The following is a 72,089-nucleotide window of genomic DNA, read 5'->3' on the forward strand; positions in this document are numbered from 1 at the left end:
AAAAATACAATATATTGAACAAGCAGGCGAGTTCTCTCTGGGTGATGTTTGCACTACCGGTCATGTTGTTGTTAATGTGTGCAGGGTGAGCTGGGACCTCTTGGTTTGTCTGGTCGAGAGGGTCCCTGGGGACCCCTCGGAGAAAATGGTGACAGAGGTCCAAAGGGGGAGAAGGGCCACTTGGGACTGATGGTGAGAATATGTGTACTCAACAGTTCGGTGGAAGTTGGATGTTACATTTTAGTAACACTACCCACATTTCCTTCAAGCTTGTTCAATTTCAAAACACCAACAGTGAGATTTATTAGAGCAATTTTTAAGAGCACTGAAATGCAAAAGGGTGACACAAAGGATAGATTATCTAAGATCTATCACTGTAAATTAAACAAAGAACTTCATTCAGATTTATTAAAATCATTGGAAACTGATGTCTTCCTCTTGAACAGGGTGAACCAGGACTGATGGGTGAACTAGGCCCTGTGGGCCTGCCTGGGTTACTGGTGAGTTGAATACCAGAATGTAGAGTATTGATGCTTTTGATATGCTGCTTAGAGTGCTTTTTGAATTAACCTGTATTGAATAGTTTATAGCTGTGACTGATATTTAATGACACACAGTTGGCTTTTTCCCTCACAACTCTGCAGATTGCAAACTGATGTTAATGTGCAGCTTTATTGTGCTGTGATTCTTTTCTCATTTCAGGGAATGATAGGTCCTCCAGGACGTCCAGGTCCCGATGGACCTCAGGGAGAGAAGGTAACAAAACGGTTTCTCATAAGAGTCACAGTGCTGTTAAGATTTATATAGTACATAATTCCAAATAAGAATTTTAAGCGTGCCCTCTAAGAATGTTTTTTCACGACGTTTCAGCAAACTTTTGAAGTGCTTTTCATTATGCACAATGAAGTCAAGCCTAAAAGGAGGCTCAGACTCAGAAAGACACTTCAATTGGTTTATTTTTACTGTGATGCGGGGTTAATGGACGAGTCGTAATAAAGAAGATGGTCTGCACTGGCAGGCAGGAGTTAGGCAATAGCTGTAGGCAGACTCGTTTCATCAGTCAGGGATAATCTGAGGCTCAAACCCAATAGTCTAGCAGCTTGATGAACGCCGTTATCACTTTGGTAGGAAAAGCCAGCTTAGATGCATAGCTGCTCAGTAGAGTTACTGAAGGGCAGGTGTGAATGATCAGTAGTCTGCTGGAGGGAATGAGGCCTCGTACCTGGACACACAAACATGGAAAGAGACTAAGGACAACAAGGGGAAAGAGACCTGGCACTAGAGGAACATATATACATGCTGCATCAATGAGTCAGTCACAATTTACACAATATGTTCTTTCTGAATTTACAGCTCATGTTATTTTCAGCCCAAACAGGGCAGGGTAGGTTTACTCACAACATGCTATCTATACACTGCCTCAGTACATTTCACCCCAAAATTCAGTTTATTTGAGTAATGTTGAGTTTTGGAATGGTTAAGCGTACCGTGCCAAGGGGTGGGCTTGTGCGCTGTTCATGTGGACACTCCCACAGCACACATCTAGTGCCTGAGTACAGACGTTGAAGATTTTTTCAACATCAGCTGCCTCTGAGCAGCACAACTGAAAATTGCTGTTAAATAATAAATACATCTATAGGGCCACCCCTGTTTTTCCACAAGTAACCTTAAAGTCAGTAGAATCCTCAGCTTTAATGTGCTTTGGCTCTTCCTTTTTTTTTTTTAGGCTGACAGTCATAGTTTAATGAATGAATGATAATTTCTGCTTCGTACATGGTTGGCTGAGAGGACCTTTTCCTTACAAGGAAAAAACTGACCTGTTTTTTTTAATCAACATATTCTTTATTTACAGTACAGAGGCCTTTACTATGAGGATTTTAGCTGATGAGCATCAGTAATAAATATAGATTCTTAAATGCAACTTTAGTCCTTATTTTTTTTCCTACATCTCTTTTATAAGTCTCCTTCATCAGGCTGCGGACACCATTTAACCTTTTATAGGGCACTATAATATTTAGTTCCTTCTATGACCACCCTACGAAGGATTTATGTTTAAATCAATCCAGTTTAATCCAAATAAATGATTTGCTGCAAAATTCATCTCGTCTTTTTTTTTTTTTTTTTTACAACAGTGGTGGCTTTTACTGCTATACCGTTTATGTTTTTGCCTACTGGTGGTGGTCAGAGGGCCCGGTGGCGCCAGTGTCCGGCACATACTGACTGAATGTAGTGCAAAGCGCTTTGGGGTCCTTAGGGACTAAGTAAAGCACTATACAAATGCAGGCCATTTACCATTCTTTATAGATTTTTAATAATCACCATTTGATGAGTAGGTGACACTCATAGGGATCATTTTCTATGGAAGAACAGTCACATGATCTCTGAAAGTCCTGTTTAGATTGGCCGTATGCTGCCAACACCACCCCTTTCATGTGAACTGGGGAAACCCTGAGTTAAATTAGCACATTGATAACCAGCTAAATGTGATCCTGTATCCTGATCAGTGAAGTGAATCCAGATAACAGAAAGCTACCCTGGGTATGCTGAACGTATTTCTGGTATAGGGCCCAGAACCTGCAGAGCTCTGTTTAAAGAAATACTTAAGCAGTGATTTGAAAAGGTCTTCATCCATGTCTCTCTAGGGCGAGCATGGGCCCGTAGGAATTACTGGACCGCCGGGTTCAGCAGGCCCTCAGGTAAACTTTTTATTCCTTTTAATATTTTTTTTAACTTAGTGTGTAGAACATATATATATGTAAAATTAAATTTACTTTCTCTTTCTCATGTTTCTAGGGGATAATGGGGTCACGTGGTGTCAGAGGAGATCCTGGGAGGCTCGGACCACCTGTAAGTGCCTGCTAGTATCAGAAAGTTGTTTCAAAGTTTCAAACTAATATTTCAGCATTGTGCTACTTTCTGTTCTATCCCAGCAAACATCAGTCAGTTAAGTGTTTGAGTCAGAACTTTATTTTCAAGTAATTTAAAGAAAGGTCGAGCAGAATACTACAACAGTCAAAATTTTTATTACGATCTTTAAAATAAATAATCGCCAAAGTAATTTAATAAACGCCTTTGACCACTGAAGTACCTGCAGGTGTACAAGATGTACTGTGTACAAGAGGTGTACTCAGCACAGTTCTTTACTTTACCTGGCATCTAATTGTATACAGGATTATACAGAAGCATTCTACTTCAAAATCACATTCTCTTATGTTATCTTATGTTAAATGTAATCAGATTTGAAGGGCAAGGAAAAATCAAAGATGTTACTAATATGTCACAAGACTTGTACCACATTTGTGACTCCTGCAGGGTCCAGTAGGACATGCAGGACCAAAGGGACACGAGGGAAGTAAAGGAGAGCCTGGGGAACTGGGACTCAAGGGAGAGCCAGGACCTCCAGGCCCACCAGGGGAGCCGGTTAGTTTGATTTAGGTCTTATATGTATACTCCACTGTATAACATTTATTAAAATATAATTGTGCGTTGCCATCTTAATAATAACATTAAATCTAAAAACTGCATCTGTCTATAATATATGACCTCTTAAAAACATCCTCATATTAATATTGATCACTTGTGCAGGGCGATGATGGTCTTCCAGGAATTCAGGGTCCTGAGGCTCTGCCGGGGTTAGAGGTGAAAACCAAACCACTATTTTGAATTGTAAAGACTGCACTTTTCCTGCTTAACAGCCCTGACTTTGTAACTTCTCTTTCTATCTTCTCTTTTCTTTAGGGGCCTCCTGGAGAGGTGGGACCCCAGGGCCTCCCAGGTCCTATAGGTGTTCCTGTGAGTGCAGTTTAAAGCATAAAGTCACTATAGATGATGAAAACATGCCAGCTTGTTTAAAATTACTGTTCCTGGTTACAGAGTGTACACATGATGTGTTTGTGTGCCTGAAAGAAAGCCGCTAATGAGAAAAAAAAAATTGTCCTTGCAGGGAGTTCAAGGAAGACCGGGACCTGAAGGCAAACAGGGCATGAAGGGGGAGAAGGTACAATTATCATCTATCTTATCTATCTAATCTATCTCAGCTAGCAACAAGTGCACAAAACACTAAAGAGGCCCTACTAATGTGTTGCACAAAATGCAATATTCAGCTGCACCCACACGGGAAGCATTTTGCAGCAATATGGTGACCACAGAACACAGAAGATGAATGACATTTGATAACTTAAGCAACTATGGGCAAAAAAATGATGATTCCAGCAAGAGTCACATGACAGGGTAGTAACCTGGAATGCCTATAATCACCTTTCAGCTTTAAAGTAATGCGCAACAAGTTTCATGAGACATTTGCCTATTCTTATGATTCCTCATAAAAATGGACAAAATGCCTATATCTTCTTTACTGTCATCTTTGGGTGCCATATATTTGAGTGTATATACATTCTTGGCTTTTGTGTCTGTGAAGGTTCTCAGTCATCCAGGTCATCGTAGTCTAAGGAGCTTGGAAAGAAAAAAGCGTCTGGACTTCTTTAAGTTGCTTGAAGACGTTTCACCTCTCATCCGAGAAGCTTCTTCAGTTCTAAGGTCAAATGGTGGAGAGTCCCAGATTTAAACCCAGTGGGAGTTTCCCCCCAAAAAGGGACAAAGGACCCCTGATGATCCTCTACCTAATCACATGAGCCAAGGTGTGAAAACAGGTGTGGGTCACAATCAGCCAGGGTTTCGGGTGAGCTCATTGTGAAACCTGGCCCCACCTTATCATGTGATTTACTGAGGTCAGATGGCCCAGGGTGTGAGTGGGCGTTAAGGCGTCTGGGAAGGGATCTCAAAACTGGATTATAGATGGTAGACAGTTGGTGTCGTAAGCCACCGCCTCTGCTCAAAGATGGTCGCTCACAGTGGACATAGATGGCTTCTTTCACTCCTCTTTCAAACCATCTGTCCTCTCTGTCCAAAATGTGAATTCTTGGCTTTTACTTTTCAAATAACTTTCCCACTTTGTGTTTTGCTCCACAGGGAGAAGAAGGCAAGACTGGTTCACCAGGGAAGAGGGGTCATGTTGGAAGGAGGGTAAGGTCAACGAAAGGTTTATGTAATGTAAGGATGTAGCGCCATAGTTTAGTCATTTACACGCTAACAAGCAAAATATTCCCCGTGTGACTGTGGGAGGAGGAACAAATTCTCTGGGAGTTATGTTGAGAAGAGTATCCACTGTATACAAAGTGACTGGAACTAGCTTTAAGGATGTAACAGTGAGTCCACAGTTGTGATGAAGCTAAGATGATCTCTATATTATCAATATTATTACTTTTCTTTTTTTATCATGGCGTATTCATCCTCAGGGAAAAAGGGGAAAGGCTGGAGTCAGAGGGCCCAGAGGAGAGAGAGGACCAAAGGTGGGAACACAACTATATGCTTTGTGTAACCCCTACAGTTGGTTTAAATATGAGATATGACCTAACAGTAGACTGTGCTTTATTGTTTAGGGTGAAAAGGGAGACACAGGACCGGTGGGGCTCCCTGGATGGTCAGGACTCATTGTAAGTGAATTTGTGCACCTACCCATCCATACATCATTGTTGAAATTGCTTCTTCATTGGTCTACCACATTCAGTGAGTTGGAGACAAATGGATGATTTTAACAAATAGAATGCGTTTATTTTTATGTGATGTGTTTTTGTGTTCTTTACCAAGGGAATCCCCGGCTTACGTGGAGAGTCAGGTGATCAAGGTCAAAGGGGTGAAAAGGTAAACAAGTAAAAAGATAACTAAGACCGACTACAGTACTGTTCAAAAGTCTTGGGTCATCCCTTAGTTCTTTATGTTTTGCTTCCAACTACTTATTCAGGCTTTCTAAAGGTCTTTCAAAGTGTCTTTCATCCTGTCTGTTAACATATGTTTCATATCTTCTTAGGGTGACAAAGGAGACATGGGACTGCCTGGACTACCTGGAGTTGATGGCATGAAGGTAGGAGCAGTTAACAGATTTAAACAGTCGTAAACAAAACAAACAGGATCATTTAAGTTGTAGTCTTTTGTGGGATGTAAATGACTGTTTAATATGTTTGGATATATCAAGATAATTTGGAAAATAACAAAAGGAAGACAAATGCCAAATGGGATTCACATAGTGGTTCATTCTGATCAAAGAACGCTCATCCAGGTGGTTCTGGTTTTTATTTACTGGGGCCATTAAAAACACTAGAAACATTACATCACTGCTGCTTTGGGATTTTCCTTTTTTTAGGGTATCCGTGGTCCTGTTGGATTGCCTGGTCCAGAGGGTCCAAAAGGGGAACAGGTACACAAAAAAAGACTGCAGCATTGTTAGCTCTCGGGTTTAAAGCCTTGAATTTTCCCATGTGTAACTGTGTTTAAATGATGTTAAAGATTGACAGATGTTTATGTTTCTCACTATACTGATGTTGTCTTAGGGAAACATTGGTCTGCCAGGGCCCAGGGGCATGTCAGGGATGCCAGGATTGCCTGTAAGTATTATCTCTCTCTAAATCTTTAATATACTTTTGAGTATGGCAAGCTTATGCAACATCTTTTATTCATGATACATTTTTCAGCCCTCTTTAACTGTTGTATTTTTCTTTTTCTGTTTGTCATTTTCCCCCCTCTGATATGCAAAGTTTAGTCAGGAAGATATATCTTGGACTTTTTCAATATTTTATGTTTTCAATTCAAGAATTTCACATGTTTTGCTCAGACACTTTTTGCCAGGGTATGTCTGAAAAATGAAGACAAATGTTATTGTTTTATAATAACCGCTGCAATTTCTGCATAAAGGCAGACTGCTGTCTGTTAGCCTACCCTGTTCTTCAGCTACCAGCCTGTGAAATCAATCATCATTCAGAAGCACTTTATAACTGTTCAACCCACTGTGTCTTAAGAAAAAAAAATGTCCATTGACTAAGATTATAAAATCAGCAAGGGTACAGGTGACAGGCTCTTAATGCAGCTGATAAAAGCAGTCGGAAGTCGATAAATGCACTTCATACTGAAAAATCACACTAATGCCCTTTTCTTCCCCTGTCCTCTGTTCTTGCAGGGTTTGTTTGGATTAAAGGTATGAAACCATCACCTCCAGCTCTCTTGTTCTTCTATATCAAACACTCTTCAGCTCTTACTCACCACTCTGTGAAGAAAATGGCCTGTTCCCCCTTTTTTAAGTGACTCACATAATCATAAAGATGTCACACTTGGAAGTTGGCAGTCTAATGTGATCATGCAGCAGTCTTTATTTCCTTATCGGTGTATGTGATAATTAACAGTTTGATATTGCCATGTGGAAGAGTACGGAATTGTATTGTTATATTGTTGCTATTATATATAATTCTCCCTGCAGGGATTGAAAGGCTACCAAGGTCTGCCTGGTCCACCTGGCAGGAAGGGGCTGCCGGTAAGTCTACAACAGATGGGTAAAAAACACTAGGTTATCATGTTTGCTCTAACAATGCAAACAGTTTTCTGTCTGTTGCAATACCTGGGTGCAGGGCGTTCCCATCTTTCCTACTTCATCTGATCTGGGTGGAGTAGAAACTGTGTTTGCCCCAAATTTGCTCTCATGGGTTAGCAAAGCTTGTTTGGAAAGCTTGAAACAAAACCCAAACAAGGGTGTACAGTTTAATTCTAATTACCCTGAATTACATTATACTAAGATATTATAACAGAATTATTCCCAGTTATGTCAAATGATTGATATAATACTTTTTATCTATTTTGGCTAGTTTATAATAGTTTCGGTTTAGTCATTTGAAGATTAATCTTGTGTTTTAGGGTCCACCTGGCATTCCCGGACTTCCCGGAAAGTCACTGAACATGACCTTGTCTCAGCTCAAGGCAAGTAGTTTCTAAACTGTATTGCCAATTATATGTTGGAATTGTTGTTTTCTGTTACGAAATATTCGATTAAAATTGCACATTAAAAAACATTTCTTTCCAACAACTGGAAACAGTATGTGTTTAAAAAAGAAAGACAGAAATTAAAGATATAGAGATATAAAGAAATAAGAATTTTTTAAAAACCCCTTCATATCAAAATCATTATTTTTCATTAAATTTACATGGGCTCTAAACATTAAACTTGGCCGAATCATATTCTCCTCATTGTCTTCCCATATCCAGGACCTCATGTACATGTCAGATAAGCCCAACTACCTTCTGATCCAGACGTTGCTGGATACTCTTCAGGAGGAGCTTCGGCTGCTTTTGGATCCTCCTGATGGCAGCAAAGAGCATCCAGCTACTACCTGTCTGGAGCTCTGGCTCTGTCACCCTGAATACAGCAGTGGTCAGTTACTGAAACTTTAAAGTAAACACTAAAGCAACACTGAATGATTGTGAACGATCCCCAAGCTAGATGGAGTAAAAAAAGGGTTAAATGAGTGTCTCCTGCTCCATTACAGCTTTGTGCTATAATAGAATAGATTTACAGAATAGAATACATTTCAGAGGAGAAATGAAAAAAGATTAGTTTATTTTTCTCTTATTTGGTTTTGAGTAAAAGCTAAAGTGAGGCTTTGTAGATGATTGACCTGTATATTCTCTGTGTAGTGTGGTTCAGCGTGTGGTTTAGGCCATCTAAACCAGAACTTCACCTTACAACAAAGCGTCCATCTGTTTCAGTACTTCTAAAATAATTTGAGTCATATAATCAACAAGCAGAATCTATTAGGTTCACCTCCACCTCTTTCCCAAGGTCAGCTCTGATAGGCTCCCTGTGCTCATAGTTGGATAAGCTGCTTAAGATTATGGATTAAACCTATTTATACTATTTATACATACATATTGTTATTAGAGCAAAACCAGTTGAAGTGCTTTGGTTTTTAACATTACCCCTGTACTTCACCTACCTCCGAAGCATGGAGGGTAAGTAGCCTTGTGAAATGTTTGCATTTATTTAGGCTCATTTAACACAGATGGTAGATTTAAATTCTTGTCTTGCTGTTTATGCTTTACTGCCACTTTGCTAAGAGTCCCTAAGTGCTGATATCAAGTTTCAAAATCAGTTTGTTTCAAATAACATCACCCAGTAAAATGCATGAATTCTTTTCCCAGCAGCATTGTGTATATAGAAAAATGCTTTGTTTTAAAATAAATGTTATTTTCCATTTATGACTTTTTTCCCTTTGAAGAGATTATTAACTTTATTTTATCTATTTTATCAGCATATAATATATTGACAAATACATACATACTGTACAGTGGGGCAAAAAAGTATTTAGTCAGCCACCGATTGTGCAAGTTCCCCCACCTAAAATGATGACAGAGGTCAGTAATTTGCACCAGAGGTACACTTCAACTGTGAGAGACAGAATGTGAAAAAAAAATCCATGAATCCACATGGTAGGATTTGTAAAGAATTTATTCGTAAATCAGGGTGGAAAATAAGTATTTGGTCAATAACAAAAATACAACTCAATACTTTGTAACATAACCTTTGTTGGCAATAACAGAGGTCAAACGTTTACTATAGGTCTTTACCAGGTTTGCACACACAGTAGCTGCTATTTTGGCCCATTCCTCCATGCAGATCTTCTCGAGAGCAGTGATGTTTTGGGGCTGTCGCCGAGCAACACGGACTTTCAACTCCCGCCACAGATTTTCTATGGGGTTGAGGTCTGGAGACTGGCTAGGCCACTCCAGGACTTTCAAATGCTTCTTACGGAGCCACTCCTTTGTTGCCCGGGCGGTGTGTTTTGGATCATTGTCATGTTGGAAGACCCAGCCTCGTTTCATCTTCAAAGTTCTCACTGATGGAAGGAGGTTTTGGCTCAAAATCTCACGATACATGGCCCCATTCATTCTGTCCTTAACACGGATCAGTCGTCCTGTCCCCTTGGCAGAAAAACAGCCCCATAGCATGATGTTTCCACCCCCATGCTTCACAGTAGGTATGGTGTTCTTGGGATGCAACTCAGTATTCTTCTTCCTCCAAACACGACGAGTTGAGTTTATACCAAAAAGTTCTACTTTGGTTTCATCTGACCACATGACATTCTCCCAATCCTCTGCTGTATCATCCATGTGCTCTCTGGCAAACTTCAGACGGGCCTGGACATGCACTGGCTTCAGCAGCGGAACACGTCTGGCACTGCGGGATTTGATTCCCTGCCGTTGTAGTGTGTTGCTGATGGTGACCTTTGTTACTTTGGTCCCAGCTCTCTGCAGGTCATTCACCAGGTCCCCCCGTGTGGTTCTGGGATCTTTGCTCACCGTTCTCATGATCATTTTGACCCCACGGGATGACATCTTGCGTGGAGCCCCAGATCGAGGGAGATTATCAGTGGTCTTGTATGTCTTCCATTTTCTGATGATTGCTCCCACAGTTGATTTTTTCACACCAAGCTGCTTGCCTATTGTAGATTCACTCTTCCCAGTCTGGTGCAGGTCTACAATACTTTTCCTGGTGTCCTTCGAAAGCTCTTTGGTCTTGGCCATGGTGGAGTTTGGAGTCTGACTGTTTGAGGCTGTGGACAGGTGTCTTTTATACAGATGATGAGTTCAAACAGGTGCCATTCATACAGGTAACGAGTGGGGGACAGAAAAGCTTCTTACAGAAGACGTTACAGGTCTGTGAGAGCCAGAGATTTTCCATGTTTGAGGTGACCAAATACTTATTTTCCACCCTGATTTACGAATAAATTCTTTACAAATCCTACCATGTGGATTCATGGATTTTTTTTTCACATTCTGTCTCTCACAGTTGAAGTGTACCTCTGGTGCAAATTACTGACCTCTGTCATCATTTTAAGTGGGGGAACTTGCACAATCGGTGGCTGACTAAATACTTTTTTGCCCCACTGTATATGTTGGTACATATATTAAGGTATATTTGTATATAAATGATAATGAATATGGGTAATTCTATTTGACTATCAAAGATCCAAATTTGCAGATCGTCAGCAATCCTGTTGCTTGTTGCCACGGGGATATTAATAGTTCACAGAAGACATATTTTTACACTCCAGCCTCTTTAATGCTTTCCTTTTACAGGCCAGCATGTTGAAGTTCTTGTGCTCCCTGTATTTCACTGCTTTTACTGTCAGCATGGAGCATACTGTAATACTTTGGTCCCTGGGTTTCTCATTCATTTCCTGCTAACCTTTCTGTACAGGAATGTATTACATTGACCCCAACCAGGGCAGTCCTGCCGATGCCCTGCTGGCTTACTGCAGCTTCTCTTCCACATCAAAACAGACCTGCCTTCATCCTCAAGACTCTCAGGTATAAAGACATCAGCAGAGAAAGTCTGCAGGAAATTGTACCTCTGAATCAAGGACATGGCCACTATCATTTAATGTATTTGTATTGTAGGTGAATCGTCATTCACCTCATGCTTCTGCAGTAGTGACTTTAACTTGAATCTGTATCTTTGTCTCTAAACAGGAAATTTCTTTTGCACTTTTACACTTTTTCTCCTTTTTTCAACTTAAGTGTGAACAGTTATGAAGCTATGAGTGGGAATAACGTAGTAATAAGCACTTAAAAATGTTTGATTTGCTAATTTCAATGCTGAGATCTTCTGTACCCTAGAAATGATCAGATTTGACAATTCCAAAATTTCTTGTCTCTTATATAAAACTAAATTCAATGAGCTACATCAAATATATTAGATAAAATGTATTTAACTGAATTTGCATGTCACCCCTCATTTATTAAATGTTTCAAATTTAATCTGTTTGCATCAGTCAGAGGTATGCATGAAGAAAACTAAGTTGTCTGGTTGCAGGAAGGAATGAAGCAATGCATGGCTAAATTACTTTATATTCATCTGAAGGGTATCAGGTCATGTAAAGGACAGAAACTATTATTATTCTCATTGTATTGTGTTTTCCTGGTTTCATGGTTGGTTCAGTCTGTTTAAAACCACAAAACACACTCACCTTTCACCCTATCTACTCTAATATAGTCCAGCCTACATAAATAATTGACTCACTCAACCAAAGAGAAATGTGAATTGGTTTCGGTTAGCATGAGTCGAATACTGCTTTAGTCATGTCTGAGCAGCATGGTAATTCAGGATTTCATTAGCAACAGTCTGAAAACGAAATTGTGCCTTCTTTTCATCTGCCTACAGCTGCCAACGAAAGCGTGGATGGAGGACTTTTCCGAGGAAGGATCTTTTCAGTGGCTCAGCAAGCTGAATCGGGGATTTCAGGTGAGTGAATACCTCTGGGTGGCACTGCCAAAATTAAACATTAATTCTAGGGCCTGGGTTCTGCTAGGCAAGAAGTTCTTGGTGTTACATTTATAAAGTTGGCTAGATGAACAAAATAGGCAAAAGTTTCTAAAGTGGGGAAAATGTACTCTCACATTATTAGGTAAACATGTTCAACTGCTTGTTAACACAAATATCTAATTAGCCAATCATGTGGCAGCAGCTTAATGCATGTAGACATGGTCAAGACGACCTGCTAAAGTTTAAACCAAGCATCAGAACAGGGAAAAGAGACACTGCTAATGACATGGTGTCATGTATATGTAGTGGAGATGAGGACCCAAATGCACACTCACAGACTGACAGAGTTAAACAAAAAATGAGCCATTTATTTGGACTGTTGACCAAAATACAAAAGATGAAACACAAAAATACAAAAGGGAACTAAAAAAGGCTACTTACAGAAACCTAAACTGGGAATAAACGCTAGGGAAAATGCCACTGAAGCTGGGAAACACAAGGCAAAAAACATCAACTGATGCTCTGCTGTATATATAGACGGCAACTACATATTTCTAAAAGGGTGACCGGGGGACTGGAAATAGAAAATAGAGGAAAACGAGACACAGCTAAACAGAATCAAAGCAGACGAGATAAAAGAAACAAAACTCTAGACAACAAACAAGGAACCACAACCTCCCAACAACAAACAGGAAGTGAGATAACTAAATGGGGAAAACACAGACATGACTGGACTAAATACAAGGGAAAAGACACAAGAGGATGAAACACTGGGAGAAGAGCTAAAGTCTAAAGCATGGATATCAAAAATAAGGCCCTGGGGCCAGAGTCAGCCTTCTGAAGACATTTGTTGCCATCAAAGATCATTTGATGCCTTTCTTTTTGTTAAATAAAAATGTATTTTATGCTTGAGTAAATAAAACACCCTCTAAAACACTGATATTCAGTTGTTACTGGACACATATACATTGAGTTCATCGAACTTGATTTGCTGAAACAGTCGCCTCCTGGAGCTGGGACTGCAGGTTCCACTTGAGCTTGTAAATATGGTTAGAAACCAAAATAATGATCTAAAATAGGCTAAACAGCTGGAAACACCTCACATTACACAAAGAAAACAGGAGATGATAACAATAATAATAATGCATTTATATTACCACACATATAATTAATGTATTTTTTTTTTCAGTTTTCCTTCTATTTAGTGTCTTTGGCCTGATTTATAATAAAGCATTTCTGATAACTCTAATATGTTTTTATAGTTTTATTATCAAGGTGCTAATGTGGTCCAGATGCGCTTTCTGAGATTGCACAGTGGCACAGCTGTACAGAAGGTTACCTACTCCTGCCACCCAGGACACAGACTGGGCCCGGCCTACCGAGATGTCAAATTCCTCACTGACTCAAGGACACAAAGTTACCTTGGAGCAGTTCAAGATTGTGTGGTATGTAACAGAACTACTGAAAAATATCTTCCTATTTGACTTTTTTTCACCTCCTTTTTGCCAGATTTGCAAAAGGTTGGACAGATTAACTCAACATGGGCAGGGTGTAGAAGGACATAAAGCTCTGTTAATCCAAGATAGTTTGGAAGGAATTCCCAAAGGCCCAAAATAAAAAAAATTTATTAAAAAGTGAGAAAAATATCTGGCATCTGTATAAATGTAGTAGTTATCTGTAAGAGGAGTGAAGATATTTGAAGATACCACCTTTATACAAAACAAAAAATAAAATACTGTGTACTGTACTGAAGATCCTGAATGTTTTATATGTAAGTAAATGGCATGTGGTTTGTGGAGCTCAATGTGCAAAAAATACATACAGTTTTCAAAAATCAGGACTTGCTTATTAAACAAAGAAAAAAGAAGAAAAGTAGTTTCATGTAAAATGGCATAAATGTGTCAGTCTGCTATCAGTTTGTGACTGAATGGGGTCAAGTTGGCAATTAAATGCAATCTGTTTGTGAGAACACAGTGATTAACTGTGATGAATTGGCAAAAAATCTGTATCGATCTGCGTATTAGCTAATTAGATTTAAAGTACAGCCAAAGCATCACAGATTTGAGACAGAAATTCCAAAAAACCTTCACAAATAGGAGTTTGGTTACTGCAGTCGTACTGAAGCTGTATTTTTTGGTCCTGTTTATGCGTACATGTCATTCTGTCACTCTGTGTGTAAACACAATACCTTTAAAAGTTTTAAATAAATTCTGATACAACTTTATTCAAGTGTACAGTGGGGTCATCCGTTCAAAATTGGCTTACAATACAATTTAATTTATATAGCACATTTAAAAAACCACAGGTATGCCAAAGTGCTTCACAGAACGAGTTAGAGCAATAATAAATACAAATACAAATAAAATATACTAACAGGCGGGTGACATAACTAACCAATAATACACCAGGCATAGTAGGCACAACCCGAAAGGCTGAAGGTTAAAACATTATTAATAAAGCGAAAAAGATAACTTACAGTACACCAAAAATGCGGGCTCTAGGAGGCGGGGAAAGCAAGGCTAAACAAATAAGTTTTTAATCGAGATTTAAAAGATTGAATTGAATCAGACACCCGAATAGCTAGAGCAGTGGTTCTTAACCTGGGTTCGATCGAACCCTAGGGGTTCGGTGAGTCGGTCTCAGGGGTTCAGCAGAGCCTCCGCTGCGACATGCATGGCTCATTTTGTGCACCATTAAGAAACATATGTATGTCTTGAATTCGAAAAAAATCGTATTTTATTTTTCACTAAAGAGGGGTTCAGTGAATGCACGTATGAAACTGGTGGGGTTCGGTACCTCCAAAAAGGTTAAGAACCACTGAGCTAGAGGGAGGTTATTCCAGAGGTAGGGTGCGACAGTGGCGAATGCGCGGTCACCTCTGGTCTTGAGCCGAGATCTAGGTCGCACCAGGAGCATTTGGCCTGCTGATCTAAGCGCTCTCCCAGGGATATAACAGCTGAGGAGATCCGTAAGATAGCTGGGCGTGGTGTTACTTATGATTTTAAAAGTGAGCAATAAGATTTTAAAATCAATACGAAATTTAATAGGGAGCCAGTGCAGGTCGGAAAGAACTGGAGTAATAGACTCAAACCTGCCAGTTCCAGTTAAAAGACGCGCTTACAACCTTCAAGGTCAACTTAATGATTTATTGGTTGAAACTTGGCAAAAGGTTTAATAACTTAGAAACTATGATTCTTACAGTTGTGGTGTGTCAACATATAGAAAGTACCATGTAAAGATTTCAATTATTATGTCACATTTGACCTCAAGGTCAATAGGTTGACCTAAAAGGCCAAAGTGATAATAACGCTATATCAAGTATTTTAAAACTGTTTCTTACAGTCATTGTTTATATTGTCAACATGTAGGCGTATAGAGAATGATATATGAGGATTCTAAATATCGCAATATTTTATCATGACTTTGTTCTGTACATTACAATTACAGGTTATAATCATTTAAAAACACAACAGTTTGAATACATGTACAATGACCCTGAATAAGATTTACTTTGGGTTTTTTTTTTTTTTTAAAACAAAGTAAACTTCCTGATCAAAACCTTTTTTTCACTTAATATTTATGACTAAACATTTAAGTGAATTTTACTAAACAATTAAAAGAATGCTACAAATATAATATATTCACATAAATAAAAATAGTAAAAAAAATATTTATATTCAAAATGATATCAGGTAATGGGTTTCAACTGGGAAGATAAGAAAAGGCTGCACTTTTTAATGCAATAAAAGTGCATTTCAATACTATTCCCTTAAAAGTAAATATTGGTCCGAGACTGAGCTGTGTGGGTGGGGGGTTGCACTCTCGCAGTTATGCTTGTTTCTTTGATCTTAACAGAGAGAGTTTATGTATGTATGTATACCATTTATGTATATTCAATTCAAGAGAAAGAGAAACTTATCTAAAGCTGATCTCTACTTAGGGTTTACTACTGTAAATGTTCAAATGTAATCTATTTTTGGTTCATCAGCCTGGAGAGGAGATGGAGTCTGGTCCTCGGGAGTCTGTGCTGGAGTTTGAGGACCTCCATCTCCTTCCTCTGAGAGACGTGGCACTAATGGGAGGAGGAAACGCGACATACCAGTTTGGCCTCACTGTTGGACCTGTGTGTTTCAGCTAGAGGTGGGAGAAAACTGTACCATCCCGGAAGACTCTCAGGTCCAGGACACAAACTCTCTTTAAATCATGGACAAGTGGAACCTTCCAGTCTGTGAAGTTTTTGCTTCTTTATCCTCTAGTGTTGGAGGATTTTATCCCTCAAGTTCAGTGACTTTGTATGACTGAATCTTTGAGGCCAATAGTGCCCCCAGGCTTTTTTTCACGGAGAAGGCAATTTCGTTTACAGAGACATTAAATAATTTAAGTGTATGTTTTTTTTTTAGTTTTTTTTTTACAAGCATCCTTTATACAGTGTTTTGTTTTTTGTTATGCAGTTGTGCAGGGATAGTGTTACAGCTTGCTCACTGTATATATAAAACGTCAGACTGTCCTCACTGATGTCTATAACAATGTGTTCTTTACAGGGACACGGCTTCTGGTGTCCCATAGGCCTGTAAAGCTCTCACTGTAAATCCACTGTTCTAGTACTGTAAGTGAACCTAGGTGTCATTTTTCTCAAGGTGCTAATTTTATTCAAAAGACCACCATTTATTTAATACAAAAACCAATAGAAAGGGACAGTTATGTTACTTGATTTTACCTGTCTGTTGTCAACAAGACCAACTGTCTTCATCTCTTGAAATACAAATTATTGTTTATTGTTTTCAATGTTTAATGTTGCTATGTTTTTTTTTGTTTCCTTTCTTTAAATTTGTCTCAGGTATGACTACACATGTTGGCACTGAATCCGATGTTGCCACTCTGTTGTCCAGTTTTGTAGTTTGGCCTTTAAACCAAACCTAGAAAATCTTGATTTCAAACATTGGATAAATACACATAATCCAACAGTGATTTACTAATGGTAAATGAAAACATAATATGTGATTGTCCACCCCTCATCTTGTAGCTAGAGATACTCACCAGAGAACTAAATGTGATGCAGCACGAGAAAAGACCAAGTATCATGGCTGTGCACAGAAACAGCCAAGAAACAACCAGACTTTCTAATATTTCCCATGTTTATGATCACTGCCTGCAAATATCTCTCAAAACAATATCTGTGAAATGCATTTTATTCAAGAGTTTAATATGCATAACTTTGCATATAAGCAACACACAGTTTTGGTCCACATGCTCATCCAGCAAAGCTCTCGGCTACAAGGGGGAAATCCTCACTCAGCACAGCCGTATGGGGTGAGTTGGCCAGCCAGCCAGTGAAATGTCATCTCTGTTGTGGGCAAAAGACCTGCAACTGACAAATAAAGGCTATCTCATCTCATCTCATCTCAAATGTGGCCCTTTAGCGATGCTGGTGGCTTTTCTGACTTGTGGCGGCAACGCTGTGTGGCTTGTGATCCATTGGCAGTCGCTACAAGTGACTGTTAATCTATTTGCATCATTACTGAAGTAGAATAATTTACAGAACGGATACAATTTCAAATAGAAAATAAAGATAGATAAATGTTTTTGGACGCTAATATAGAAGTTTTTAAATTTTAGGAAACCAAAACCTTAAAAATCTTGGACAAATGTGTATTTCTCCACAGCTGAAAATAGCTGGGAAAAAAGTAATTATTAACTCCAGATTCATTTGTGGTTGTGCATAGTATCATGGTGGCATAAAAATTGTAGCGCCCGTATGTCTCAGGTAATTCCTCAAAGTTTTTTTTCTAACAGAATTCCACTTCAGTTTAGAGAAAAGCATGATTGGTGTAATGACAGTTCTTCTTTTGGCTGCTTAGGTGTCACCCCAGTGGATCATCTTCCTCCATCTCTAGCTCTCCTGTCACAGCAACCCTCTGCATGTCCTCCTCCACTATATCCATGAACCTCCACTGAGGTCAACTTCTTTTCCTCCTGCCTTCAGGAGCATCTTCAACATCCTTTGTCCAGTGTCCCTCCTTTTCACATGTCCAAATCATCTCAGCCTCACCTCTCTAACTTTGTCTCCAAACCGCTCAACCTGAGCTATCTTTCTGATGTACTCATTTCTAATCACGTCCATCCCGGCAAAAATCTTAACATCCTCAAATCCTGAAATCTGCCTTCTGTCATCTGTCTTTCTGTCAGTGCCACCATCTCCAAACCATGCATCATAGGTTTCACTACCACGACCATTAAATTTTGAGAAGATGTTTCCGCATCCAATAACTAAGTAGATAATTAAGTAAATAAACAAATTAGTAGTACATTTTGAATTGGGTTACACCTTGGAAACCATACAGGAAAAAAAAAACTAAATTGTCAGACAAAAGTGGGTAATAATCCAATACAGTTTACCATCACATAGACTGCATGCAATGAAAGCCTGCAAAGATATGACTGGTCAATGCAACTACAAGTGGAAACCAGAGCTTTCAGTACCAATCCCTTGGTACATTCTATATATTCATATAGAGATTACCAGCCGTATTAAAGTTAATACTGGTTTCCAGCTCCATATTTGTAATTCATGTGCTTTACGACAGCAGCTTTGCATGATTCACAGTTGGAAAAAAATCCTTATTTACCTGACACTGATCCTTTGTGCAGCCTCAAACAGACTGTTTTGATTCCTTTCCCTTTAAGCCAGCTTTGTTGTGATTGGCTGTCCCTTGCAAACAGAATGTTCTGACAGCAAGTGGGTGGGTCTTCAGTGCTCACATCCAGAGCTTTGACTCAAAAATGACCATATTAATATTTATTCTGTCTTTGACATCACAGATCCAGTATAAGTAAAAGAAAAACAAAACGTAATCTAAGCATTTACAGCTCTCTCTAACACGTAGACCTTTTTTTTTTTTAAGAAATTACCATTTAATTTAAAAAAATTTAATCCACACTAGGTCTAGAAATATCCTGATTATCTAACTTACTGTTTGAAAGAAATCTCCGTCCCGGGTCATCCGTGGATCGGGTTTTCCTCCGAGGCGTGGGCACCTATAAGCAGAGTTTTGTCTTTACCCTATAAGATTCAAAATTATTCAAAGTAACACTCAGGTATGCCGTTCAGCAGGTTAGTTACGACGTCGGGAGTAGCTTGGGAGAACAAGGAAACACAGACTGCTTCAGGTTGCCTTCCCAAACCAACTCAAAGGTTTATTCATCATACAACAGTTTATATAGAGGAAAAAGGTTCGTGTGTCAGCAGATTCTCAGTTCAAACCGGTACAGACCAAATAAGGAAGCGTCTTCCTGCCCTCTGAGCAAAGAAGTATCCTTTGTATAGTTTATCAGTTCAGCTACAATTTATGATTATCCCAGCAAAATACACTCCTAGACATAGAATACAGAGTTCTTTCATTAGTGAATTCTGAAACAAACCACCTGGCCTTTAACAAGCCTTTTTCTAAGAGATAAAGAAGGGAGGATGGGAGTAAGGAAGTGATCTCTGTGGTATTTTCGACCTTGAGGTACCAGCCTGTGATTCTTACACATTAATTCTTGGGTCACAGAGAAAGAGAAAAACAACTAGTAAATGGGCCTTATTGAGTAACAGTTTTCCTGTATAATATCACTATAAAACAATATCCTGTAAATGCTACCATGGTATCAAAATATCACAACACTGTTTTCCTCCATTTTCTTTAATGTCTTGGACAAAAAACTGCTGGAATCTGACAATCTGTCACATTTTAAATAAATGTTTCATATCCTTCTCCCCCACACATGTAGTCCTACATCAGAGTTTTTACCCTTTTAACATGGGAAATGTGACATTCAACAATGTGAGAAGTGTTATGCAAACCAAAAAGTGAGACTAAACACATATAACCAGTAGTAGAGTAGTACCCTGACCCTGCTAAGATTCTTTGACTCACTGTTAAACAAAATTACCCACTTAGCTTTGAGAAATTTCTGTTTACCTGAATTTATTCCTTATTCAGTCTGCAAAGTGCTTGGGTCCAGTGGCAGGAGGAAAATCTCATAGCTACTCTACAGAATTTGTGCTTGTGTCCCAGAGTCGGTCAGCTGTGAGTGATGAGCAGTGTGCTGCAAAGTGTGCACGGAGAGTAAGATGTCAGGGAGTTGGTGGTGAGAGCCCAAACAACATCAGTCCAACTGGAGAACTAAAAAAAACATCATTCTCAAACCAAAGTCTGCCGGGAACCAGAGAGCCAGAAGTCAACCAGATGAATTACAATTAAACATCTCAGTCACATTTGTTTCATTCTGGCTTTGTGTTAAATATGTAATATTTTCTTTTTTGTATTTAGATTTTATAATAGCATTTTATATGATTGCCTTAGCTGGCTGAGACTGATCATTCTTACTTTGCTTGTTTTGTAAAATTATCACTCTTAAAAATATGAAACAAAATGCTGGGCATCTAACTTGTGTGATCCCTCCATCAACTTGTTCAAAGTGTGTCAGCTGAATTAAAAAAATACATATACATAACCAAATATTGTCTCAGTTCAATTTTATTATTGTAAGTTTTGGAATTATTTGGTCAGTGAAAACCATCCAACATATTTTGAGTGTTTTTGATGAAACTAAGGTAGGAAGCTATAATTCTTTGATATATGAGAGTGTTAGAGGACTTACTAAACAAACGTATCTGACTTGACAGCATTAAAAAAGTGAAATTAAATGTTTAATAATTTTTGTGCTCAACCAAACAGTTGATTTGTCACTTTGTGGTGCTAATCCTAACATAACCTAAATGGTATTAAAATTGATTATTTGCCATAAAATCAGCCCACTGGACCCATTTTATTTATCCATTGCTGTTGATAAATTACATGTTAGCACAGCAAGAATATGCTGAAATAATTTCCTCAGTAAGTAATTTTTGTAACTTTCCGAGTTAATATTAGTAAATATGGTAAAAATCAAGAGTAACATGTGGAAATCAAAAATATCACAACTAATTACCGTTTGACCAAATTATAGTAGCTGGTAAATTAATATTATTAAGCTGTCAAAATTATAATTTCATGTTTAACTAGTACTATATGGACGCTAAGCAGTTAAAAGTCACATGCTCCTGTGGCAGATTTGTGAGCGGAGTCTCATGATATCATCCACCTTCAACCACAGTGTGTTTGAGGTCATGGTTTCATATGAAGCCAACGGGGCTGGCACTCTCCACCAGTATATTGCTAACAAACTAGATGAGTGGGGCTTTAAATTGTTCTGCCAAGCAAGTTCATCTGGCATCATCCACGACTTGCTGCTGTATCAAGGGGGATCTACATTCTTCAATGCTCCCCTCAGTGAAAAGGAACAGAAGCTACCTCTAAGGGGCCAAAGTTGTAGAAATCACTATGCAAACCCATAAAAGAAACTGAGGTCTTCACAAGTTTCAGCTTGGTCCAGAACTTGCACATGTCCTTGGGTGTCAGGTGCATTGGTACTGTATGACCAAACTGCACCGGTGGAGCTCCCCTGATGGCAGACAAAGACCTGATGAAGAAGGGCCATGGAGCCTGTGATTACAGGTCTGATGAAGGTCTGATTGCAGTAAAATGCCTCTTTCATTGGTCAAACGGTGGAGCAAAGAGTCCAATGCAAAGCTCACCATTTGATGCCCATCACTCATCCCTGTATATAATTAGCATATGGGAGGAACTGAGCTTTCTGATATGCTATAACACCTGTATAAGACAAGTTATAAGTCACAAGTTAAGGAGATGGCATATGCCACTGTTCGGATACATCCTTGACTTGAATTCCTGGTCTACAAGAGGGACTGTGCCCTAGTGGACCAGAAACCGATGGCTCTCAAAAGGTTTGTGCCTGGCTGTGTCTGAACCAAGTTAACAAGCCAGCATCTACAGTTGGACAACCATGATTCAGCTCTCCATGACCACAGAATAAATGCTACACCCTAAGACCCCAACGACCAAAACCAGTAGATGTTCTTGATTTGCACAGTTTTTGTTTTGTTTTTTTAAAAACAAAAATTATTTTGCACAGTAGCATTCAATCAGAAGTAGCCTGAATGTGAGTATTTTGTGCTGCTGCACATTTTTCACAGTTGCAGATTTTAAAAAAAAAATGTATTTTGTTGTTTGATATAATACTTTCCTTTGATGGAAGGAATACTTTAAAAACTATAGGGTCTATTGAAAAAAAATTTGATTGTGGTTATTACTCACCCAAGTCAATAAGAAATGTAAACAAAAAAAAATTGTTCCATTGCTCTTTTCTTAGTGTGGACCTTAAAGGGTTAAAATTTCAAGTTATGGCCTTGTAACTCAAACTCCAAAGTGAGACAATAACTTGAAATTTCAAGTTAATAAATTGAAAAATTCAGAGAAAGATCATACTGGATAAGGCATTGCACTTTAAGTCACAGAAAATTAAATATACAAAACAAGTTCACAAAAAATAAAGAAAAATATATTATAAATATCTCAAAATCAAGGTCTCTATCATGAAAACTGCTCATAAAACTGACAGTAACAGATGAGCAGTGGCATGTGAAATAATTTCTTTTTATTATTTTAGAATGTATATAGTGGATGCGTTCATATAATGTGGTACTGAAGTTCCCCTGCTTTATTTATTTCTTAATAAATGATTAAATTTGGAGTCATTTTTTAGAAGATCTAATTATGACGCTGACATTTTTCGAATGTAAATCAAACGTAACTAAAACGGAAGTTTGTTTCCGCCACTGAATTACTAAATAAACAAACTTCAGGGTTGTACTGTTTAAACTAAATACATTTCTAAAACGATGTTACTAAAAATACTACAGAATGTGTTCAATGGGAAAAAAAAGCTAAAATAAAGTTAAATGATGACCTGAAGCATAAAGCCAAATTCGTTAAGACACCGGGTTGTTACGGGTTAATTCAAACACTCTCAGATCACGTGCCCACATCACATGACCTACCTCGTCAGAGCTTGTCAGGTCTTTTCCGTATCTCCCTCTGCTTTCCTATCTCTTAACTTCAACCGTATTTCCTCCAGTTTATTTTGCTTGACATTTCATGTGGCAGCGGGTCTTATTGTGTGTTGCTCGAACACAGGACTGCGCTGCATGTTTGTTAACCTGCGTCTTGAATAAAATTTCGCTCCATTCAGAAACGACCCGAAGAGCCACAGCTAGCCTCTGGTAGCACGCTAGCAGCTGTTCAGTTTTGGGGATAATAGCGTCGCTGTGAGGCAGCCAACCAGGCACAAAGGTGAGAGGGAAGCAGCTGAGTGTTTGACTTCTGACTTGGACTCTGTGGTGTTATTTGCACAGCGTGACAGCGATGTGAGAAAAACTGAATTAACGTCGAGTCTTTTACGCTTTAGCTAGCATGGTGTTAAAAGGAAAAAGATGACTCGTACTGCCGTACACACGCTTACTTGCATCTTGATGATTGTCCTTAAAAGAATTACAGAGCATGTTAAAGTTTGGGTTTTTAAAATCCAGAGTTTTTATACTGCTTCCCAAAACATCACCAAGGAGCATGCACACACTACATCTCTTATGTGGGGGTGTATTTGTGCTGACACTGTCAGCACAAATAGAACTTATTTTATTGTTTATGAGTCCATCAGAAGAAGCAGCATAGTAAAAGGCTTGCATGTCAGGTGTACAAAAGCTGTCATGAAGCTGACTAATCTAATGTAAGCCAGCATGCTTACAGTTCTTACAATTGCAATGTGAAAGAATGTGTAAGGGAAAAAATGCTGAAATTGATGGATTTTACATTTACATTCCACTTTATTTCAGGGAATAGTCCTAACTTCGTGTGTTCTTCATTTCTTAGGGCAGGTTCTATGACATACGACCATCAACCCCGATCAGAGGATGTACCCGCCTTCCAGAAAGGACTTCATCTCTCTGACACTCAGTGACCCACACAGTCAGAACTACAACAATGGCAAACACCGAAGGCAGTCCTGCTGGAGAGTGAGTAGTCCTGTAATTTGATATACAGAGCTCGGCTGACGAATGAACGTGAAGTTTCTTAAAGATTTTAGAAACATGAAACAGGAATGCACGTATAATTATCTAAAACGGTGCCACCTAAAGAGGATTTTTAGGGCATAGGACTAGGAGTGACTTGGAGGCTGGAGTCGGCACTAAAAACTGGAATCAGAGGGTTAGAAAAGATAGTAAAGGCAAATAGCTAAAAATGTCAAAGTGGTTGAACTAGGCTTAAAAACACACACACACACACACACACACACACACACACACACACACACACACACACGCACACACATATCCAAAGGGAAAAGGAGAACCAGGTGCTGATAGTACACTGCAGAAAGTCTCAGACTGTCTTAGCGACATACATTGCTGGATGTCTCTGAACTTTCTCAAACTAAATCATGACAAAACCGACATTAATTAATCTTCGGTAAGCAGGACTCTATTAGTCTCATAAGAAACAATTTGGGCCCATTATCAGCTAATGTACATCCCCATGTAAAAAATCTTGGTTTCATTTTTGATTCCACTCTCAAGCTGGACAAGCAAATGAATTCAGTTGTTTGTGGCAGTTTTTTCCAACTCAGGAGCATTTCTAAACTCAAAAATATCCTGTCATCTAAAGACCTGGAAACTGTTATCCATGCTTTCATATCGTCACGTCTTGACTATTGTAACTCTCTCTATTTAGGCATTTGTCACTCAAGCCTGCAACTTGTTCAAAATGCAGCCACAAGGCTCCTGACGGGTACTAGAAAGAGAGAGAATATTACCCCAGTACTCGCATCTCTACGTTGACTACCAGTTAAACATAGAATCGATTTTAAGGTTTTACTATTTGTTTTTAAAGCTCTCCATGTTTTGGCTCCAGGTTACATTTCAAATTCAAATTTTATTTGTCACACACACACAACCATACACAGTATGACATGGGGGTGAAATGCTTGTAGCTGTGCAATGCCCGACCATTAAATGAAGTTAACTTAGAAATTTACAGTAAAAAATGTGCAAATAGCAGAAAGAGATTATAAAGATTATAAATAATAGGAAATGTGTGGTGGTGCGTGTGGTGATGTGTGTCCAGTCTTATAGTGATGTGTGTGGGAGAGTCCAGTGCTACACCTGGTTCAGGCCCCGAATAGCCTGGGGGAAGAAGCTCCTCCTCCTTCTCTCTGTTTTGGCCTTAAGGGAGCGGAAGCGCTTCCCAGACCTCAACAGTGAGAAGAGTCCATTGTTGGGATGGGAGAGGTCCATCATAATCTTCCTAGCTTTGGACTTGCACCGCTTGGTGTAGATGGACAGCAGGTCAGGGAGCTCTGCGTTCGGCTGAGCGCACCACTCTTTGCAGATCTTGTCTGTCCTGCTTGGTGCTGTTCCCAAACCAGATGCAGATGTTTGCCGTCAGGACGCTCTCGATGGTGAGGAGTAGAAGTTCTTGAGCACCTTCAGTGGCAGATGGAAGTCTCTAAGTCTTCTGAGGAAGAAGAGACGCTGACGGGCTTTCTTAACCAGGGTGTTGATGTGACAGGACCATAACAGGTCCTGAGTGATGTGGACACCCAGGTATCGGAAACTGTCCACTCTCTCCACTGGCGTGCCACTGATGATGAGGGGTTTGTAATTCCTCGCCTGCTTTGTAGTGAAGTCCACGATCAGCTCCTTAGTCTTGCTGATGTTTAGGAGGAGGTTATTCTCCTGGCACCAGGTCTCCAGGTTCCTAATCTCCTCCAGGTAGGCCGTCTCGATGTTGTCGGAGATCAGGCCCACAACAGCAGTGTCGTCAGCAAACTTGACAATGGAGGTGGTGTCGGATGTGGCTACACAGTCATAAGTGTACAGTGAGTACAGCAGGGGGCTTAAAACACAGCCCTGAGGCACTCCAGTGCTGAGTGAGATGGAGGGGGAGACTTGTTTTCCCACCCTCACTGATTGGGGTCTGTCTGTGAGGAAGTTGAGGATCCACTGACACAGTGATGAGCTGAGTCCTAGATCCGTCAACTTGGTGAAAAGCTTAGAGGGAATTATTGTGTTGAATGCTGAACTGTAGTCCACGAACAGCATCCTAACATAATTCCCTCTGCCAGTGTCCAGGTGACTCAGGGATGTGTGGAGCAGGTGAGATATGGCATCGTCTGTGGAACGATTAGTCCGGTAAGCAAACTGAAGTGAGTCGATGGTGGCAGGAAGTGAACAATTTCAGATCTTCTTAGCCTGCACTTACCCACTCGATCTCTGCGCTCCTCCAGTCAGATGGTTTTATCAGTTCCACGCTCCCAGCTCAAATCTAGAGGTGACAGGGCTTTCTCCATTGCTGCCCCGAGACTCTGGAATAGTCTTCCCCTCTTCATAAAATCCTCTTCATCCTTGAAGTCTTTAAATCGAATCTCAAGACCTACTTATTTTCCAAGGCTTTCGGATCTCTTTGATATCTTTTTTTTTTATTCTGTCTATTTGGTCTCTTATCTTATTGGATGATGTTGTATGTGTATATACGTTATGTTCACATATGTGTGCTTGTGTGAATGTGTACAGTTTTGTAGATGTATGTGCATATTTGCATGTACATTATATGCTATATACTCTTACATGTCTTACAATTCTTTTTAAAATGTTTTCTTTCTATTTAAATTCTTTTATTATATTATCCCTCTGTTCAGCACTTTGGCCGACACTTGATGTCTTTTAAATGTGCTATATAAATAAAGATGACTTGACTTTCAAACTAAAATGATGAAGCTGAGACATGTACAGTGATTTGTCAATCAGGAACAGATTGGAAATTGTTAAATATACATCGAGTTAAAGAAGCTACACAGGTTAGTTGGTTGTGCTGGCAACAACACGTCAGGCCACACGCTTAAAAGAAATATCAGTATATGGAAATAATTTATTTGTGCTTTGATAACCAAAGTGTTCAGTAATCCTTTTAAGTGTTTGTGAATCATGTTTTGTGACTAGAGTTACAATACCAGCTTTTAATAGTTCAAAGCACTTTAGAGTTTTAGGACTAGTGTGTTAGACAGCAGTACACACCGTCATCATCATCAAAACTCCAAACAAGTAAACCTTTTATGTGAACTAGTGCAGTGCCCTTTCAGGTAGAGTTGAGTTCAGGCCATGTTGTTTTTTGTAGCCTCAATTTTCTCCTAAATGCATCAAACGCAGGCAGTCATTTTGTAAAGAGGGCAGATGTAATGATACTTGATGGCTGTGTGCTGTTTTGTGTATGTGTGATATTGTGCAGAATCACTTATCTAAACAACATAAGTAATGATCTCCCAGAAAACTACAGACTCAAGATAAAGAAAATAATAATGGTAACCTAAAAAATAATTTAAATAAAGAATATAAATAGAAACATAAACCAAAAGTATTGATGTGTTTTCTTGGCCTGTGGGGTGTACTACAAAGGAAGTTTAACAGATCTGGGCTTTCCTTGCTTTAACTGATTTAACAAAACCTAAAACCCCATTGGATAATTTGCTCCGTTAATTTGGGTTTTCAGCTTCAGGGTCTGTGTGTGCACACATAAAAGTCAATCTGTCATACATCATGTGACACTTCTGACGCACAAAAAGATCCCTGCGAATGCCGCCTCCTCCAATCACAGACGTTAACGAATGATGATGATAAAATGCATCACAATCTACAGAGAACATAACAGTAAACAATAAACTTAGATTAATAGTATTTTCTGGAGCTTCTTGTGATTTGACAGCAATTAAAAAAACATTTTAATTCAAGTTAATGGTTTTATTTCTGAATATGCTCTTGGCACTGCTGCTTACTTACAAGTTGATGGCTGTAAGTTCTCAGACTTTAACGGTTTAAAGGTTACTGTCTCATAGCTTAATAAAGGAGACGTGGTTTAGCTTGTTGGCAGATCAAAGTGAAACTGACTTTACTGACTGAACAGATATTCATAGCGTGCGTTCTATGTTCTAGTGAATGGCATTTGGTGACTACAGGCAAATAACCACTAGCTACATGAAGTGGGCAGGGCATGAGATTAGTTTCTGGTGAATCACTGAACTACCAGTGTGCATGCAGGATTAAGCTGGTTGATGTATGGTAGTAGTAAAAACTTTAGGGGGTTACCGAGGCAACCGGCACCTGGAACATTTGGACATTTGGAGTGAACTTCAAAACAATGTGCAGTGAGTGAATCGCTTCCAGTGTGGGAATCTGATGCACAGTTTACACCGCTGCAACTTTGCAGGTTCATTCATCATATTAGCAAGGTAGATGGCTTAACAGATTGGCAAACACAAAATGTATTTGCCCTGCAGATAATCTGTAAACCTACTGCACTTAAAACATGTAAATAAATGATTTGGCTAAAAGGCGGCCAGATAATTCTTAAACCAAAATTCTGAACATAACTTGCTCCGACCAGGTTATATGTTCATCATAAGTTGCCCCAATAATTTAGCCTGGTAAAAAGAAAGAGAACCACTTGTGTGATGCATAAAACTCAGACTTTAAGATCCAGATAGATTGCCAAGTCGTTAATCTTGCTTTGTAGGAACCACAAATGCTGAGCCTATTGCACGCAGATAATCACAAAGCTAGGAAATGAGACACGGGTGGAATAAGGAGAAAAGATGAAGACAAGAAGTCGCAGGCAATACACAAAGCCCAGTTATTAAAATAAAAGGGGCGTTAGAAACAAGGAAGGACAGGGAACTAACATTTAGGCAAACCAGAGGGAGATGACAACAAGGAAACAATTGGAATACTGGGAAAATATGAACGTGGAAACACAAGAATGAATGTTAGTAAAATACAAACGGCGATTAAAAGACAACAAATACACAGTCCCACTAGTGGAGCAAGCAGCAGCCAGTGGAGGGAAAACATTGGTAGCTGACATCAGCTTTGAACCAAAGTATGAGAAATGCTCATCCAAATTAACTTGAATGCTACACCGCACTTACTCTGGTAAACAGCTTTTAAATTTGAAGTTGAACGGATGTAGATATGTGTTTTGTTATGTGTTCCTGTTACTGGGTGGGAACGTGTTTGATAAACTGAGTGAGCGAAACACCATTAACAAACTTGTATCAAATATTGACATAAAGCAGTTGTGTTCATTCACTTGGAGCATTTTCTGTGATGCTGTGATATATATAATACAACCAGAGGTGGTAATGAGTTGCTCTGTTCTTCAGCTGTAAGCATTAGACTATTTGGTTACAAGTCTGACTGGATTGATTATCTCTGTTTTTATGACCTGTTTTTGTAACAAATCGATTCCCAGGGCTTCAGTTTTCCTTTCTTACGCCTCCTTTGTTGTGGAGCAGCCTGAACTTTAAACCTCTTCAGATAAAAGCATCCCCTAAGCACATAATGTGTCCGATCACTCCAGCGAGATCAAATAGATATTGGTCCCATCACTTTGTCTCTTTTGTCTCCCAGAACATTTTCTTTAATCTTGTTTTCTTTACATTCAATTTCTTTAATCTTGTTTTCTTTACTTTTGCTCTCATCCTTGTGCGTTTAATCTGTGAGGGTCCTCATCTTCTTTGTCAAGCTTAGTACTCGCAAGGATATTATGCTGTGCATATTCAGTGTCTCAATACTCTTCTTTGCTCTTCCTCAGGGGGTTGACAGTCACAGTGCTGCTTTGCTAAAAGGTTTCTTTCATCCTTGTACAACTTGTCCTACAACCTTCTCACAATGAGACTGCCTTGGTTCTTAGTGAATTAATGGATGACATCCATTTCTCAGCTTTAAATAGAAAAGCTGTGAATCAGATGTTGTTCGTTAAGCACTACTTTGTTTCCTCTGCAGGTTGATACAAGCTCAGGAATATCACATCCTGTTTGTGATGTATTTTATCTCACACTCATAGGACAAACAAACCATGCAGGCAGAACAGGAGACCAGAACAGTAGCTAGGACATGGTGTCCTGGGTGGAAAGTGGTGCTTTTTCTTTTTAAAGAGGTAAAGTCATTTGCTGCTAAGAAATTGTAGTCCTCATGCTCCTCAGATGGCTCCATTTCCCAAGTAGCAAATTTGTTCTTCCAGCTTCAGTGTCTTCATGTTCTTTTAAGTTGTAAGGTGGAAGCAACAGTACACGCCAGTCGAGAGAGGCTGAATTGTGCAGATAAACAATGATAACGGTTTTCAGTATGTAGCTGCTTTGTAGTTAGGTCCATAAGTTTTTAGACAATGACACATCGCAGTTTATTTTAATTCAAACAGCTGAAGTGCAGGATTTCAACTTGAATTCAAGATATTTCACTGTTTAAATCTCTGCAGAAAAATGGCTGTAATTAAATTTCTTGCCGTCAGCAAAATATTTACATTCAAATGACGTGGTTTCATGGTTTGCTAACAAGAATGCCAAAATTTTCTCTGACTGTTTGAGTTGTTGTTTTGACTTGAAGGTTGTGTTCATGTGAATTTTCTGATTACTCTAACAGCACATAAGTGTAGCTGTTGCCTACAGTTGGAGCTTCTCCTCTTGACATAATCGGGGCATAATTACCATCAAATCACTTTTAAACACAATGGTTGTGGCATAATCGGTGCTGCATTTGCATATAAAACACTCGCTCAAAGACAGAGTTAAAAGCAACAGAAGGTTTCTAACCCATTTCCCTCGCACTCTGCACTGTTGCTCTCCTGAGGCACAGAGACAAGTCCTAATTTAAATTGTCAAATTTACACCAAAACACCAAAGATGGTGGTAGAAGTATCACTTCCAGAGGAAATCAAGAAACTGTATTTTAAAACAAAATTTGGGGGCAATGCCAACAAATGTGTCACACTTCAAAATAAATAAAGAAATGAATAATAATCAAATTGTCACCATTGATTCGATATAAAATAAGCTATAAGATAAGCTATGCTTCATTTGTCTTAAAAGTTGGAAATTACTGTTACAGTAGCCAAACTGTATAAATATATAAATAAATATAATATTTTTATATTGCTGCTGCACTTTGGCCTGGTCGCTCTTTGAAAAGAGATTTTAAACTCAATTAGACTTTTACCTGGATAAATAAAGGAAAATTAATGAAATAAAATAGAATGACTCAATAAAATGCATTACTGAAAAATTGTCCCTGATGGTGGAAGCCATTGACACTGTTTCCTCCTGTTTTTTTGTTTGTTTTGTGTGTTTTCCCACTAGTTTTCCATTTAGCTAGGTTTTGTGTCACATGAGGCGAAACCTGGAACCTGAAGAAGATCTGATGTGTTTAAAGTGTTCCTTCAATTTTTTGCTGTATATAATTTCAATATGAAAACCCCCCCAAATATATCTCAGTCATTTAAAAACTATGCAAAAGAAAGGAACACACACACACACACACACACACACACACACTCTATTAAAATTGCAACAAAAACAAAACTGGATATAATACAAAAATAATACAAAAACAGCTTCACAGAATTAAAAGTAAAATAGCTCTGGAAGAAAATTTTTAATTTAAATAAGACTTCAAAATAACTATCCAGAAGCATTTCAAGATGACTGCTGACAAATTGAACCCTTGAGATCCATATACACTCATAGGAATCTGCAAATGCAAATGATTTTTCCCAACAAATCTGCTTCATTTTAAACAGTGTTCGACTTGGCCTCAACATTCAGTTCTCCAATCAATGTCCGCTTTTATTTTGCCATAATGCACAGAATCAATTTTGCATTCAGTTTTTAACAGCCTTAGTTGCTGTTATTGAATGCTATAAAAAGGATTGTGATAATCTGGTAAAAGAAATTCTACAGATGTCCAGATCATAAGCAAAAATGCTTCTGTAATAAACGCTGTGTGATTACTTTCCTTCACTTTTTAACTGCACGGTTGGCTCTTGTAAATGGAATTAATTTTGTCCTCTGAACTGGAAAGGCAAATGACTGCTCTTATCGACTAATCTGTAATGTTTTAGTTCAGCAGTATGTCATCTGACATTTCTTCTATAAAACCTGTTCTTAAAGAAGCAGGGACTGTCGACTTGTACCTGTGGATCGTCAAATTTAATGACAGTTTATGGTTCCTGAGAAAACCGTTCTCTGCAAATCATGTTCCTCTGAGGAGCTCAATGCTTGCTTCTCACACTGCACAAGGGACTTCAATAAGTGCTCTGCCCTTGTTTCAATCATAGTGGGTGTTTTTCCTACATTTCTAAAAGCACACGTAACAGGTGGGAAGCAGTGAATTTCATACTTTTCCTCCTCTCTCTCTGCAGATGAGGTCATTGAATGACTGGCTTTTGTTCATTGTGTTATATGAACTTTGAGAAGGGTAGGGTAGTTTAACATCAATCTCCTGCTATTAGAGCACTGAATTAAATTTTCTCAGAAAAAAGCTTAAGAGGGTACAAAAAGCCATAAATTGCATTTACAGAGGTCTTAAATTTATTCCCCGGTTTGCTGGAGGGGTATCTCATTGCAGACTGTCAGGAACGGATTTTGCGCTGATTTTATAGTTGTACATGAATTTGGAATTGGTCAATCCATCCATTTAAGCTATGTTATGTAAAGGTGTTAATTCATGCTTAATAATGCTTTCTTTTTTAATGTATGTTAAACTGGTTCATCCTCTAATTGAAAAGAGCCGTTTTAGCTCCCTTCCTTTTAGCCAGTTTTCTTCTGATTGGTTGCCCCTCGTAAATAGAAGTTTTAAATGGCACGTGGGTCTGTGCTGTAGACCTTATGTGAAACTCTGGCTGTATTTAAGATGACAGTTTGTCATGGTAAGAGAAAATAAGGGAAAATGATAGGTCTCCTTTGAGAACTGGTTGTGTGTGACAAATATGTAAGAGACTAAGAAATCTGGTAGGGAACAAGTCATGGCACTATAGGTGTGTAAATGAGCATAATGGTTGTCTGTCTCCATATGATGAACGATTGATCTGCTCAGGATGAATCCTGCCTCTCTTCCAGTGTTGCCACAATAGGATTCCATTTCTATGAATGTTTTTATCCCATAGGTTTGGAGCATTTGACTCCAGCACTATAGAAGTGCAACTTATTCTGTGTTTGAAAAGTGAAGTGCCTTGAATCTGCATTCTTCCTGATGACCAGTAGGGGGCGTCTCTTTTCAAAAAGATCTCTAGTTGGATGGAAATTAAAAGGAAAATGACAGTAACAGTTGAAGGCTCTTGTCTGTGAGCTTAGTAAACACTTTCTGGGTGAGTTTATGGCCTTAGTCGCTAGTTGTAGGTTAATGCAACATGGTGTTTTTGTAAATTTTGGTTTCCATTACAGTTCAAAGGGGGAGGATGCACAGGGATTTACCATGTTATCGACAAGTAGCAGTGAGCCTTGGTTTCTCAGTTTTCCCCTACCCTTGCTTATCACATCGAGTTTCAACACAACAACATGTTGCCATCAGAAATGTTCAACTTGAGGCTTCACAACTAAACTTAAGTAACCAATTCGTGATGTCATGGAAGTATCAGCCATATTTTATGTACGGTCTGTTCTCTGACTGCAGATCTGAACGTCACAGTTTGGCCAAAAAGTATAAAACTGAATCATGAGTCTCCTGGTGATTTCAAACACTGCTTTCAGTGCACAATTTTTGGACTGTTAGGCTGAACAGAATATCCTCATTATGTTGAAATGAAAATGCCTCCTGAGGCCATGGCTCATACAATGGTTCAATGCTTTCATGATGTTGCACAGGTGTTAATTAGAGCAGAGTGGTGCCAGGGTGCCTGTTGCCTTCTCTCCTCAGAGACGCTGGTTTTCTCACTCCCTCTGCTTTGCAGGGTTTAGCTGGTTAGATGAGAAATTTGAAAATGTACTTGCACCAAGCGGAAAGAGATGTGGAGTTTATACAGGGTAAGAAGACTATCATGCCTCCTTCTTTTACGCTCCTACTTTTTTTTTTTTTTTTTTTTTGGAAAAGGAGCCTAAACAGATTTGTTGGGGAGAAATTACAACCTCCTTTGAGACATCTGTGATTGAAATTCAGAGCTGTTAGACGTGTTCCAGTTTAGCTAGCACTGTTTATCTGCCCACAGAAATGGAAGCAGCTGTCTCGGCTCCAGCGAAGCCTCATCCTGTTCCTGCTGGCTCTGCTGCTCATATTGGGACTGCTCTCCTACAGCAGCATCACAGAACATTGGAGAGGTAAACACTTCCCTCTCCATGCTAAGCTAACATCACATACACAGAGACAAAAGTCTGTTATTAATTTTAATGGTCTTACTTTTTATGTAGCTAAATGGTTATTTGGATTGGGTGTTTGCCATGTTTACAGTGATTAAAAAAATTACAACTCCAGGACACAGTGATCATAGTTTATAATTCAAATATTTAGCAATAGCTCTACAATGTAGTTTACTGGGCTACCATCATGACGGCCTTCTTTTCTTATGTGTGCATGTGCTTGTGTAGGTTTGTCTGACCAGGAGGACTGGCTGGAGTTGAATGACAGAGAATTAAAGGCCATTCCTCCAGGTGTGAAGCCAGTGTTGGGTCAGGCTGCAGGTAAAGCTCCAGATCCAGTGGGGGGACCTCATTTGCAGCTAACTGTTGTTCCAGATGCTGCAGGAGAAGCCAGAGGACCAAATATCCCCATATTGGTTAAGCCTCCAGTTAAGGTTAGAGTTGTATTTGTACTTCTTTATTTTGGAAGCATCAGTTAAAACTGCGGTAGGTAAAAATAAATAAATAAATAAAGCAAACAAACAAAACAACAAAAAAAACCTGAAAAGAATATGGGGAAATTAAAAAAAACAAAACAGGTCTTCATGCCTGAGGTATTCAGTGCTGGCTTTCAGCTTTTGAAACTTGGCGTTTGAACCTTGCTCTGGTCTAAAAACACCTGTGGATGTCTCTTGGATATCTAGTAACACTTACCCAGCTTTAACACTTGTAATATTTTTTTTTTCTTTGTAGAATTATTTTTTTTCTGTGTAATTATTGTTTATTGTGCTTACTCATTTATGACCTCTATAAGCCCTTTCTCGCTGATTTCATAATCCCAATTTTCTGTTTCAGTACATATTTAATGCAATGTGATGTTTAATTTGAAAATTGTGGTGCTTTTTTATAGTTAAATGGACTATAAAGCAGGGTGTTCTTGTTGCTATTCTATGAGCATGCAGTGTGCTTAGTTTCTCAGATCCTTTTCTCATTCCGTATCAAAACACCAAAATGCTCCTCTTCAAAATTAGGGTTTGGCTATATACATCTGTTGTGTATTATACAGGTCCTTCTCAAAAAATTTGCATATTGTGATAAAGTTCATTATTTTCTGTAATGTACTGATAAACATTAGACTTTCATATATTTTAGATTCATTACACACAACTGAAGTAGTTCAAGCCTTGCTCATGAAAACCCAAAATTCCTATCTCAAATTAGCATATCATGAAAAAGTTCTCTAAACAAGCTATTAACCTAATCATCTGAATCAACGAATAAACACCTGCAAAAGATTCCCGAGGCTTTTAAAAACTCCCAGCCTGGTTCATTACTAGGGATGGGTACCGGTAGTAACCAGACCGAAAAGCAGCGCACATTTCGGTGCTTTATTTCGGTGCTGTTTTTTTCCTGAGCTGTGATACACTTCTAGCCAATCATTTTACGTTTCCGAGGATAGTAGGCGGGTCCAGGTACGTACGTTCTGTTAGAGCAGAGCTACAGATTAAAAATGTCCAAGGCGAAGCGGTCAAAAGTCTGGCTGTACTTCACAGCAAAATATGCAAACTCAGCAGCCTGCAACAAGTGCTTTAAGCTGATACTGTGATACTGTCAAAGGAGGAAACACCTCAAATCCGATGAAACACCTGGCGATGTATAGCGTTTTTTTTAAAAGCCCAGAAATGCGCCGTATTTGATAGCTTGTTGCGAGACCTCACACCAAGCACATCTGTTATGCAACATCCCCCAAAAACACGACGAGGAGAGTCCTGGCCCCTAGCCCTGCCAGTGTAGCAGAAATGATGACGGGTGATGATGGCAGCAGCAGCCGTTCTTCTCTGCGTGTGAAGCTTAATGTTGTTCATGTGTAATTTACGTTGAGTAAGCTAACCACGTTATTACATTAAGGCAGGTAAGGTGAACTAGCAAACATCATCATAGCTACATGCGGCTGTCTTCTTGTTTGATGGCAGATACTCCCTTCACCCTGGCTAAAAAGGCTAAAATGACCAAAGAAAAAGTGGAAAACAGTTAAACATGAGAGGTTTTGGACAAAGTTTGTTTTTTTCCATTGTTTAAGCACTGCTTCCAGCCAAGAGTGATACCATATATGCCCCATAGCTGCAGAAAAGGCTAACATTGTTATCTTTTTACAAAAAACAGCTGAACATGAGAGGTTTTTGGACCAATTTTGTGTTCTCCATTCTTTAAGCACCGGTTTGAGCACCGTTTAAGCATCGGCACCGTTTCAAAAGTACCGATTTGGCACCGGTATCGGATAAAACCTAAACGATACCCATCCCTATTCATTACTCAAAACCGCAATCATGGGTAAGACTGCCTACCTGACTGCTGCCCAGAAGGCCATCATTGACACCCTCAAGCAAGAGGGTAAGACACAGAAAGAAATTTCTGAACGAATAGGCTGTTCCCAGAGTGCTGTATCAAGGCACCTCAGTGGGAAGTCTGTGGGAAGGAAAAAGTGTGGCAGAAAACGCTGCACAACTAGAAGAGGTGACCAGACCCTGAGGAAGATTGTGGAGAAGGACCGATTCCAGACCTTGGGGGACCTGCGGAAGCAGTGGACTGAGTCTGGAGTAGAAACATCCAGAGCCACCGTGTACAGGCGTGACCTGGGTAATGGGCTACAGGGGCCGCATTCCCCAGGTCAAGCCACTTTTGAACCAGAAACAGCAGCAAAAGCACGTGACCTGGGCTACAGAGAAGCAGCACTGGACTGTTGCTCAGTCGTCCAAAGTACTTTTTTCAGATGAAAGCAACTTCTGCATGTCATTCGGAAATCAAGGTGCCAGAGTGTGGAGGAAGATTGGGGAGAGGGAAATGCCAAAATGCCTGAAGTCCAGTGTCAAGTACCCACAGTCAGTGATGGTCTGGGGTGCCATGTCAGCTGCTGGTGTTGGTCACTGTGTTTTATCAAGGGCAGGGTCAATGCAGCTAGCTATCAGGAGATTTTGGAGCACTTCATGCTTCCATCTGCTGAAAAGCTTTATGGAGATGAAGATTTCATTTTTCAGCACGACCTGGCACCTGCTCACAGTGCCAAAACCACTGGTAAATGGTTTACTGACCATGGTATTACTGTGCTCAATTGGCCTGCCCACTCTCCTGACCTGAACCCCATTGAGAATCTGTGGAATATTGTGAAGAGAAAGTTAAGAGACGCAAGACCCAATACTCTGGATGAGCTTAAGGCCGCTATCGAAGCATCCTGGGCCTCCATAACACCTCAGCAGTGCCACAGGCTGATTGCCTCCATGCCACGCCGCATTGAAACAGTCATTTTCTGCAAAAGGATTCCCAAGTACCGATATATGCACAGTGCACAGATATATGCACAGTTATGCACTCAATACCAAGTAGTGAGTGCATAACTGAACATAATTATTTGAAGGTTGACTTTTTTTGTATTAAAAACACTTTTCTTTTATTGGTTGGATGAAATATGCTAATTTTTTGAGATGGGAATTTTGGGTTTTCATGAGCTGTATGCCAAAATCATCAATATTAAAACAATAAAAGGCTTGAACTACTTCAGTTGTGTGTAATGAATCTAAAATATACGAAAGTCTAATGTTTATCAGTACATTACAGAAAATAATGAACTTTATCACAATATGCTAATTTTTTTGAGAAGGACCTGTACAACCTGTGACCCACATCAGACCTTTTCCATGATATTTTTATATTTTCCTTTGTGTTTTTAGCTCTAGCAATGTGTGTTTTCACAGAAAAAGATATTTGCAAACAAAAGAGGTCCACCAAGCCTACAGAGAGATGCAAATGTTTCAGACACGGTCGGCAGGGAGAAGCAAGAGCAGGTGGTTCAAGAGGACGAAGGTGAAGAGGAGGAAAAACAAAAGAAGATTGTCAGGTGATAAAAGATTGTAGTCAAACATTTTTTTTTTTGCTGGATGGAGGCAGTGACACATGCTTCAGTAGATATATCAGAGAGACCGATATAAATAATTCAGGTATAAGATGTTTACTTTTAATACACAGCTGGAGAGGAGCAATGATTGAAGCTGACCAGGCTACAGAACCTCCACCCTCAGCCAATGAGAAAGAGGCAGCAGTGCCCCCAGCACCTGCCAACCCAGCTGGCACTGTCCCACTAGAAGGTCAGCACTGCTTGCTGTAATTCTAAGCAAACCTTTCTTGCTTTCAGGGTGCACTGAGAAGGTTTAAAAATTTCCCCTCAAACAGATTCTTTAACATAGCTTTGGCCAGTTCTACTATTATATGCTCTTTATAGCTCAGCATTTCTTTTTGACTTAAAGTTGAATGTTTCCAACTCACACCATGAAGACCTGCTGTGCTCAAAGCATCAACACATGACACAGAATTTCTACTTCATTTCTACTCTTTCTACTCCAAATAATAAGAATAAGAAGTATGCTGTTCAAAGAGCTTCCAGCAGGAGACACAGATGTAAGTTTACGCTTTAATTATTCATTGTTATTCCTTTGCTTGTAGTTTCACCTGAAACTAGAGTGCGACTGGAGGCAGTGTGCGATGCCTTCAGACATGCTTGGAAAGGCTACAAGGACTACGCCTGGGGTCATGATGAACTCAAGCCCATCTCCAAATCTTTTGGTGAATGGTTTGGACTGGGTCTGACGCTGATTGATGCTTTGGACACCATGTGGATTATGGGCCTAAAAGAAGGTATTATTTATATTATTACTTGTTTTAGGTTTGTTTTTGTTTTTTTTTTTTTTGTTTGTTTTGGCTTTTGGGTTTGACGTTTTTTGGGGGGCTTGACATCATTGAAATTGTCTCTAAACTGATACCAAACGCGATATCCGTGTAGGATATTGCACAAAATTATTGTTATTTGTTATTTATGCTAAAACCATGAAATTGTGCTTATACTTGAACATATGACACCCCCCCCCCCCAATTAACAAGACTAGTTTGAAATAAAATAATTGTGTTATAGTGCTGCTGATTTTACTTTGACTAACCAAAAATTTCTCTATGCAAGAAAAAAAATCCACCAAGGAGATGTAGAGGTCCATCGTTGTAGCAGCTGCTAGCCTTCAAGCATAATTAGAGACATTACTTGTTGCTTGCATCACCCATCCATGGTCCATGAATAGTAATGTGGCAGGAGGAGTATGATCTATAATAATAATAATAATAATAATAATAATAATAATAATAATAATAATAATAATAATAATAGCAATAAAACAAATTTTGAAAACTGACTTTTTTCACGGAGTAATCTTCACCCTCTCAGACCAGCTAAGTCTCGTCTGACAGGGTTGGGTGTGCTCTGTAACTACACCACTCGATTGTGTTACTTGAAGTAAAACTCGGCCATACAGATGTACAGACTTTTTTTTTTGTGTCCTGTATCTCTTTATCACACTGTTGTAATTTACCTTTCTTGGCACAGAATTTGCAGAAGCAAAGACCTGGGTGGAGAAAGATCTGTCCTTTAACAAGAATGTGGATGTGAATTTATTTGAAACAACCATACGTATCCTGGGGGGGCTGCTGAGCACTTACCATCTAACAGGAGACCAGCTTTTCTTGGAAAAAGCTGTAAGTTGTCCTATAACAAAAATCGTCTCGCTTGTTACGTGAATTAGGGCTGTGAAATAAATTGAACCCATTAGAACATGCATGTACCATTTCTATAAACTAGAGTATAGTGTTTATAAGGTTAATCTTATTTTTTTTCTATATTTATAATTTATGTTTATCTAGTAAAATTGATCATCACAATGGTTTGCTGTACTTAGAATTCATCAGCTTCATTTTTTTCAAATAAATTCAATAATGCTTTAATCTTAGAACACGTACGTGGTGACTTCCTCTTTAATTCAGTCTCTTCTCTACACTTAAAGAAAGACATTGGCTCCAGATTGATGCCTGCCTTCAAAACACCTTCAAAGATTCCCTTCTCAGATGTCAACATTGGAAAGGGAACAGCACATCCTCCCAGATGGACATCAGACAGTACGCTCGCTGAAGTCACAAGCATTCAGCTGGAATTCAGAGAGCTGAGCCGCCTCACTCAGGACCCACAGTATCAGGTTAGGACACCACAAAGCTCTGCACTACAGTAAAATGTATTGTAATCTGTATTTTTGAGATGGAGTGACAAATAAACAATTAATGTGGTAAGATGATGTGTTTCAGTTCAGTTAAAATCTGACGTTGTGTACCCATCACTCGTTCTCTGGGGATTGAAGTGACAAGCATAAATTTATGCCTAAAGAAGTTCAGCCCGGTCTGACATGAACTTAAATAGTTTCTGTCACATCCAGAGACAGACATGTGTGCCAGCTTTTGATGAGCCTTAAAGTGCAAAAAATGAAACATGAACCAAAACATGAGCAGTAAGTGAACAGAGGCTGTTGGTTTCATGTCATCTCATTAGTCCCATTCCTCACTTTTGTCTCTCCAGGAGGCTGTGAATGAGGTAATGACGCTGGTCCACAAACTGCCCGGCAAACATGACGGACTGGTGCCCATGTTCATCAATACCAACAACGGCCAGTTCACCCACAAAGGAGTCTTCACACTTGGTGCCCGGGCAGACAGCTACTATGAATACCTGCTCAAACAGTGGATTCAGGGAGGCAAAACAGAAGACAAGTGAGTACAGCTTTTCAGTTTGCCATTGTTTTTCCATGATTCTGTGGGAAAGTGCCAGACTGCTAAAGCTTCAACTGCAGAACTAAAAAATGTAATAAACCTTCATCAGTCTATGTGTGTCTCACCTAAGATGAACTGTACTCGATCCTTTTGTTTTCCGTGTAGTATTTAAAAGGTATAAGGGCCTTAAAGATCAAAAGGGTGTGTCTAACAGATGAACAGGAAGTGTTGCAATGTAATAAACTTGAGATTTACAAGCAGTTTGCTAACTAATCTTAGAAAGATGTTGATTGTCCTCGTTTTCAGTCAGACTCATAGCTAGGATATACAAGATTCCTAAAAAAAACCTTCAAAAAACAAAAACATCAAGAAACACAAATTTCCACAACATGTTTTGAAGAGCAAAATATTTTGAACACATGCAGAAATCTTGCTGAGCTTTTAAAGTACAGTTTGACTTTAACTCATTTGTGAATGGATACCACATGCTCTGAATAGATTTGTGATGTCAAGATCAAAGCTCTTGGGTGGCAGCAGACAGTCTGTTGCTGAACTTCTTGTTCTTCTCGCCTTTGTGACTCTGGCTTTATATTTTGGTTTTGTCATGATCAGTTGAGATTTTTGAACTGTGTTTTATGTTGGCAACAAAAGTTAGTGCACTTTATCAAGTGAGTATTACAGTGTCCCAAACCACATTACTGCAGACTGACTAATCATATGATAATGTCTGTTATGTATAGAGATGGCACGATACCACTTTGTTATGACCGATACGATATCATAAATTTGGATATGTGCTGATACCGATATGAATCCAATATAGTGGGTTTTTTTTAATCAATAAAATGTTTTTTTAATATCTTGCTGCATTTTGTATAAGTTCATACTCAAGTTTAAATAAACAACAACACTAAAGCTATTCTGTTATACCTGTATGTAAAAAATACACTGCACCCAAAATATTTCATAGTTCAGCAATACTGATCAATCTAATAAACTTAAACCTACTCCATTCTTCCTATTCTGGTATTTTAAAGAGTACTTAGCAGAAATCTTAAGCAACCTAACTAATAGGGTTCCAACTCCCAGCAAAAAAAAAAAAAAAAAAGGGAACCACCCCCAACCTCCACCTCATGATGCTTAATCGACATAATCAACTTTGTAATCAACTGCTCTGCCACCTGTAGCTCAGGTGGCAGAGCAGGTCAGCCACTAATCAGAAGGTCGGTGGTTCGATCCCAGGATGCCTCCTGGCTGCATGCCAAATATCCTTGGGCAAGATACTAACCCCATGTTTGCCTACTGGTGGTGGTCAGAGGGCCCGGTGGCGCAAGTGTCCGGCAGCCTTGCCTCTGTCAGTGCGCCCCAGGGCAGCTGTGGCTACAATGTAGCTTGCCTTCACCAGTGTGTGAATGTGTGAATGACTGATTGTAGTGTAAAGCGCTTTGGGGTCCTTAGGGACTAGTAAAGCGCTATACAAATACAGGCCATTTAATTTGATGCAGTGTGGGAAAAAAATGCACAGAAATAAAATATTTTTTTAAATAATTAAATAGATTCAACATCTTCCGTCAACAGAACTGCAGACTGCACAGATGGTACCTTCCCAAAGGAAAAAGTAATATAGCTTACTAGGGTATATTAAACTTAACAGTTACTATATACAGTAATGGACTTTGGTTGTAAGATTCAGATAATTATTGATTAAAAGCTAGACATTTTAAATGAGAATAAGAAAGAAAAGTATTTCTTTGTGCCCCCTTTTCCCCGTTCATGCCCTATCGGCCCCCCTGGCTAAACTTTGCTAGATCCGCCCCTGCACAGTTACCAGCCGTCAGCTGCATAGAAAAGGATCCTGGTGTAGAAAGTAATATTAAATAAATTCTAACAACAGCTTATCAAGCTTAAACGTGCTGCTGTTGTTCAGCCGCTGGTTTCCTCTTTCTGGCGCAAAGTGGGCAATAAACAAACAAGAGAGACGGACTCGCGAGTCGCGACAGAAAAGCCGATCAGCTGATCATTAACCAGTTTCAGATTGAAGTAGCAGCAAGAAGAGGCAGTCGCTCCAGGTATTGGTTGTTAAGCTTAACGCGGGAATGCTTTACAAACATTCAGAGATGAACTTACACACTTGCTTTACTTCTCTCTGGGATAACTTTCTCAGAGATGAAATGCTGGTTTGGTAGCAGGCTTCAAAAACACACAGCCGCTCTATCACGTGAGCACACTGCTCCGACGTGCTACGGTTATGAGCCGAGTTACGCCGTGTCGCAAGTTTTGTGAGGTGTTTTTTTTTTTTTATATATATTTAATGTATCGGATTACATTTTTTTTTTTATTTCTCTCCGATATCCGATCCAGTAATTTACGTCAATATCGGACCGATACCGATACGTAATATCGGATCGGTCCATCTCTAGTTATGTATGTTGCTAATTTTCCTCTTTATGTGTATGCTTTGTTCAGTCTGTTGGAGGACTACCTTGAGGCCATAGAGGGAGTGAAAAAACACCTGGTGAGACAGACGGGACCCAGCAAGTTGACCTTTGTCGGAGAGTTGTCCCACAACCGCTTCAATCCTAAGATGGTAGAGATACTTATTCAGAGTCATTGACAAGATAAGGTGGTCTTGAATCCAATGCACTTGTTTGTTCGGGGTTATTTTTTATAATGCCATCGTCAGTCAACCATAGACAAACTGCCTTGTTAAATCAATCACCCGTTGTGCTTGAGCTAAATCTGTATCAATAAAAAGTCCCATGACACTCATTAGCTGGTCGATTTTTGGCTATCATTAATCTATCATTGTTTCTCAGCCTCTTCTTTGTGGACTGTATCTCTCACTCTGCAGGATCACCTGGTATGTTTCCTGCCAGGGACTCTTGCTCTTGGGGCCCACAACGGCCTCCCAGGGGATCATATGGATCTGGCTGTGCAGCTGATGGAGACCTGTCACCAGATGTACAAGCAGATGGAGACTGGACTGAGCCCAGAGATCGCACACTTCAGCCTGCAGGCCAGTGATGGGAGTGATGTTATTGTGAAGGTGAGACTCAACTTATTGATCATCCATCCATCCATCCATCCATCCATCCATCCATCTTCATCCGCTTTATCCGAGGCCGGGTCGCGGGGGCAGCAGCCTAAGTAAAGAGGCCCAGACCTCCCTCTCCCCAGCCACCTCCTCCAGCTTATCCGGGGGAACACCAAGGCGTTCCCAGGCCAGCCGAGAGATATAATCTCTCCAGCGTGTCCTGGGTCTGCCCCAGGGCCTCCTCCCAGTGGGACATGCCTGGAACACCTCACCCAGGAGGCGCCCAGGGGGCATCCTTGTCAGATGCCCGAACCACCTCAGCTGGCTCCTTTCGATGTGGAGCAGCAGCTGCTCTACTCTGAGCCCCTCCCGGATGGCCGAACTTCTCACCCTATCTCTAAGGGAGAGGCCAGCCACCCTTCGGAGGAAGCTCATTTCTGCCGCTTGTATCCGCGATCTCGTTCTTTCGGTCACTACCCACAGCTCGTGGCCATAGGTGAGGGAGGGACGTAGATCGACCGGTAAATTGAGAGCTTCGCTTTTACACTCAGCTCCCTCTTCACCACGACGGACCGGTGCAACGTCCGCATCACTGCAGCTGCAGCCCCAATCCGTCTGTCGATCTCCGGCTCCCTTCTCCCTTCTTATTGATCATCTTATGTCTTATTTTACTATTATTGTTAAATGTATTATTACATTAATCACATGTAGAAGTGTCTTTTGGTTTTTGTATTCCCTAATTTTCAGTGTGGCTTGTATGTAATTATTACTTACTGTTACTGTATGGAGGTGTGTCCCACCAGAGTGGGAATGCTTAAATGTGGTATGGAGATGTAGGGCACTATGCTATGATATCTGGTTGCTGGATCTCGCTGACTGATGTTTACCTAGTAGACCAAAAGCAATCAAACACTTCCTCCAAGCATTATTTTTCATGTTAATCTTGTAGTTTATGTAGGCTGGATACTCAGAGAACAGCTGTATTTACTCTCTTGTAGTCCAGCACAGACACAAGCAGCTAAGAAGCGGCTGCTAGTGAGTGTAGATTTTGACCTCCCCTTCACCCCCTGTGATCGTGCAGCTGGGAAAAAGTGATGTTGACCAGCACAAAGGTTTTGCTTGGTGAACATTTTAGAACTCTCTACAACCACATATGATTTAAACCAGCGGCCCCCAACCCCCGGGCCTCGGGGGTTGGGGTCATTTGGTACCTGAGTCATTTGGTACCGGGCCGTGAGAGTTGAGGCTCAGGTGTGAAATGTATGGTTTTCAGGGGTTTTATCGGTTTTCAGCGTTATTTTGTTATCGTTTTTATCGTTAACTCGGTTTTCCTGAGTCTTTTCACGTGTGTTATGAATAAATCTTTTTTCGGTACACGTACTAGTTTTATTTTGTTGTATTTATCTGCAACACCTTGAAGGCCGGTCTGTGAAAATATTGTCGGGCATAAACCGGTCGGTGGCGCAAAAAAGGTTGGGGACCGCTGATTTAAACGTCTTTTATTTATTTGAATTTATAGATCTGCATTGCGAAACAGTCTTTGTTATTTCTTTGTATTAAAAGCACAATATTTAACGAGCTGCAATAACCGAGAGTAAAGCACACCCACTGAGAGTTCTTGACCCTTTTGAGGGAAATTTTAATCAGTGAGTTTATGTTTGTTGTCAAAGTCATGACTGTACCCTCCTTAACCCTCCTCAAAGCTCATTTCATTTTTCATTAACAGCTTGTAGGTTTATATGGTTACTGTTCTCTGCTCTGCCACTTCTATGAATATTAAAATACGGTTCTGAAACATTTCAGGAGCTCATTTAAATTCTGTTATAAAAACTAAGGAAGGCGTTTGAAATTCTCAAGGATTTTACACATTGTGTGAGTGTGCACCTGACGTTTCTGGACACAAGTTGCTTTTAGACATGATTTTGACATTAAACACGCTCAGTCTAGGTATTTTGTGTAGGTACTGTAAGGTAGAAAGTAGTATAATAATACAGAGAAGCTTGGGGTTTACAGAGTCGGACTTCATTGCTGTCCAGATGTCTGTTGTGCAGTCACTGAGTTTTGATCCTCCCTGCTCTTAGCTTGTATTTAATCTTAACTGTAGCCTTGCTGCTCTTATAAGATGTCATCAAAATGGTATTTTTCATTTTCTGTGGGACTGACTGGTTGTATTAAGGGTCAAGCTGAAACACTGATCTTTATGTCATCTTTTTTGTTGTTGTTTTTATTGTACAATGTTCTGACAACTTCTCCTGTACACTTCAGCCTGCAGACAGACACAACCTGCTGAGACCAGAAACTGTGGAAAGTCTCTTCTACATGTACAGATTCACCAAAGATGCCAAGTACAGAGACTGGGGATGGGACATGCTGCAGAGTTTCAATAAGTACACAAAGGTACAGACAGCTGAATATGGATCATATTATGCGTTTTCATTACTAGCCAGTAAATGAATCTGATTTTTTGGGGGGGGTAAATTTGTACTTTGAACATTGGCTTTAATCATTTAAAAGTCCAGTCCAGTTGCAGTTTTTGATCATAAAAGAAAATGATTAGGTTCACACACTTATTTCAACTTACAAAAATAAAAAGTAAAGCAGTGCAGACTGATTACTGATGGAGAAAAGAAAAGACCACAGTTCAATGTCTCCCTCTCTTGTGGCTTCACAGTGCATGCACGGAAAGCTGATTGTTTTTCATGTGTAAAACTTTGGGCAGCATTGGAAAAGTTTAATTTGCATTATGATATATTTTCTGCTTCCCAATGGGGAAATTAACTTTCTGATTAGGTGCCTCTATTGTTGCAGGTCTCTGGTGGTGGCTACACATCCATTAACAATGTCCGCGACCCACTTAGCACCGGGCCCCGGGACAAGATGGAGAGTTTCTTCTTGGGAGAGACATTGAAGTACTTCTATCTGCTCTTCTCTGATGACATGGAGCTTCTCAGTCTAGACAAGTATGTCTTTAACACAGAAGCTCATCCTCTCCCCATATGGCCCTCTCCACCTAAGTGAATACACTGGAGACATCAGTGAAAATCAGGCCCGTGGAGTCAGGTGCATCTCTAAGTCTCCGTCCAAGCTGAACTGCTGTGTGAAAGCAGATCTGTGCTGTCTGCCTGATATGTAAAGGAGTTTAATTTGTTTTGGGGGGTTTTGTTAATTTTTCCTAAGGAAAAGGTTAGTGACAGAGCTGGTCTCTAATGTAAAAAAAAACAACAACTTTTTAAAACTCAGATCAAGCTACCGGGAACACTTTTATTTAGTACTTGGGTGACTGAGAATCTTCTTGTTTGTTCATTTTTGCTATGTGAGTTCAAAAACTCTCATTAGTCCTACATGTTGAGGAGTCCTGGCTGTTTAGGTGTCTGTTGACTCTCATGCTTGAAGGGCAGTGATTGAAATGTTTTGAGCACGTTCAGCTGAATTTTATATTTAAACGTTTGGCTCTAGTGTGTGAGTGTGGTGTGACGCATAGTTATCTTTACACTGGCACTTATTCACATATAAAAATGACACAAGTCAAAAACCCCTCAGGATTTTGTTACTCCGTGTGGCCCTATACCCCTGTGTGTGGGAGCTATGGGCTACTGCAGCACACAGGGGATCAGTTCCAGGTCACAAGTCAGTGCCTAGCTGCAGAGGAAATCAGAGCTTTCCTAATACTGAACATTTATGTCTTTGATTTAAAAAAAAAAAAGTCTTCAAGTAAAATAATAGGACAAATACCGATTTTTACACCCTCATGCTGTGCAGCTTCCAGCTGTTGACCTCTGTTACTTTTCATTGCTCTTTTTTGTTTTTTGTCTTCTTCTATATCACTTTTACACTTTTTAGCTGTGATTTACATGATTCTGCAAAATAAAGAGTTAAATGAATTAAATTCCTGAACAGCCATATCTGTGTTTGTAAAGAAAAATGTGGCTGTTGTTTACGATCTTTACCTTTTTTGTGTAGCATTAAAGCAGTCGTGGTTCTTTAGGTGTTACCTGTGTGCCAGTAAACTGGCTCTACAGATGTAATAACGATGTAATAAGTCTTGAATAATAATCTTGGCACAAGAAGCTTTGCAGTCTTTGTTCTTTCAGAGTACGTGTTTGATCAAACTTTGGTTGAATGCACTTACTAAAATGCAATACTGTAACCACCACTCATTTGAGCTTCTTGTGTACTTTACAAAAAAAAGGTGTCATCAATGACCTGCAATTAGATCATGGAGTCATGGCCTGGAATATAACCCCCCCCCCCCCCCCCCCCCCCCCCCATTAATAAATAAATACACAAAGTGTCAATTGCCCCCCCTTGAAGCTATGTTAGCAGCCAGTATTTGGCAGGAAGTTTAATGCTTACTGTATATTTAGGCACTTTATGTTTCAAAGTGAAGATGCTAAACTGTTTGATAGAGAACCCCTATTAGTAAGCCCTTGGCCACAGGGGGAAGGAAGAACTCACTTTTTTTGACAAGGGGAGATGGACACAAGCGGGCTTAGGGAGATGCAGTCATTTATTATTATTATTATTATTATTATTATTATTATTATTATAGATATATTATTGTGATATTGAATATATTTGCACTTGCAGTGCTTAACAAATTTATTAGCCTGTCACAAAAAGAAGAAAACACAAATATTTAAGAAATCGTTGAAAAGCTTGAACAAAATTCTTATTTTTATACCCAAATCTGAGCTGGCAAACTGGACTTGAAGGAAGTCAGAATTTAAGCATAATGTTCAATCACATAATCTATTTTTTGTGTTCAGTAATGCAAATAAATGGAATTTGGCTTCTTAAATTAATATATATAAATATATACGTATATATTTGCATTTGCAGCATTAAAAACATATTGGTTAAAAGGCATAAAAATGACTAATTACCAATGTGGGTAATTTAGGGAAGCTGTGGAATAAACACTCAGTGATTGTTTAATAGACTTGTTAAGCACAATATATTCCATAAAGGGAAATTTCTATGGTTGCCATACAGTTTTAAGCTGGTAGTCACTTTAAGTTTAGATGCAAACAAACCTACTAACATTATCATTCCAGTATCCAGTATTTGGCCCTGATATCATTTTTCTCTGTAAATTAGATTTGGAAACAAGGAGGTCATGTTATATTCAAGGGCTAGAGCACTTGGATTCAATAAAACATCATACTGTTTCTGTATGGAGTACCAGTACAACACATTCTTGTACTGCAGTGTTTTGGCTGGTGAGTTTCTAATGCGACAAATTCTCGTTATAAGAGGAAGCAGGTATTCTCTTCATTACAGCGGTGGCGCTCACCTGCAACCTCTGCAAACAGCTCTGTATCAGATGATCAGGAGCTCATTGTTTGGTTGTTTTTATCTAGAAATGTGTTCCTTTTTAGTTCTGTTCTGTTATCAGCTAAAGTAAAAGCCACTCCATCAGATATGCTTTATTTCCCTTGACTAAACATTTTGTAAATCTGTATTTTTCAGTGCCATTCTGAGCTTCATGTGGGCCAGAAAACAAAGGCATTACTCTACTTGTATTTGGACCACCTTCCCCTAGTTTAGTACTGTGTAGGCTGAAATTGTGGCTTATGGGTTTGAGAGTTTAATTAACAAATTTGTGCTGGGTTCAATAGGCGACAGCGTATCTCCCTCAACTCTGACTGTGGAGAGGATTCAAAAGTCTTTCATTCAGGATATTTGTTCACAAAGCCAAATGTCACAGCCAGATTTTGCAGACTTCCGTCAGAGGCAAAACTGGCTGAAACTGACTCAAATCAATCTGCTTTCATGGTCACTTTAAATTTGTTCCGTTTTGGTACCACAGCAGTCGTGGAGATTCTTGCAAGACCCATGTAAATTAGCAATGATGTATTTATAGAAAGTCTTTAAGAGTTTCTGAAGCCCATGCTGCATTGCCACCGAAATACATTCTTTATGAATGCAAATGACTTCCTACTATCTCCTGACGTCTTCCCTGGGACTCTGTCAAATACTCAAGTTTTATGGTGGAAATAGACGGAGATACTAGTCTGACAAAAAGCTTGCAGGAAAAAAAAATCTGTCCACAATTCACAAGAATCACTACTCCAAGAATATTGGTCATATTTTAGTGAAACTTGCACACCATGAAACCAGACTGAGGGCATATTGGTCATTTAATGACCACTTTTAAATTTTTACACGAATCACTACTCCTTCTAGAGTATTGGTCAGATTTTAGTGAAAGTATATTAATTTGTCCTGGGTATGATTGTTTGCCAGTTTCCTTGACCTTTTAATTTCTCAAAAGTTTGTGCAATGTAGTTTTTATTCTGTACTCTGAACATTAAAATAAATTATGATTTGTGATTTTTGTTTAACAGTTTTTTTTAAATATGTGATTTATTCTAATTTATGATGATTGATTCAGTTTTTGTTTATTGATCATGAGATGTCAGATCTATCATATGCCTATATTGGGCCATATGGGATGCCTGTTTTCCTTATGGTAATGATAGGAAAAAATCTATTTCATAGACTGATCCAGTGCACTGTAAGCACTGCTTTAAAGATAGTTGATCACAGACTGCTTCTGATTTGTATCTGTTTTTGAACTAGATGAAATGTCAAGGCCCACTTGTAAAGTGGTCCTATGTTGCTTTTCTTTATGTTTTGACATATACTGTTACAGTTAGACTTTGATCAATATATATCGGTCCCAACGAAATCATCAGTCTTGACTGATGGCCAATATTAGCCATTTATCGATATGTTGATTTTGACATTTAAAATGGCCACAAATGAAAATTTAAAAGCAGAGTTGGAAGAAACACCCTTCAGCAATGTTATGGGTTTTGCAAAGTTGATCTGGGCAGAGCAGAAATGAGTATTCCACATCTGACGGCAAAACAAAATTATTTTTAAAATCCATCCATTTTCTGCCTCTTACCCAAATCGGGGTCACCTGGTCAGCAGCCTAAGCAGAAAAGCCTGGACCTCCCTCTCCCTGGGCAACCTTCTTCAGCACATACAGGACTAAATTATCTTAGTAAGGACTAAAGGACTTTGGTAAGGATTTAAAAAAACAAAAAACAAAACTATGCGCAACAAGTGTTAGGAAAATCAATTTAATGTCTTTAATCACATATTAAATATGGCCAAATTTTCAAATAATGCGCTTAGGCTGAGGCTAATTATCTCCATCTATCGTTATGACCACAGAAGCCCTGCATACCTGCCTTTCAGACTTTGGTTGTTACATGCAAATAAAACAATCAAGGAAGGTTATTTAAAAGGAGAAGGAAAGGAATCAAAACAAGTTGTTTTAGAGTGCGAAGCAAAAGATAAATGAACATTATTTTTAACTGTGAACAACAAAGGGACTCCAGTAGAGTCCAAGAGTAAAGATATGGAGCTAGAAATTAGCATAATGGGTCCACTCAAACATCATGTTAATAAGCTTCATCCACCAGAGAGCCATACTGACCCACATATTTGAATGTACACTACTGTTGCCACTGTTCTGCTGTGCCTGTTTGGATGTATATTGTGCTTTGGTGGTTTTGTTTCCTCTTTTGTGTAATTACTGCTGCTGGAGTGGAAGTTTGAGCACAGAAAAATTAAAAGTCGGGCTTGTATTTTTAATCAGGGTGGGTGGATGACAAAAAGTGGTGTAAATATTTTTAATGTAAATTGTTTCCTACAGAATTAAATCTGTGTCCTGTTTTCTGAGCCTTTTCTCGTCTTAATATTGTGTAACGTCATGTTGAAAAAATGTAATTGAAAGATGCTATTTTTGTTTTGCTATGTTGGCTTTTTTCCCGTTTTTGTTGTTGTTTTTCAAGGCATAACCATTGTCACACCAGCTCGTCAAAGAGTTGAGAGATTCAGTATGAACCAAACTGTTTGACCGACTGGCAGACAAACATTGCCATAGCCTCTCTCTCTTTTGTCTCCTGTATAATCTCTATTTTTCCCACATATAATTTACAAAGAGTTTTGCAGAAGCTGAATCCTGTAAGCAGCTGGCTTTAAGGGAAGTTTAACATTTACTGAGACTGATGTCTGTTGACTGAGTTTTTCTTTCCTCCCTCACTGCACAGTAGCAAGGGGATAATTAAATCTCCTAGCATCTGTTCTACACCGTCTCATTTACAGTTTTCTATGGTTTATAATTCAATTTTTAATTCCTGCTGTATAAGAAATGAAAGATGAGCCGTGTTAACGTGTCTTAAGATATGTATTTAACCTTGCGTGTTAATTGTGCCACGCTTCAACTGCACTTATTATGGTGGCACCATGACAGTGTAAAAGTCAAACACGGCTTGTGTGTCAGAAAGTGAACCCCAAATGGAGTTGGTTTATGCCTCCATTATTTTTAATGGACACTAGAGGGCAAAATGTGTGATTGGATAAAGAGCTCTCTTCCTGTTGAAGTCTATGGTGAAAACGGACACAAACTCTTATGAGTTTATTCTCAGTCACTCAATTGGAATGATGCAGAGTTAAACGTTAAGTCTGTTTTGCACGTTTTGGTCATTCTAAAATTCAGAAAAGATGATACTCCATGAAATGCTCAATGGCTAATGACTGGTAATTCATTCATCTTTCATACGGTGTATGGATGGTATAACACAGCTTTATCATATTGTAATTATTTTTTGTCCCTAATTGTACAAAAAGTCTTTGGTAAAGTGTTTTTTTTTTCTTAAATAAACGTGTACATGAAGTGAAATGGATTCGACAAATGTTATATTTCAAAATCTTGTCTTTTTTTTTTTTCTTTTTGAGAAGCGATTGTACAATTTAATGTACAGTATTTGTAAAAACTATTTTAATTGCTGATTGGCAGAATATACCACTTGTGATTATGTCTGCTATATTTTTCATGAAATGTGGGCAATAAAACGTGAGCACTGTCTGTCGGTTCCTGCCTGCACAGGCTCCTGCTCCGACTGTCACCTTGTTGGGGACCTAAGACGTGGATCAATTTTGTTTATGCTGCTTCAGTCGACTGATTGAGCCACTTGAGGAAAAAAAACAACACACAGCTTCACATGGCCGTCACTTTACTTCACTGTGACAGAGCCCACAAGACGATAACTCATCTGCATGTCTTACAGAAATGATTATTTTTCAAAGCTTATAATGTTTTGACACTTTCTTGGTTTGTTCTTTGCTTTTCCTAGAGCATTTTTCTTTTTCTCAAATCTCCACAGGTGACTGATTTAGCACTTTGTAACTCAAATTGTGGCTTATTGAAATGTTCGCTGAAGTCAGACTTTTTTCATGCCCACTGAATTTTCCAATAAAGCTTTTCAGTGCAACGTTTTCTCGTTCTGCATCCAATAATTCAAACTTTAGAAAAGCTGGTTTTCTGTGTTATAGATATCTTTTCCCTTCCCGTCTCTCCCTATTGAACTCTATGGATGTCTTTGCAGATATGAATGGCTGGGTGCTGGTGCATGCCGCCTTGTCATGACCATTTGCCGCATTATGCAAGTCTTGAGCCAGTCTTAATATTTTGTTTCCAAAGAACCAGACATGCCCTGCTGCAGACTGGTGACCTGCACCCCGCCTATCACGACTATGATAGCTGGAAACTTTTGAAAAGGATAAGAGGAAGAGAATGGAAGGAACCAGACGTTCTTGTAATTCTGAAAAGCAGATTTAAGCAGTAGTTGTCCATGCTTTCTGAAGATCTTTCGAAGTTTGTCTTTGCCTATTGCCCCCCCCCCCCTTTTTTTTAAGTCCAGTCTTTGTACCAGACCTTTAACGAGATTTTTTTTTTTTTTTTAAACAATGTCTGAAAGTCATGTCCTTAAAAACGAGGCAAAGGCCTGACACATAACTAGAGAGATGCATTTGGCCGTTCAGTTGATCCATTTCCTGTTCACTGAAGCCTCGTTAGATATGAGGGTCGCTTTTAGAAAGGCATTTTTAACGAAGGGAAACTGGGGGGAAAGGTTGATGTATGCTACAAGAGCTGCACTGAAAATCAATAGCAAAAAGTGTTATGGTGAAATGAAACGTGTGAAATTTTTAGTTCAACCATATTCAGTATGCAGAGGCAGTCATGAGAGATGCACAACAATCACTGTCTAGAGCCATGTGTTTAACAACACTGCAACACTCCTGCATGTTGGAATCATCTTGACAACCAACAGAACTAAAGCAGTTAACATGCTATCCATGTTATTCAAAAGAAGCCTAGAAAACGTCCTGAAAAAATAAAGCTTCCTGAGAGATTTCAGGCTGTGCTGATTAAAGGTGGTGATACAAATATTGACTTTCAAGCCTCTAGCATTGTATAAACTAATTTTGCCTTACATACCATATTCCTATATGTGTTTGCACATTTTAGTAAATTAGTATAGTATTGTATAATGTTTCACTGATTCATATACACACAAAATTTCTACCTGCTTGCATACAATGGTATGGAGGCAGGAAGAGGCTGTGGCTGGATCACATCTGCACACAGTAGCTGTAATTACTCTGGAAAGTCACAGAAATTGTCAGAAAGTCTACTGGAGAGTTTTCCTAGAAGAGCAGATGCTAATAGTTGCAAATTAATGCCCATGGTTTTGGAATGGCATGTTAAGTGTTCACATTCTAAACATCCAACTCCAGCTGCCGTTGTCTAATTAAAACACCAGGGGGCAGAAGAAACCATCCATCTCTGCCTAGACTAGAAGCACTTCCTAATTACCCTAATGAATGCAAAAGCTTACAGTTTTCTATTAAAGCTGTGTTCTACCAGGAAATGTTTTTCATCTTAAAACAGGCAACAGAAGACATCATGCTTGCTCACATAGTCACTGTAGAAGGTAAAAAAGAAGTGTGATAAATTACAAAAGGAGAAGACTCCATGCTGCCTCATTTTGTCTCCTTTTTATATTTCTTTACACGCTTCCTATTCTGTTTTCTGTGTGTGTAAGGACAACAAACAACACTCAATTCATGATGTTTCAACCTCGAAGACTCCTGACTCACAAACCTTCAGAAAGAGCGGCTTTCATATGGTGTTTTTAATCATTAACTCGGGCAATAAATAAGTGAAGATTTGTATATAAAAGATTCACTTACCATTTGTTTAGCTCCCTGCAAAGGTGGTGGCGAAGTGAAATGAAAATAAAAACTGACACAGAAATCCAGATAATAACACAGGCAGCCACAATAATGGTCAAGGCTGGTGGTGATGTGTGTGACAGTGTTTCTCCCCGGATCCCACTTGCGCAGTCTAAAATAACACACGGGTAATTTTCAACCTCCTGACACCTTTATTGCTCATTCTCATGACAGCTGCTACAGCAACGTGCAGCATGTGTGACACTTCTGGAGCCCTGCATCCACAAAAGTTGGAACACATTGCAAAATGTGAACAGGAATGCTTAGATTGAAATAGTATAGAGACAACATACAGTACCCAGTGTTAAAGCTTTATTAATAATTTGATAAATTTTGAATTTCAAAGAAAGTTTGGGACCTAGTGTGTTATATTTGTTGTTCAGTAATGCAGGCAATGTTATTACTGGGCCACAGGTCTGGACTGTAGGCAGGCCAGCTGTGTCTTAAAAGCCTAAGCAGGGCCAATGACTCCAAATTTTCTGTGACTAGAAGTCCTATGTAATTTACATTGCACTGCAAAAAATGCTGCCCACATAGAGCCATGTAATTCAGCAGAACCAGCATACAGTGTACAGATTGCCCAAATGTGCATTTTACCGATAACATGATGATGTCTCCCTACACTGTCACAGATTCAAGGACTCTTGTCCAGGTTTTTATGAGGTTTTATGCATATCTAAGATTTTAATTGGATCCACTTTGCCTGTTTCTGCCTTAAATGAGCTTGGGCCCAAAGGTCTACTAAAACTCACAGGAAATGTGGATGTCGAGCAAACATGCCCCTACATTGGGTGGCTGTAGCTCAGGGGGTAGAGCAGGTCATCCACTAATAAGAAGGTTGGAGGTTTCATCCCTGGCTGCATATAAGGTATCCTTGGGCAAGATACTAACCCCAAGTTGTTATCCAATGCATCCATCAGAGCATGCATGTGTCTGAATGTTAGATAGAAAGCACTTCAGTACAAAAAGCAAAGGAAAAAGTGTGAATGGGTGAATGAGGTAAGTTGTACAAAGTGCTTCGAGTGCTCACATAGGGTGCTATATATGAAACAGTCCATTTACCAACATAGCTCACAGTGCTCCCGCTGTGGAGTCCAGTATTGGCCTGAAATGTTGGGCACATCTGGGCCTCAGTTGGGCAGCACATGGCATGTGCTGACTGTGGGCTGCCCACATTAAGCACAGAGTGGCCCACAGAATTCCCAAAACTGTTGTGTGACCCGCATGGGTTCTCTGTGATCAAGCTTACTGTTGGGTGTCTGTACACATGTCAAGAACACTGGGCAGAGTTTAGGTTTAGTGTGTTTGTTTACAGTGACAAGAAAACAGAGTGATATATATAGGTAACGGTGTTGAAACAAGGGCTCCAGGAATCCAGGCGAAAAGGGGAACCCAGACAATCCAAAACTCTTCACTCACTCAGCTCAGGCAGTCTCTCCAAATACTCCAGGGAAGGTCTATACATGAAAAGAAGGATGATGAGGTTAGTTGCAATGAAAATTGCATAGTTTAACAATCTGTAAAAATGAGTCTCACACGTCAGCTTATGTAGTGGCCTCCTGATGAGATGATCTGGCGGTGCAGGTGGTTGATAACTGGAGGTGTGTTCAGCCAGAGGCAGGAACCCACAGTGGGTCCTGACCATAGACAGGCACACATACACAGATGAGAGAGAGACAGGGAGAAAAACAAATCCGGGAACAGGCAGCTCAGGAGGACTGGGGGGCCAGAAGAGCAAAACTGTTCTGGGTCCTGCATTGGTTTTCTGTGGCCAAGCCAACTGTGGGCTTTCCCATAGAAAACTGCTGTGAGCTCTGTGTGGGTACACCCACGTGCGGCCCACATCGGATAAATGTGGGTATGCCCTGCCACAGAGCCCCACAACTTACCCACATCTGCCCACTTGAGCATGCTTGCTGGGTGAATAAATGTCAGAATTATTGGTCATTTTACATTGAAAAGCATTATAATTAATCTTTTAGTCTGAATGAGTGATGAATCCATCTCCATCTTCACATTGGAAAGGCTCATGATCTGTGGAATGCTATTCCAAAAAGCAGTCGTGTTGCTAATTAGTATAATCACTTGTATGTTCATTGTTATTTTCCATGTATTGTCTTTGCTCTGTTTAAAAAAAAAGTATTAAATGAAGTGTAAATGATTGCAGTCTGTTCTCTCCTTTGTAGTTTACACAAGGAAGCACAGATGTAATCTCTAAATTGTCAGATACAGTACAGAGACGTAATTCTTAATAATACTGACACAAATGTTTTTCCCCCAATTTTCATTTCAGTCACATAAAAAATAAAAATGACAGTTCTTATCTGAAGATGTCAAAAGTTTTATATCACATTAAATGATCCCAATATCTTTTTTTTAATCAGGTGGAACTTTTTCTGTCACTCACAAAAGGTGAACTAAAGAAAAAAAAATAATCAAACACTCCATGCAAGTCTAGTATGCCGTATTATTTAGTGGCACATGACCCATACAGGGTTTGCAAGAAGGATACTGACACTGATATTTGGTGTATTTTTGAACCAACAAGATGATTCCCAAAGAAGCTATTAGCCAAAGTTGTGTAATGGCTCCATTACAGTGAGTTCTCTTTTCAATAATTAATGAGTCATCTGGTTCTCCCACTTGGGATGTCTCAGCATGAAATAAATAAATAAATGAGGAAACTGGGCAAGTGTAAGACAAAAGAAGAAGCTTCCCCAGAGCCCGGACCTCAACATTATTGAGGATCTTGGCAGAGAAGGGAACAGAAGAAGTGTAATGTAACTAAAAAATAACAAAGAAGAAGCCTGGAGAACTATCCGTGAAGACTGCTTAAAGCAATTACAAGAAAGCCTGCCTAAGAGAGTTCAGGCTGTGTTGAAGAATTGAAATGGCCATGCCAAATACTGACTTTCAAGCCTGTTTGGATCGTTTTTCATGTACATTTCAAAATTTCAATAAATTGCTGTTCCAATTTTGTCTATATAGTAAAATATAAAGACATGAATGGTGATTCTGGGTGCAGAATACTGTAGGTGTCACATTTTGGCAAGCACTGTATGACATTTAAAAGAGACAACAGGAACTTAATCTGATACATCGGCTTCGATAATACTTCCAGTGCTGGAGGAGAAATATTAAATCTTGTATCTTGTGGTTTGTATATTTGGGGGGGACAGTTATGCTTTTGATAAATATTGATGTGGCTATTTTTATCTTAAGAAATAATGCGAGTAGTAAAATCCACTGGCAGATGAAAATTACACCTACCAACATACTTGTCAATACACCCCCTGAATCTTAGCAACTGCACACCCACATGGAATGATTTCAAACTGATCCCTCTACAGTTTATTTTATTTATTTATTTATTTTTTGCAGTAACTAGCGTGGGGTTTAATGCTACAGACAGATGTTTTTGAAGCCAAGTGTAATCCAGCATCTTTAACTTGTATGCATAATTAGATTTGGGTGTTTCTCAGGTCTGCTGTTGCTGACTTGACGGATACTTTGCAGAATTACTGTATTAGTCTGTGGTTTGGCTCCGAAAGTTATCCTGAGGCTTAAAGCTGCATCTCTTCCCTTAACTGAATACATTTTATGAAAATAATTGTTGCCAGAGGGAGGATTTAGAGGGTTTTTCACCTAGAACATTAAGCTTCTTGCCAACTAATAGGCTTCAAAAAAACTTATAATTGCTTCACTTTTCCTGCAAGGTATTCAAACAGTTATAGTGAACATTAACTTAGCAATTTAGCTTTTTACACACTGTTTACTGTATGTGTATAAAGCATCCGACTTCCTCTGTCTTAATATTAATAGTACATATTTTCAGATAAAAACATCCTTTATACAACAAATGTGGGCGATTCTGCGTTTGATGACTGCGATTTAGGTGATTGTCAATAAAAGACATTTTTATTATTTGACTGTCCTGCTGACTTTTCATGATTAACAATTTAACAAAAAAAACCCTCTATCTAAAACAAAGTATTATGGCTCACTTTGTTTTGTTTTTGAGTCAGCGTACCTCTTAATGGCCATCACATGTAAACATAAGGTTTAAACAGCAGGAAGATGGTCACAGGCAAAGTTGTGTACCTTAAATTGATCACATTAAGAATACGCCTCTGCATCATACAGGTCAAACATAAGACTGACTGTTCAGAAAAGACTGAAACATCAAAACATGAACTCCCGCTACTGGCTTGCTATGGGGCTGATTACTGTCCACCAAATTGACTGACACCATGGGTGAAGTGGGTTGAGGTTAGGTTAGGGTTACCACCTATGATGACTTTGACCCCAAAGTACAGGGTTAACCAGTGATCTGAAATCCAACATAAAGGCCTAAGAATGTGAGACGATATCTTACTATAGCCACAACTCCTCTGGAATGCTCCTGGAAAGTTGGAGGTTTTGGGATTGTGCAAAATGAGTATCTCTAAAGCACCCAGTAGAGGTGGGTAAGAAATATCTAAGGTGCCTTGCAAGTGGTTTAGGCATGCTCAACATTAACAATGCTAGCATACGTGAGACAGTTAACGTCTCTCTGTTGGCTTTTGAACAACTCAGCATCACCTCCTGGAGTTGTTCCTGAAGTACTCCTGAAGTACTGGAGTCAGTGGTGAAGGAGATCTGTGCAAAAAGTCCCAGACTGGAACAGTAATTCTCATCCTGAGTGTATTACAGCTGAGTTCTAAACATCAGTGTCTTTAGATCCTTCCCAAGTGTAAAAGAAACGACTCGTGATTTAGTTTTTTAGTTTTTTTATTTTTATGTCCCTCGGTTGTTTAACCTTGTTGCAGTACGATTTCCTGGGTTTAATCAGCAGCAGAAAAAACTTGAAGCCTTAAACAAAATGTCTTAAAACATGCGGTTGTATAGTGTTTCACATTATTTCATTTATTCCAAATTTGTGCGAGTAAATATAGAAATGCAGCTGCAATGACAATAAAGAAAAAGACTGGACATGGATGCAAACACCGCATACTTTAAAATAAAAAAATAAAATAAACCTCTTTGCAAGGTCAGACTTCCAGGAAACAGACAAAGGCATTTGATGAGACACACTGAATCAGTGTTGTTATTATTATTGTGCGTTTACTTTGAGATACAAATGAGGCAGTAGATTTAATGACAATAATCTTAAGACTGTCCAAAAAGTTGATTATCTTTCCTCTCTAGCTTCACTCCTTCAGGTCTCCCCATGTCTCCACCTCAGTGTAAGATGATCCATGGGTGGTGCAGACTCACGCAGCAGTACAACTCCTCTCATCACTGAGAGGTGAACTCATCTGAGCAGCCCGAGCCCTTGGCACCAGGCTCTGCTGGGAGCTGTCATCTATCAGCAAAATGTCAACCACAATGTTCTCTCAGATGAGAAATTAAAAGGAAGGAACGGAGCAAGAGATGAACGCAGTTCGAGTGGCTGCATGCCAAAAATATCTTAGTTACTGTAAGTTCCACAAAGATTGCCATAAGGAACCTTATACCTCAGAGAATCAAGGCTCAGACCAGGATTCTCTGAACACTCCCATCCTGTACAGTCTGCATAAATATAAGGACAACGGTGATCACTGAACGCACAATAAGATTGACTTTTTCTTCCTGGAAAGGCTGGGACCGTTCTGTGTTGAGTTTGCATGTTCTCCCTGTGCATCAGTAGGTTTTCTCTCAATACTTCCTTCAACACAGCTGTCTGGAGTCTGCTCCCCCCCCCCAGCATCAGCTCACAAACTGTACAACATCCTTTTCTGGTTTTATACCCACTTAAATCTATTTTTCTTCAAATGCAATATCCTTTTTCCATCTTACTGTACAGCTACATATGCCAGTGTTTGAAGAGTCCTTTCACGTCCTTTCAAGCTGTAGCTTAAAACGTCTGTTTCGTTTTACATATTTATCAGTGGACTCGTATGGGACGATGAATTGTCAAGCTTTAATCAGAATCTGTGATTAAACCTGAACCTCTGACTCTTGCTTTGAAATGCAGACTTCGGGTTCTTGCTGGTGCCGCAGAGCTCTGGCTGCCAGCTTTGTGTTTACAGAGCCAGACTAAGCAGATGGGCTCTATCTGCTCCACGGTGTGCAGGGAGACCAGCGGTGATCTGAATGTGCAGATCTAAGGCACATGCTGGTTCTTGATTGATGTCAAGCTTATCTCTGCAGATTATCTGACTAGACACTAGCAGCGAGCTAAATCACAGGCCTGCATGCTGCCTGTGTGTGTGTGTGTCTGTGTGCGGTGTGTGTGGGCCTGTTTGTTCCTATAAATTGTCTGAAACTGTGTCAGCTGTCCATCCTCTGCTGACATTCCCGCAGCAGCGGCCCCTGATAAAATAATCAATCACAACTAACGCAGCATGGGTATTTTTAGGTTTGGATCAATGCTGTGTGCTGAAGTGAGTGAACAGACCTGTAAAATTGCCACAATCTGGAGTGTTTATTATTATGTTAACCTCAGCAGAAATTAATTGCTTTAGCCAGATGTCCTCTGTGATTGCAAATCATTTCTGCTTGTAATCATAATAGTTTGGCCTCAGAACACATAATGGCTGATTAACACAAATGCTTTTGTAAAGCTTTGGTATCTTTGATGTTGTCCCAAATCTGTTTAATCTGGCAGTAAATAAGAAAACAATTTGATTAAATAATATATAATGATAGAAACAGTTGCTCAATACCAGATATATTTTAATGCACTCTCTCTTTATTAACTTATCTTTGGATTGTATGTTTTTCTGTTTAAAAAAATTGCTTTGTAGGTGGGTTACAGATCAATTTCATACTGTGAGCCACCTTCATCAAAAAACAGAAAAGACTGAATAGAAACCCAATTTCTTAGCGCATGTTGACTGTCTTTGGTTCTTGTCACACCCTGTTGAGACTCCCTTTTAAACACCATGAAAGCTTCACCACAGGGAGCTACTCATGTAGAAAATTGGATAAACTAGAATGCAAATTCACAAAAGTGCTGCCCTGATTTTATTTGATTTACGCCCCGTTTAAGCAGTGAGATGTGCGGTGTGTGTGTCATTTAGATGTCTCTTTTCAGGTCAAGAAGGTTGTTTTATTTCAGCATACTCGGGAGGATGGTCATTAACATCCTCACACAGTAAGACCGTGCTTCCTTCTTTTGAAAACAAGAAATACATGAAAAAGTTCAAGAATTGATTCATTGGAGTTGTGCTTTACAGGATGTTTACAGCAATAAATGTATATGAGTCTAATAATAATAATAATAATGATAATAATACATTAGCAAAACTTTTAAAAGAAACCCCAAATCTCCCACAAACTTAAAACCAACCAGGACATTTCTCTACTAAACAGCCTGATTTTTGTTATGTGTTGTCCATAGCAACAATTATCATGCTAACATGACAAAGGTGCTTATTATGGCAAAGATATTATCTGTTAAACACAGAGAACACAGTTCTGTTGGGACTATTGTAGCAATATATTTGCATCATGTTACAGATTGTGTGTTTCACAGTCTATCCAAAGTTCAGATCTCTGCTCCATAAAGCAACTCAGTGCAGATTTACATTGGTAATTGTATTTCAAGTAGTTCAAATATTAGTATTTTATATAAGAAGAAATCTTCATGGCAACATTGATTAATTCAAAGTTTTACTTTCTTCCTGTAGTGTCCCTTTAATTTGTATACATCATACGGAGCACCTTCTTTTCATTTGCGCCTTCTTCCAGTTAAATCCTGTAAGGTTGCAGTGAGTCTTCTACTTAAAACCAAATTAAACCTCCTCTCAGCTGAACAGTCACAGCTGTATTTGAAAGTTAATCGTTGGGACAAGATCAATGTTGCATGACTCATTAATGACTCCAGTCTGAGAGTATTAATGTTTCCGCACTCTCAGTTCATCTTACCTGCAGTCGGTTTCCTCCTACACACTGTTAAGCTGTTGTCTTACGCATACAGGTCGCACTTTTCTACTTGACTTTCTTGTGTATTCGATTTGTACGTTTAGAGAAGGTGCACGATGCTGATCGAGATTTTTTTTCTCAGGATTAAGTGTCCCATTAGGTGTTTTGTAGTAACATGAGTGCAATGACATTATTTCAATTGAACAACCAGCCTTGCAGATGGTCAAATCAAGCCCACTTTGGAAAGTGTGAAAATTGCTGAGAGTTGCAAGCTGCTGTTTAATGTACTTTGTACCAGAAAGCACTGTGCTGGATACAGTTAGAGTCACATCATGAGAGAGGTTGCCAGAGCTGCTAATTTACAAAGACATCACTCACAGCCTGCCATACTAGACTAAAGTAAAGCCCTACAGAAATGTTTGCATGTAGATATATATATATATATATTGCACTGCTGCCTTACAATAAGAAAGTCTCAGGTTTGAATCTACAGGGAGTGCAGAATTATTAGGCAAATGAGTATTTTGTCCACATCATCCTCTCCATGCATGTTGTCTTACTCCAAGCTGTATAGGCTCGAAAGCCTACTACCAATTAAGCATATTAGGTGATGTGCATCTCTGTAATGAGAAGGGGTGTGGTCTAATGACATCAACACCCTATATCAGGTGTGCATAATTATTAGGCAACGTCCTTTCCTTTGGCAAAATGGGTCAAAAGAAGGACTTGACAGGCTCAGAAAAGTCAAAAATAGTGAGATATCTTGCAGAGGGATGCAGCAGTCTCAAAATTGCAAAGCTTCTGAAGCGTGATCATCGAACAATCAAGCGTTTCATTCAAAATAGTCAACAGGGTCGCAAGAAGCGTGTGGAAAAACCAAGGCGCAAAATAACTGCCCATGAACTGAGAAAAGTCAAGCGTGCAGCTGCCAAGATGCCACTTGCCACCAGTTTGGCCATATTTCAGAGCTGCAACATCACTGGAGTGCCCAAAAGCACAAGGTGTGCAATACTCAGAGACATGGCCAAGGTAAGAAAGGCTGAAAGACGACCACCACTGAACAAGACACACAAGCTGAAACGTCAAGACTGGGCCAAGAAATATCTCAAGACTGGTTTTTCTAAGGTTTTATGGACTGATGAAATGAGAGTGAGTCTTGATGGGCCAGATGGATGGGCCCGTGGCTGGATTGGTAAAGGGCAGAGAGCTCCAGTCCGACTCAGACGCCAGCAAGGTGGAGGTGGAGTACTGGTTTGGGCTGGTATCATCAAAGATGAGCTTGTGGGCCTTTTCGGGTTGAGGATGGAGTCAAGCTCAACTCCCAGTCCTACTGCCAGTTTCTGGAAGACACCTTCTTCAAGCAGTGATACAGGAAGAAGTCTGCATCCTTCAAGAAAAACATGATTTTCATGCAGGACAATGCTCCATCACACGCGTCCAAGTACTCCACAGCGTGGCTGGCAAGAAAGGGTATAAAAGAAGAAAAACTAATGACATGGCCTCCTTGTTCACCTGATCTGAACCCCATTGAGAACCTGTGGTCCATCATCAAATGTGAGATTTCCAAGGAGGGAAAACAGTACACCTCTCTGAACAGTGTCTGGGAGGCTGTGGTTGGTGCTGCACGCAATGTTGATGGTGAACAGATCAAAACACTGACAGAATCCATGGATGGCAGGCTTTTGAGTGTCCTTGCAAAGAAAGGTGGCTATATTGGTCGCTGATTTGTTTTTGTTTTGTTTTTGAATGTCAGAAATGTATATTTGTGAATGTGGAGATGTTATATTGGTGTCACTGGTAAAAATAAATAATTGAAATGGGTATATATTTGTTTTTTGTTAAGTTGCCTAATAATTATGCACAGTAATAGTCACCTACACACAGATATCCCCCTAAAATAGCTAAAACTAAAAACTACTTCCAAAAACATTCAGCTTTGATATTAATGAGTTTTTTGGGTTCATTGAGAACATGGTTGTTGTTCAATAATAAAATTATTCCTCAAAAATACAACTTGCCTAATAATTCTGCACTCCCTGTATAAGCCAGCCTGGATATTTTACACACTTGGGTCTACATGATGTTAAAGACGGTGGATATCCCTACTGTGGTCATTTAAGGCACACAGCTCTGGCTGTACACATATAAACACCACCACCTGCTGTGAAAGAATCCTGCTTATGAGGGGGAGCCAGTCAGAAGGAAGCTAAAACAGCTTGGTTGAGAAAGAGGATGAACGGAGGGAATACACAGCAGTAAAAGACATGGATGTGGTCTTTTATCCTGCCTCCCTCCCCTCATCCTAAACTGGACTTGGCAGATGGCTACCCTGACCTGAGCCTGGTTCTGTCAATGGTTTCTTCCCATTAAAAGGGAGTTTTCCCTTCCCACTGTCGCCAAGTGCTTGCTTATAGGCGCTCTTGTTATTGTTTGGGTTTTCACTGTATTACTGAAGTGTCTTTACCGTACAATTTAAAGCACCTGGAGGCAACTGTTGTTGTGATTTGGGGCAAAATAAGTAAAACTGAATTTAATGTAATTTTTGTTGAAGGCTGTGAGGCAACCTTCACCTACTCTTCATTAAGAACCCGTATCTGTTTTGTCTGGTTAAGAACAAACCCTCATTTTAGGCCCTTTAAGTGCAAACATTGTGCCAAAAGAACTGCAGAGGTAGCTTATAATTCTTTATGGCTTCATCACTAAGTGCGTCCTTTCAAATCACTCACAGTCCTTTGACCTGTTCCTATATAATGATATTGATTTCTTCAGTTTTAATCATAACACCCTTTTGTTTAAAACACACTTTTTAAAAAGCCCATTTATCTCCCATTTCATGAAAACTGATGACTCTGTTAAGCTTTTAATCACAAGTAGTTAAGCCTATTAAGCAAAGTATTTAAGCCTTGTTAAGCCTTCAGAATGATTACACTTAACCATGAAATTTAATTGGGAATAGGTAGCCTTTTTTATTTTGGGAAATTCCCATACCCTGTTCCTACTGATCAGCTACAGTGAACAACATGCAGCCTTTATTTTTTGTCCGACATTACTGGTTAGCTCACAGCAGACATCTCTTCATTAGCACATTAATTGTTCTGCTGCTATGAGAGAATCTGTCTTTATCTATCACTGGGATTGCATTGCTGGGCGTTTAGCTAAGAGTTTATGCAGTGAAAATTGAAAACTGTGATACGAGCCAAAATCATTAGGTCTGTGGGTGTCCTCTACAGCTCATTGTGTTCATTGGCTCTTCTTTTGTCTTTCTGTCTGTCCTCCTCTCTCTCTCTGTCATTCAGTGTCTGTGTCACACACTGAGCTCTGTATCTGCTCTGTTTGTTGTGCTGTGGGTGTTCTTCCATTAAATTGCGGTTTGGCTTTGCAGTGTTTTGGCTTTACAGTGAAAAGCCACTCAGAAGGGCCCAATCCGGCCATTACTTTCCATCCCAGAACCCTCTGGCCATGAACCACTGTGCTGCATCCATCCATTAGCAGCAGACTAAGCAGGGTATTACAGATGTTCTTCTCCCTAGCACCTATGGTTCACTGAGCTCATCAGCATCTGATATTTAAGGAGCAGCTCAACACCAAGTCATCAGAGTGAGCCAGTGTAACTCAGTGTAACTCACTGAGACAGTGAATTGGCTCACTCTGAGTTACACTTATCATTACTTACTTGTGGTCCTATATCTGTGTTCCCATGTAACTGCCAAAGAAAGAGACCTTAAAACCTACCTGAAATTTATACTCCCCATTAAGGATTCTGTTTGGAGGCTCACCATTTAGCCTCACGTTCCAGCCCACTCTGCTACTCTTAATGGACTCCTTTCACGAGGACAAGCCAGTGCACCTCCTTCAAGCTCATCTATCAGATCTCTGCAACAAGCCTCCTGTGGTTTTCATTTATTCCTGTACAAAAACTTCTGTAAATAACCCAAATTAACCTTTTCCCCACCAGACTTTGGCCTTGAAAGAGGCATTTCCAGGCCAGGTGACACATATAATCTTTCAGCAAATTCTGGATCGACCCCTGGTTCCCTCTTAGTTTGGGCACGCCTTGAAGAGATCCTCATTTTATGCCCCAACTGGCCCCTTTCAACATGAAGAAAAAGCAGCTCCGAGCTCTCTCTGCAAGTCTGAGCTCCCCAGAGCTAAGCATAGCCAGCCTAAAGAAGGAATATATATATATATATATATCCCCCCCCCCCCAGCCTTCTTACTGTGAAGTTCTGGAAAAGTTCTAACAACCTGAAATACGTGCAAACTGAACTAAACATGCCATAGTTTTAAGGCTGCTTGCAAAACAAAGTGTGCACTGAAAGACCAGATAAGAATATCGCTGTAAAACAAAATAGCTAAAAACTATGATTTTGGCTCAATTTACTTGTTTCATAATCACTGAAAGTCAAATTTGCAAACCCACACCAAACTCTATTTTGTCATATGAATCCAATGTGAAGACTCTTTTTAAATTGTGCATAATGGGGTGTATTTAAAATCTACTATTTGCTGGACAAACGTAATCTATTTTGCTTGACATAGTTTGCCCAACTCCACTGCTGCTGGCCACAGACTCACTGCGGAGCCCAAAGCTCATTACAATGAGCAACTCCTTTCACGTCATCACAATATAATCTTACCACCCATTTTTGGTCAATAGTAATGGCCAACTATAGAAACTGCAAAATTTGAAGTAATGAAATGTCATTGTGTCATTTCCAGCGGTCTTAAAAAAGAACATTTGTCCAAATTTGGATAATATAGATAGACAGTCACGATTTTTCCTCAAACCCTAAAATCACTACTTTGCAAGTGTTCACTCTCATTCTAATTTTACTGTGAAACCAACTGCGCACTCACCTTTTATTGTTTGTCACATTGAAAGCTGTAATTGGAAACATTTTCGTTATTGTAGGCCGCAACATGTCATCTCAACGAGGCAGGATTATTGTCCAAAGACATTTTGCAGCCGTGCTGGTGATTTATGTCTGACCGGGCTGACTTCTACAACCAGCCCCTGTCTTACACGAAGCACTTGGGAAAACCATTTCTTAGATTGTGATGAGTTAGACATGGATTTAATTTTTAATAAATCCAAGACTCGTGCAATTTTCTTACACTTTCTACAGAATACACCAGATTACACTCTAGATTTTTCAGTTATGAAACTGCTCTTTATTCCTTTGTATCTAGTCTGCATTTTTTCCACTCCAGAAAGCCACTTGCCTAGTTTCTTGGTAAAACAAACAACATCCAAAACAGGACCAAACCACTAGTAGCTGCTGTTTTTTGGATTACTAAGTTTTGCCCTTGATGTTGGGTGATTGGGCCAGGTTTGCAGAAGCATTTGGTCAATCCAAAAGCTGGATGGTGTCAAAGACCTGGAACTGAGGGACCCAGGGTTCACGAGAAGTCTTTGGACTTGTTTATATTTTTGATGGCATGTGTGTGTGTGTATTGTGCTGCTGTCCCTGTTTTCCTGCGTGTGTGTGTGTGTGTGTGCGTGCGGGTGTATCTGGTAGGCTGGTTTACAGGCACCACCATCAGGCCTGGTGAGTGTGCCCTGCCAGGTGTTAAGGTTCAAAATATTGGGGATGGAGACAAGAGGCAAAACCACAATAACAACACTGGTCCGGCCGGGTCAAGTCAAACGATGATTTTAATGATCACACACGTGGGAGATGGACACCGTATGCAGACAACCTCAGATCTCAAAATGGTGGAGCATTGCTCAAACTCTTATAGCCTCTGGTGCCCCCACCTTATCATAAAAGCCTAAACATTCACATGCTTTCTCTCACACGGCGCCTAAGCTACGACCTTGGCTCCCTGTTTATCTGCTCCTGCTGAGTTGGGGCAGAAAACTCCAGCATGTTCTGTTCTCTTCTAATCAGACAAATAAGGCGATGACTTTCTGCAAACAGTATTTCTTATAACATCATAAAACAATATCATTCATCCACAATAAATCAGCAGTCTAATGTAATGCAAATCAGCTTAACGAATGCAATAGTTATCAGCTTCTTCTAATTCAGGAGAATAATGCAAACTAAAACTACATAATAATTCACAATCTTTAGTTAGGGGTATAACATGGCATAAAATAATATTATAATCTAACACAGGCCAGGTGGCTGGCCACACCCAACGATGACACACACCTGTAGCTGATCAGCCTCTCCGGGGAGCTACTTAGCAGTGCGGCTGAGCTCTCTTCTCGTTGTGTGACTACCCGTCAGTGTTCTCAGCAAATTCAGTGAGTGTTAGTCTGTCGCTATTTAGGTGTATGTTAACGGCTGCCTCTGTGGATTTTCCAGCAGGAGTGCAAGAATAAGAGGGCAGTGAGCGCGAAGACACGGAGTACCTTCAGAGTTATTTACTTATGACTGCTGTTAACATCCATTTTAACAGCATGAACAACCATTTATATAGTAACTGCCTTGTGAAGCTTAACAATAAAAAACTGGCAACAAATAAAAAATACTTTCAGAAATGTTAAATATTAAATCATTAAGACAACATAAACCTCTAGCCCCATGGTAGCTGGGGCTAGAGGCCCCTCCAAATGACCCTGACAAGGATAAGCAGAAGAGAATGGATGGATGGGTGGGTTGGGTGTCCAACCCAAAAATAAATGAAGACATGAGTTGTATACCACACCAGCAGCTTACCCTGGCCAGCCCTGTAGAAATAGTCTGCCTCTACCAGTAGCACCCACTGAAAAGTGGGGCCACACCAACCCAATCTTTACCAAACACTTTACTGGTCATACTCCGTGCCACTTCTGCGCCCCCCCCCCCCCCCCCCCCCAATTAAATGCAATGGATGATGGATATTTCAGACTAATTGGACAAGTGACGGTAGTGAGCAATCCAAAGGTACAGTAGCAGGAATATTTGGAGCAGTTGAGAGGTGCAAATGGACAAGTTGACTCCGAAAGCAACCATTCAAAACGCTTTATTTACAGGTGTTTGGAATTTAACGATGCTGGAAATAGCAGCAGGAAATTGTGCAGGTAAGAGTCTGATAACAGGAACATGGCAGGAAATCACTGCCAGAAATAAACAAAACAAAAGCAGGACTTAGACTCAGTGAGAGGTAAGTGTTTCAAAGTCAATATTCATTTCAGAGTCCAGGGAGGAGGGGGGCAGAGACGTACGTTACAGGTAAGTATTCCTTAGGTAGCTGGTAGCCAGCTTGTGATCACAGGTTGAAGTAAAAATGAGCTCTGAGCATGAGGGAGCCAATTACCACCATCGAAATGACAACAATCTGGAGAATGAAGGCACAAGCCAGTCTTTAAATGCTTCTCACTGATGAGATGATGAGAGACGGAAGTGACGGCTGAACCCTGGGAAACAGAGCAGGTGGGCCCAGCCGGAACAGCCATCCCATAACTCCACCTGAGACCAGAGAGAGAAAGAAAGTAAAGTAAAACACAAAAACCTGCACGTTGCCCGGGCCACCACACATAAAGGGCAGAACAGGCATGAGTTTTTAAGTTTTATGGGCAGAGATGCAAGCCCGCACATTCCTGTGGTGATCTGGAACAACAAGATTTAACAGTATTTACTAAATGAGTCTGTGACAAGTGCCAGAACAGTTTATCCCTGTTACCAGTATCACTGTGACTGTTTTGATTATTAGTAACTTGTTTAATCTGTCAAAAACTGTGAAATACTCTCTGGTTTGACTTTCTCACATATTTGATTGTTGCCTTTTTCTGTTTTCTATCAACTTTTGTTGTCGTTGTTGTTGTTGTTGTTGTTTTTAAGCTGCTGTCTAAAGAAAAAACAATTAAGGACGATTACTTTGTAAAATTGCTGTTAGAAATAATTTTCTGATTAATCTCTAATAGGGAGACAGTTGTAGACACAATATGAAGTAATTTTTCCATGGAAACAAACCATTAATATTCCAACAAGCTTATTTGGAGGAAGAAGATTGACTCTGGGAAGCGAGTCATTAAATGATAAACCTCCTCCTGTGAAACTATGCGCATCGTCTGAAATGCTTTTGTTTTTATCTCAGCTCCCTGGGTTGCCGCCTGCTGACAGTTCTGCTGCATCACTTTCAAAAAGCAGAGTGCTGACTTCATCTGTGATTTCAATCGGCTCTGCCTTAACCTCATTTGCTCCTTTAATGGTCAGTGCATTCTCTGTCTTATTGATTCATTTCCAAAGACCATTTTTAGTTTCCGAGTTAGTTTCATTTTCCAAGTCTGTTGGTCCATTTTAAACCTCACTAATTACTTTGACATTAGTAATTTTGTCACCCAGCACACCCAGGATCATAATTTCAAATTAAAATGTCACAATGGTTCTTTTTCTGAGAGCAGTCAGCCTTACCACCGCTTCAGTTACTGGTTAATAAAGTGGAATGAATATCTGCACTGGCTTCAGTTTTAAAGGAAGACTCAGCTCTGAAGCTCTGCCAAAACTGCACACCGCCATTTGTCAACACAATGGCCTTGGAACACAGGGTTTCATTTTGCAGTTGATATCGTCACAGTTTTGCTCTTGTGATCGATCACTCTGGGAGCCGAGCTCAAGTCCACTTTACTCCTTTTGGCTATAGCTTGAGGCTTCATGGATCAAGGATTGCTAGTTAAACTCCAGAGAGAGACCTGCAGACAAAGATCAATTCCTATTCAGAAAAGGTGGATTACAGGGGAAAAAAAATCAGAGACAGATACACTGAGTTGATGCTGTGTGGTGTTTTCCTTTTGCAAAGTGAGATTTAAGATACAAAAAAAGACCTTTAAAGTGTTTTATGTCAGTACAGTGAAACTTTTAGGTTAGAGCTGACAAGACCAGTAATAAAAAGTTGAAACTGAAACTTTTTATTGTGACAAAAATATATTTTCTCTCCTTTGTCATGTCATAAGATGACTCTGAGACCCACAAATTATTTCATATGTTAATCTGGTTCCTGAAATCACTGAATAAACATCATAATAAATGGTGATTTGATAACAAAGCATTGCACTAAGTGGCTTTGATTACCCAGACCTAGTAATACCAACACAGGCCCTGATCAGACTGTATTAATAGATCCCAAGTCTGAAAAGTCAAGCCACTGTAGAAGTGCTTGTATTTATTGGCCAATAGGGGGCAGTCCCTGTGGTTACAAGAAGAACTGCTGAATCTGTCACTGGTTGAAGTATTGCAACAAAAACCTCGTAGGCATTGCTTTTGTTGCTAGCAGATTTCCACG

General features: G+C 39.6%; 2 protein-coding genes across 2 annotated transcripts in view; both read left to right on the forward strand.

Annotated features, from left to right (window-relative positions):
- The window catches only part of LOC147325607 (uncharacterized), a 121,846-nt gene extending 101,211 nt beyond the window's left edge, over positions 1-20,635 (forward strand). The window contains exons 45-68 of the mRNA XM_086300183.1: positions 85-192; positions 447-500; positions 703-756; positions 2,643-2,696; positions 2,794-2,847; positions 3,313-3,420; positions 3,586-3,639; positions 3,739-3,792; positions 3,944-3,997; positions 4,969-5,022; positions 5,295-5,348; positions 5,439-5,492; positions 5,647-5,700; positions 5,867-5,920; positions 6,200-6,253; positions 6,387-6,440; positions 7,010-7,027; positions 7,307-7,360; positions 7,738-7,800; positions 8,086-8,251; positions 11,078-11,187; positions 12,041-12,121; positions 13,405-13,587; positions 16,131-20,635. Of these exons, the coding sequence (XP_086156309.1) occupies positions 85-192; positions 447-500; positions 703-756; positions 2,643-2,696; positions 2,794-2,847; positions 3,313-3,420; positions 3,586-3,639; positions 3,739-3,792; positions 3,944-3,997; positions 4,969-5,022; positions 5,295-5,348; positions 5,439-5,492; positions 5,647-5,700; positions 5,867-5,920; positions 6,200-6,253; positions 6,387-6,440; positions 7,010-7,027; positions 7,307-7,360; positions 7,738-7,800; positions 8,086-8,251; positions 11,078-11,187; positions 12,041-12,121; positions 13,405-13,587; positions 16,131-16,280 (1,797 nt within the window). The 3' untranslated portion in view covers positions 16,281-20,635. The remainder of the gene's footprint in view (positions 1-84; positions 193-446; positions 501-702; positions 757-2,642; positions 2,697-2,793; positions 2,848-3,312; positions 3,421-3,585; positions 3,640-3,738; positions 3,793-3,943; positions 3,998-4,968; positions 5,023-5,294; positions 5,349-5,438; positions 5,493-5,646; positions 5,701-5,866; positions 5,921-6,199; positions 6,254-6,386; positions 6,441-7,009; positions 7,028-7,306; positions 7,361-7,737; positions 7,801-8,085; positions 8,252-11,077; positions 11,188-12,040; positions 12,122-13,404; positions 13,588-16,130) is intronic.
- Positions 20,636-23,048: 2,413 nt separating this feature from the next.
- man1b1a (mannosidase, alpha, class 1B, member 1a) lies at positions 23,049-48,148 on the forward strand. The gene is made up of 14 exons (XM_086300184.1): positions 23,049-23,376; positions 23,953-24,095; positions 34,105-34,213; positions 34,481-34,686; positions 37,981-38,123; positions 38,252-38,370; positions 38,726-38,917; positions 39,654-39,802; positions 40,108-40,296; positions 40,671-40,861; positions 43,328-43,448; positions 43,713-43,907; positions 46,161-46,292; positions 46,704-48,148. The coding sequence occupies exons 2-14, from the start codon at positions 23,994-23,996 to the stop codon at positions 46,911-46,913; spliced, it is 2,058 nt and encodes a 685-aa protein (XP_086156310.1). The 5' UTR covers positions 23,049-23,376; positions 23,953-23,993; the 3' UTR covers positions 46,914-48,148.
- The last annotated feature ends 23,941 nt before the right edge of the window (positions 48,149-72,089 follow it).

This window comes from Aulonocara sp. 'chitande type north' Nkhata Bay, linkage group LG7 (genome assembly GCF_057382095.1).
Source record: "Aulonocara sp. 'chitande type north' Nkhata Bay isolate Kocher_YH1m ecotype deep benthic linkage group LG7, A_spYH_male_GT1.1, whole genome shotgun sequence".
Lineage (NCBI taxonomy): Eukaryota > Metazoa > Chordata > Actinopteri > Cichliformes > Cichlidae > Aulonocara > Aulonocara sp. 'chitande type north' Nkhata Bay.

Bases quoted from the DNA above. Each gene is read 5' to 3' on its own strand.
- man1b1a (XM_086300184.1), top strand. From the start codon at position 23,994: ATGTACCCGCCTTCCAGAAAGGACTTCATCTCTCTGACACTCAGTGAC. The intron at 38,918-39,653 runs GTATTATTTATA...TTCTTGGCACAG, and splicing joins GATTATGGGCCTAAAAGAAG to AATTTGCAGAAGCAAAGACC. The intron at 43,908-46,160 runs GTGAGACTCAAC...TGTACACTTCAG, and splicing joins GGAGTGATGTTATTGTGAAG to CCTGCAGACAGACACAACCT.